Raw genomic sequence first — 71435 nt, 5'->3', positions numbered from 1 at the left:
AAAGCAAGCGATGGCAAGTTTAGTTAGAAAATTGCAATCCCAGACTATGGGTGCATCAGACTAACACACATGCCTGCTAGTTAGTTACTGTATCCAGTAATAAAATACTTAATTTTGACAACTTTCAATACTTAAATTGTACAGCTACACAGAAAAACATATTATTAGTTAGATATGTGTAACTATAATTCCCCAACAGTGCAATCACTGTGGAAAGACCAAGGTCAGTTACTACAATTGGAATTTGTGCCGTGACAGCCCTTACACTAAACAAAGTTTAAAAGTGTGAGTTGCTAATTAGCTGCAGTCACCAAAATCGCTTTTGTATCAGGGTGTTAGCAAGTTTATTTTTGGATTAATGGTTGCATTTGAACATGTGGATTTATGGGAAGTGACTGTTTTTTAAAGCCGGCTTCAAAATCTAATATGCATCTGTGCCAAGATATTAATTAATCTCTTGCATGAAGCATAGCCTGAAATCTGTATTTTAAATCTTTATGCAGTACTTTCTAAATGTAGACAATACACACCACCCTTGTAAGAATCATAGTTTGTAAGTTACAGGGCTGATTGTCCATTTCAACCAAAAAAAAAAACACTAAACTGACCTTGAAAACCTTGTTGGACGTAAGACAAATTTTAACATATTGTTAACATGACCCCACTCTACACCCCTACCAACAAATTCATTCAAAACTTTTTGAGCTATCATGTTTACAGATGCATGGAATGAGATATGGAATCAAACTGAATTAAACCTCTAGCTCTGGGTGTTCCTAGTGTTTTAACTAGGAATGCAAAACCAAGGCAAACAGAGAATGTATATCTCGAGTGAGGCAGGAGTAATGTTTTGTGCACAAAAAGTGTACCTCCAGTAACACTGACACTCTACCATTACACCGATAAAGATTTTCTGAAATGCATTCCTTAACCACACCACTGACTGCACGATAATTCTTAAAGTCTTCTGGCAGCTCACATTTACATGATGAGCATGTGTACCTTTTCTTCTGCTCAGCTGGTGCCAGCCATAACAGGCTAAACAAAAGATCCCTCAGGAGAAGAAGTAAAGGAGTGAGCACCCCGTGGGAGCAGAAACTGCCCTGAGCAGCACTGAAAGGACATACAACAGAGAGCCACAAAGGACCCCTCGTGTAAAGAAGCATGGACACCAATGCAAATGCCTGACCAAAAAGATAACATGCCCTCCCCTACCATGGATATCCACCAACTGAAGCACATTTAGACTGATAGTGTAACTAACTGATGTTTTGGGTCTTTAACAGTCACTCGTCAACTTCTTAAGGCACTTTTCTTTGTATTTATAACATTTAATTTATAGCTATTATCCGGTATTTTAAAAAAAAATCTTAACGCAAAATATTTTCTGCAATGTGCTGCCAGCACTGCAGACAAGGTCAGTCAGATGAAACTGTCCGTCAGTCAAGAGAGGCTGAAGAGTAACATGTGAAGTCCAAAACAGCCCAGTACATGTGGTTGACTCTCTGAAGTCAGATTCATTGCTAGTATAGGGTAAGTGTTTTCCAAGATCTGTGTTTCTTTCCTTTTTCTTTCTTTTTTTGTCTTTGGATCTAAAGACCGAATCTGAGTGATTCTGAGAACTGAAACAAACCTTTTTTTTTCTTTCAATCTACATATACCAGCAGAGTGATGATTAAATCATCTGGTTGTGACAGCTGTTCAGAATGCAGTAAAGTCATTTCATCTGAATTGAGGAGGCTTTGAAAATTAGAATTTTTTTTTCTTAAATATAAGTAAAGTCTTGGCAACACATTGGTACAAAAGAACTCAATTCTTTAATCCTGTAGACCTGTGGTTCTCAAACTGGAAAACACCTTCTTTAGAAGCCAACAAAGGTTCCACCCCCCCCCCAAAAAAAAAGTCAGGATTATCACACCAGCTAACTCTTGTCTCATTTTTTCCACACTAATATTTTTTAAAAACATTTTAAAATCAAAACAAACAAACAAAAACAATAAACAATAAAAAAAACATTCTTTCATTTTAGTTTAAATTCAGTTTGACTATAGTTTGTCATCCATCCAGTGCTGCCATAATTTGAAATCATCTTTCAAGCCTTAAATGATTTTGTCACAACCTCCTCAGTGCTAACACATCACCACAGCTTCAGATATACTGAAATGAATGTGCTGTTGTATTTGGTAACGAGAAAGTTCATGATTGAAGTGCAACAATCCTGGACTGAAACAGCAGGCACTCATGCACTTTGGAAGTTTTTGCTCATTTCTTTGCTTATCATTTGAATCCAGTGCGTCTTAAATTTAAAAAAAAAAGGAAAAAAAAGTCACCTCAACAACAGTGTGACCTGCCATCTGCTGGTGGAAAAGATGCTCTCATTGTCTTTAAAGTTGGGTAGATTTCTTAAAGGCAGTCCTTAACTTCTGTTGTTTTTTTAAAAAATATATTTCTTACTGTAAATATTCTCAGCAGAATTCTCTGAACAGCAGGATCTGTCATAACTTACAACGCGCACGCAGTTTAATTGTTTTGATTTATTCATCATCTACTTTTTTGTCAGGTTGTTAGTTAGTTAACTGGAAAGTTACACATATGCATCACCAAACACATGGGCGTTTGACAGCCACCAGTACAGAGGAAGAAACAGGCTGGGTTTTTTTTCTTTGGTTTGTTTATTTTGTGGAGGTTTCTGGCTGTGTGTCAAGTAACAGGGTATTATCGACAGACATTCTTAAAAAGAATAAATTAGAAGCAGCAGAAATTAGGAAAAATAATGACATGTAGGGTTCGTTTTGGGGTGGATGAAACGATTCTGAAATGTTGACCATGACCTGTGAAGGTCAAGATTTGCTTCACCTCTGAGACATTGCAGTTATTTTAGTGCATATGTGACCTTTTACAGACCAGCTCACAAACACTGAAACCTCTTAGTCGCTCATGGACAGGCATACAAAAGTAGATCATGGAACTCACAAAGCAAACGCTTACACATTTTTAGGTTTTTTTTAATAACATTCAATTATATGAATGAAATCCATTGATGCTCCCTCTGTACTGCAGTACTGTACATAATATGTGCAAAGCTCAACCTGAAGAGTGAGTCTGTTTCAGTGTTTGTGAACTACTGGTTCTTCCAACAACTAAAATATCTTAAGAAATAAAGCAAAATGATCACATAGATGTAAATTCTGCTGTAACTGTTCAGATCCCAACTTCTGATGTGAACATACAGTATACCGTAATGTGCTGTACTGAATAAAACTTGGAATCATCTGTCTCCTGGAATTTTTGTCCTATTCTTAACGATTCAAGAGTCATCAACATTTTCTGTTTGAAAAATTTTTTTTTTCTTTTGGTCGTTTTTATGGAAGCATCTTTCCCTTAAGCGGTCGAATTTGAGGTAAAGTCTCTGGAGCCAGAGGCACAACCTGGCATACAGTTTGTTTTTACCTTCCTGTGGAAATACACTGTGAAAAAAAGCACACGATAAATAGCTCCTTCATCGGCCACTACAGCAGCTACCTTCATCACTGTAGTCACAGCAAACAGATCTGCTCTGTGTATTTCTACCAGGCAGTGTAGCTGTGTGTATATTTCAGGCATGTATACACATCCGTGTGGTGAGTCTGCCTTCGTGGTTACACGACACATATGTGTGCAGTGATCTGAGGTGTATGTTCCAACCTGTGCAGGCATGAAATCTGTATGTGTCCACTCAGGTAAATAGGATGTGTTTCTAAAATCCAGTGGCAGCATAGTCACTAGAACGTCTGTTCCCACCCACATGCAGGAGGGCGTAGCGACATGTTTGACTCCACTCATCTAAAAGCACATAGTGCCCAGACAGAGTGGCGCATGTTAGCTTTACATAAGGTGCCTGTTTTGTACGGCTCAGGAACCTATTTCAACTCTCCCGTTTGAAGAGTAAAGTGAAACTGAATCAGTACCTAGTGAGCAGACTTCTTAGTGGTTGTTTGCAATCTACAACAAACAGGAAATTCAATGAACAAATCATAGAAGGTGTTTCAGAGTTGCAAATCACACAATATTAAAGGATATCCAAAATATTGAAACAACTAAGAACCACTCATTGCCTTTCACACTTTCCGTATTTTTTGATAGATAGACATATATATATATATATATATACAGCAGCTGGATAGCGTAGTGGTTAGACTACACGCCTTTGGAACAGAGGATCACAAGTTCGATTCCTGCCTATCGAAGCAAGCCTACCGCAGACATGAGCGACACAGATAAATATGAAGGCATGCCGGCTCGGATGTCGCCCGGATCAACAAGGTCCGCATCAGGTGTTGAGGAACCAGGACACCCTGACGAAAAGTGGGCTACTGGAACAAGAAGGCATCGATGGGCGTTGTTGGAATGCTACTACGCAAGTAACCCCGCCGGAAGGGGCTACATGAATAGGATGAGGGACCTATGGATTCTTCGATACCCAACATTCACAATGACGGCAAAAAAGGGCTCAGAGAAGAGCTCGAGAGGATGTGGAGGGTGAAGGTAACGGTGGTCCCCGTGGTAATCGGGGACCACCCCCGATATATATATATATACACATATATATGAAATGGGGGAAATGATTACTTGGTCCCCCCTGCTGAATTTGTAAGATTGCGTCATTGATTTGCTCAATTACAATGAAAAAAATTTAATCAGATTTTTATGGTAGTTACAATTTAATAAAGAAAGATAAAATACTTACTCAAAAATCCAGAAAAAAAATGTGTTACATAAAAGTTAATACATTTATTCACATGTCACTGAGTGAAATAAGTATTTGAACCTTACAATCCAGACAGAGTTCAGTCTCCCACCTATTGGCTGTGTCTCACATCACAATAAATAAATCATCAAGTATAGATAAAGCACAACTGTCCACAGAAAAATGCTGAGTATGATCCAAAGAACACCATCCCCTCAGTCAAGCACAGAGGTGGAAACATTATCCTTTGTGGCTGTTTTTCTGCTAATAGTACAGGACGACTTCATCACATTCAGGAGCCAAAGTTGGGACCACATACTGTAAAATCTTGGCCGAGAACCTCCTTCCTTCAGAGGTCTAAAGATGGATGCGTCTTCCAGCATGAAAATGAACCAAAACATACTGCCAAGAAAGAAGTGGTTAAAGAAGGACAAGTTAAGGTCATGGAGTGGCATAGTCACCAGACACTCGGCCTCAATCTTACAGAAAATCTATGATACGTATGCAAACCTGGTGAACACCTATAAAAAACGTCTTCCTACTTCCAGCAGTTGCCATCAAGGGTTTCTGCACCAAGTACTAAGTCGAGTTTTCCGTTGGGGATCAAATACCTTTTTCTCTTAATGACATGCAAATAAATTTATAACTTTTATATATTTTGTGTTTTTTCTTGATTGTCTATCTCTCTCTCTTAAAATGAAACTACCATAAAAATGAGAGAATGTTCATTTCTTTAGAAGTGAGCAAACTTATTTCCCCTTCTGTATATTCCTTTACAGCACTAGATGCTCATAATAAATAAAGCCAAAGTTTCAAATGATGATATGAGTATGTGTAAAGGTAATCTGTGAGTCAAAGACCTATGAGCTGCTTCACACTATCCTAAATGTTCAGCTTCTGACACTCTTTTTCTATTTTGTATACCCCTGCGTGAATCAACACCGCATCACGGTGGAGGGTTTTGTGCAAGATTTCATGAGCTATGGCCAACTTGCCCCTGATACGGTCTCCCATGTCTCCCTGGCGGTGGGGCCAAACAAAGAGTGGTTCAGCAAATCCGGGTGAGTGGAACAAATCAAGGGTCCAGTGTACCCTGCCTGAGCATGGTTACTGAGGTCCTACCATCAGGGGAAGTGGTATTCTACATACACCGTTGACAGTGGAGATGGGACACTCCTGACTTCGACCGAGAATATAGTTAGGAAGAACACCTTTAGGAGATCCTCAGTACCATGCCTTCTTTACTGTAAGCATAGTCTGGGGAGGAAGTGGAAAAATCACCCATCACTGGTGTTGAAGTCGCTGATGTAGTTAAACAATTGAAAATGTTAACGTAGCTTTGAGCTCTTTAGAGGAACTAGGCAAGGTTGCTGCTTGAGTCCAGCTCTTTTTGCTTTGTATATTGAGCCTTTGGCTCAGTATATACGGCAAAGTACAGACTTAAAAGGGGTTTTTGTTTCCAAACTTGAACAACGAATAGGTCTTTTTGCAGATGATATAATTTAACAGCAGGATTTAAAGGAATTTGTTTAAGTAACACCACCCACATAAAAAAAAATGTTACTCAAATGAAAGTGTATTCACAGCAGTATTTTTATTAGTTTGTAGAAAGTAGTACAAATGCACAGACATAATGAAAACAAAAAAGGTATGTTTGTATGTAAATATTCTTTGACAATGAACATAAATAGGGTAGTGTAATACCGAGAACCAGAACTTCCTCCTCCAACAGAGAACACAATTCTTAATCAGCCTTTAAAAATAAAAAGAAACACATTATATTTGTATAAAATGTTCAAATGTAAGACAGAAAACTGCGGACCAGCTGGAAAGATCTTAGAGGGAAATAAAATCTACTCCCTTAACCATTAAGATGCTCCACAAAAGCCTGTGGTTGTGGTATAAAGCTATTACAACTGATTATTTTTTTAATCTTTGTATTGTTTTGGTTAAAGGGTCAGTGCAAACTTCTGAATTATATGGTTGAGAAATATAAACGAAAGCTATGATTGGACACCAGTGAAATACTTTGGATGGGAAGAGGACTTTTCTGAGTCTGTACACCTTCCCTGAGCTTGAAATGAGTCATCAAATGAATCAGTATTAGTGGTGGATCAATGTCAAAAACCTTCAACCAAATTTCAAAATAGCTGCAGAAAGTTTAAAGTTAAATTAGCAGAGATGGAAACTGACAGCACAAATCATTTAATTGCAGGAATAAACAATGGCCTTGTGCATTTTACTGCAAGATTTTGCTGTGATTGAGACATGTTGCACTTAGCGGCAAACAGTATATGAACATTTGCTTGTCTGGGTACTTTCATGTTGTTTGGTGTCAGGCTGAGTTTATGGTCAAACTTACTCTCTGCAGGTCAAATAAATGGTGCCTCCAACTCTAATGATATATGTACACATCTACTTTTTTGTGCTAGGTATTGCCAAAGTCCCAGTGCTGGGACTTTGGCAATACCTAGCACAATGGGTGAGCCTTGAGACAGTGATGATAACCCCAACTAACACCTCTGAGATAAACTGGAAACCCAGCTGTGACCACAGACATATCAGCATCTGTTGTGTACCAAACAGGAACAACTGTCAAATGGATAGTGACAGGTGTGAAGGAAAAAGAGTGATGGAACAAAGAGTGAATGCTCTTGCAGCAACATAATAACACCCATGATTTTGGATTTACATGTTTAACAATGACATGTCGGCAAGACTGATGTCCACAGTTAGTTTAACAGTTGCTTCATAGTCAATTGTGTCATTGGTCTATTTGAGATGGAGAGAGATAAACCAAATTCCATTACTTTAAAATAGCTCAGAGAGGAATAAACTGGCTAACTGCTAATTTGCATCCAGGCTATATCTAATGTTAACCTCTCAAGCAGAGCTTTAACCTGCTTCACTATTAGTATGGTTTAATTTGTCCCGCGTTAAAACAGAGCATCGACCGATAACAGTAGACACCGAATTTCAGGTACTGAGGGGGGAACCCAAAACTACGCACACCTGGTTGTGATGGACCACAGTTAGCCCGGGCCTTTGTGATAGGATAACGGACACTTCCATCAGCCAACCAGCCTGCATCACAGTGGTCCAATCCCATCAGTTTCCATGCAGCATACAGCTGGCCCACTTTGGCAATCTGACTTCCATCACTGGAACAAGCCTGGATTGCTTCAGTGAAGTTGAGCTTGGTTGTGTTCTCTAAGAAGTAAACTGTCCCTATCCAGAAGAGAATAATCATTGAAGAAACTGTAATGACCTGGAATTTTTAGATGTAAAAAAATGAACTCAAACATGCTCATACTCACCCTTAACAGACGCAGCGAAGCAGAAAGCGTCATATCGGTGAAGGACACGGTCTCGTTGTCCATAGCTCCGTAGACCAGGAGCCAAGTTCTTGCCCCCACAACCATCACGTGGGATTGTGATTGGATACTGCACTGTGCCATCAGCCAACCAGCCAGCATTACACCAGTCTAGCCCCTCCTCCCATGCTGTAAAGAGCTGCTCAAATGTAGCCAAAGTAGCATCCTGATCCTGGCACTCTTTTTGGGCCCTGAAGAAGTTATAATGGTAGCGTCCTTTCTGAGAGTAGTAAGGAAACACCACACCTGTATGTGAAGGAACAATGTATTACAACAGTTTCTCAATGAGTACATTTCTTTTTTAATTTAACATGATCAGAAAACCCCAAAATACAACTCAAATAATGCTCATGTCAAATCTTAAGTATATTCTGAAATGTAGAGTTCAGAAAATCCTCTTTTTTTTCATTTATGACTGGTAAAAAAATAAAGTCAGCATTTTTCATTTTTGTTTTGCAAATTTAAAAAAAAGAAGATTGTTGGATGGAAATAGGTTACATTTTACTCCCATTTATAAAGTGCCATTTCACATGAAAACACCTCCAAGTAGGGTACTTGGACAACACAGAGTGGGCATATTTCACCCTGGCCTCAGATGTGGAAGTGCTATTTCTCCCCCACACACAGCTCAAGCTGGAGCCTATCATTTGATTATGCTAAAAAAAAAAAATCATATCATCTATAAAAAGTAGAACTAAGATCCTGAGACAAGACACCCTCCGCAGCATGACTGTGCTTTGACAATGTGACAAAGGACAGGTCTTGTGGAGTCCAACATGCACACAGCTATACCACAAGTTTCACGGGAAATGTAGGGTCACCAAAATACATTATTATATTCTTAAAATACATCTACAAACAAGAGCACCTTATAGCCTATAAAGCTGCTATGAAAAATAAATCCACTTATTCATTGTCCTTTTACAGTGAATCCTCTCTTAAGCTTTCACTTTGTTTAACAAGTTAACGTTTATCACAAACTTTGTCTGCATAAAAATAACAAAACTGCAAGTCCAATCTGATACTAGATACTAGATGAAACTAGATACTGTTATTGTTAATCTATTTGATGATTTCAAATACTATGATGTCTCTGGTACTCAGGGCTGTTGAAGGCCCTAAAATAATATGCATAATCTGCTATTCTATGGTAATGTGATTAATTAAATATTTGTTTTGCAATATGTACTGTTGGAGATCAAACAGAACTTGATACTGGGCTCAGATTTTAAACCCATTTATTGAAAATTGCTCATTCAGCATATAAGACTTGGGCTTCATTTCACTTATTTTGTACATTTTATATGGTCCTATGGAAATGTTTTCAAATATAAAATCAATTCATAATTTAGGAAACAAATAATAATTTACTTTTTTGCTATTAGAAGTACCATTATTATTTGGAAGCGTAGAGCCTAATCCAGCTATACGGTAGGGTGAAACCATAGAGAGGTCTCCATTCTAACACAGATGATTGATTTGATTGATTTATGATTTTATTGAGTTCAGCTCCCTCTTGCTCTTGGAACCAAAAGTCCACAGCATTTTTTGTGGCCCCCACAAGAATTAATCCAACCTGACTCACGTTGAGGCCCAAACTCAAAAACAAAAATCTTACCCCGTAGCTCCAGATCCACCGTCACACTGTCATCCTCCAGGCCATCAATCACTTCACAGCGATATCTTCCTGTGTCGTTGACCTGTAGCTCATTGATTACTAGAGACATGTCCCCTGGCGCTGAGCGTCGCAGGCGCACGCGGCCACGGAAGCTGCCGTAGCTGCGGTGGCGGCTTCCCATGGCAACCATAACCTCAGTCTCCTTGAAGAAGGCATCAGCAGAAACTTGTGGAGTCATGGTGTTGGCAGGCAACCAGGACCATTTGACACGGGTCTTGCGTGGTATAGTCAGTTCAGGCTCATAGTGGTAGTGACACGGAAGGGTGACAGTGCTCCCCCTAGTGGCTGACACTGAAGACTGAGGGGATTCCACGTGGAGACGAATCCCATTAAAATAAACTAGAAAAGTCAGAAGAAAGACAACATGTTAAAAGGCCGAATTAAAGCAAACAGAGCCAGTCTAAATGGAAGGTTTTTATCGAAATTTACCACCATCACAGCAAAATAAACTTGTACCTTCCCCCGTTGTCCTCCTGTATGAAGTCTATGAAGGTCAATTGTGCCTTCACCCAAATGGTTTATATTATTAGCCTGTATTTTACAGATAAAAACTATGATAATCAGTGCACAGTCGGCATGCATGTTTACCATTTGCCAAATTATTTTGAGTTTCATAGTAACAATGCAAATCTGATTAGACGATACTCAAGTCTGTAAAGTCTGTTTAGAGTTACAGAAACATGGATGTGTTTACCGAAATGTGGAGAAAAGAAGATAAAAGAATATCCCAAAAACACATGTTACATGTAACACAAACACACATCGCTCACTACTAACAGTATTTGTTTTGTTAGCCCTGGATGACTGCCTGTAAATTCATAAATTACAGCTGCTTTCCCACATCCTAATTAGTTCCGACCAGCTGTGTGTTGATGCATGTACCACAGAATGTGTTAATCATGTCCACACAAACACACGGACAACCTACTCTCTCCGTGTCCATTCCCGTTGCTGATGTCCTGGTAGTGAAAACCATTGGTGTAGCCGAGGATCCTGCCCTGACAGCCCGGCAGCAGCAGGAGATACACGCAGGTGACCAGAAGGGGGCGCGGTAGACTGAGCATGGCTGCAGCAAAGCTCATTCAGCTCCTTCAGCTTAAAAGCTGTCGAAAATACCCAACAGGACTATCACAATTAAGCTGAGCGCCACAGATTAAACGCTCTCGAACGATCTATATGTGTCTGTGCTTGAGAAAGTTACACACTATCGGTTAAAACGCAAGTCAGAATAAATAAATAAGATTTATTAGGAAAAAAAAACTGTCTGCGAAACACTTTCAATGAATTTGTGTAAAAGTACTCTCATTGATCCTTTCACATTTCTTGGCGTCAAATAAAGCAAATGCACAGACTGAAGAGACGGAAGAAACTTTCCCTAACAGCTCGGTCGTTAGACAAATGCCGACAAATCTCTCATCGTATTAGCTTAAACTTTCCTGAGTAACAGAAAACTATAAGCCTTCTTTTATCTTCACGAAAACATTAAAAGGTTTCAGCTCTGAAACCGGCTATGTCACCTTTATAAGTAAAGCCTTCTGTTTTACCACCTGAATAAAAGATAATGTTCATGGGACCAGTTATAAAATACAAAAATAATCCAAATCTCACTCACAGAAAAGCAGTTGTCCGCTGAACGTGTCTTCGCTTCACTTACTCCTCATCCTCTGTCTCTGCTCACCGGACCGTCCTACCAGCCAACCAGTCAGGGGGAGCGCGCGCCAACGTCACGAGCTGAGGCATCTCGAGCAAAGACCTCATCACCGATGAACCAATGAGATCGTCCTGCAATGGAGACACCGCCGCCGCAGCACGTCATAACTTTTTCTACCGACTCTGATGCGTCAACACAAGAGTGCCAAACTAATGCTAGTGCATGCAGCCTAGTTTGCCTTTGCAAGTGAGCCAAACTGCTAAATCCAATGCTCAAAAGCCTTTATTATAAAAGAGAATATCTCCGTGTGTAAGTATAGAGAAACTGTTTTCATATTAAATGGAAAATACATTTGGAAAGTTGGGTCAACTCAAGTGAAGTCATCGATTTTAAAATAAAACACGAATAAACATGTAAAAGCAATCAGAAGACTTCCTGGTTTAAAGCACAGAGAACAAAAACGGGTTTTAAAAAGGTTGGGATGTGATCGTGATTTACTACTGCAAAGGCCTGATCTTCACCATGTTTTAACTTGGACACCGTGAAAACTATGAGCATCTGTTTTGCAGACTTCAGTGATCTAATGGGAGTGTCCAGAGTTAAAAGACCAGGGCGTTGACGGGGTATCAGCCTCGCATGTTGTAATAAATGTGATAATATCCAACATTTTTTGATTGTAATCCCTTCATTGCACCTCTTAACTGCCCAGATTTCCTTCGGGGGTTTCAGTTTAGCTTCCACATAACTCCTTTCCTCCACTTTAAGTTTAATTTCGCCTATTTTATGTCCTAAAAGTAACAACTAGGCCACATTAATATTGTTAAAAAGAAATTTTAAAAAACAACCTTAGCTTTCTAAACTGCCTTGGATTAGGAGCAATATTGTAGCCTACTATTATAATATTTCTTTTTCAACTTAATTACTTTTAAATCAAGCTTCTTGCTTTATTTTTATTTTATTTTGTAGCATTTTATCTGTCTAACCTTAAGTAAACCTGAGTAGTGAAGCAGTTTTGCTTGAGAAAAGTTATCCAGTGAGCAGTTCAAACATTTTGACCATCTCACACAATTTCAATAGTAAAAGGTTGCATTAAACATTCTTATGTTTATGATGCCACGTGGAATAAGATCCTAAACAGTAAATATGACTGCAGCACACACGTAGTGTACTATATCTTGCATACAGATGGAGCCTGCTATTTGACAAAAAATTTATAGGGGTCAGTTCAGTCCAGTCAACCTCTTTAAGACCTCACAAAAATGTGCTCAAATCCAACCAGACAAACCCAAAATTTAAAATAAAACCAAAACCTGATCTGTTATTACACAAATGTAGCTGTGTAATAACAGATAACAACTATGTTATCTGTTATTTCGCAGAGTTTAAGTATAGCTTGAAGACATTGTAGCTTCATGTAAGCATTCATTCACATAATCACAGCTAAAGTTTAGAGCAAATTCAAAACAGAGAAAAATCCTCAAAGCCTAATTAAAATTTAACAGTGCAGGTAGATTATATTTGTAGTAGTCAGTGCAAGCTCTAAAGAAAAAAATCCTCAAAATCTGGTGCCTTTAAAGAAGAGCAAAACAAATAAGTTATTTATATCTTATTAACACCTACAGACATGTAAAAGCTGCCTAGTCTCTGCAGTATTGTAAAATTAGTCATTGCCAGCTTGTGGATTCGTGTATAATGAGGCTGACAGAAAATATTCCATGCCATGTTTGGCCCTGACCTCAAGTAAGATGGAAAAAATATTGCCATATGAACTCATATTTCAGTCACTAGCTGAAACAAAAGGAGACATTGTGGGAAACAAGAGCAATTCCAGTTCTCCACTGAGGCCTGTAAAATGTGCCGCCGCCTGAATATCTGAGTGAGGGCTGAAGGTGCATATGGAAGCTGCCCTCTTGACACTGCTACACGGTGAACCTTAAAACTGCCCTGGCACGACAGCACCATCCTCCAAATGATCATCCTCCAACAGAGTCCCTTCAAAAAAATAATCTTCTGCACGCAATGCTTTCCTCTGTGGGCAGCCCTCTGCAGCCACTGATGTTTTTCTAGTGACTTCACTAACACCCAGCCAGCATAACAGAAACCCAAGCCCGCCACTATTCCTGCAGATGGTGGGGGGGTGTGGTAGTGGACTTGGGGATGTTGAGGAAAAAGTTGACCCAAATCCCTGGAAAACATTAAAAGAATGGATTTTAATGAGTAAACAATGTACATGCTAGTCATACAATTTGTTTGTTTTTCCACAGTCGCCACACTGAGAATGACACCGAGGGCCAGACATATGTAGTTTAAACACACGCTTTCATTTTAGTCAAAAATGTATGTCTCAAAACTTTTTCACATGTAATTTGGTTCACATGAAATGCCCAGTACAAAAAAGTTTATCAGCTTTTGTGAAATACGGTTACTGTATGGAGAATGTAACCAAACCATATCCATTCAGATTTAAAAGCAATATAATTCAATTCAGTTTTTTTATACAGCTCTAAATTACAACAACAGTTACCTCAAGCTGCTTTATATTGTAAGTTAAAGACCTGACAATAATACAGAGAAACCTCAAAACAATCAATCAGATGACCCTGTGTGAGCAAGCAAATGGCGATTGTGGGAAGGAAAAAAGCCCTTTTAACAGGAAGAAACCTCTGGCAGAACCAGCTCAGGGAGGGGCGGCCATCTGCATTAATGTTTTTTATGTTCTTGTACGTGTATTTATTTCTAAAGTTTACATAGTTTAACTGTTATTGTACATACCAGCCACATAAGTTGTGACTTCATCAGTCTGAGATTGATTGTTGATGGCTTTCTGAAGCCTCTACACACCAATATCATTACAAAGTGTCAGAGATTTACAGTTAACAAACAGTCAGGTGAGTAAACAACACTGAGACACTTAAGATTGACAACGTGCGGCACGGGTGAAAAGCTCAGAGCAAATCACACCGAACTGCAGTATTCGTTTATTTTTATAGGTTACATCGTCAATATGCAAATATAATCACATTTCCTGTTACGCAGGTCCTGATGTCTGTCTGCATGCAAGCTGTGTGTGTGTGTGTGTGTGTCACAGAGTATGTGTGTTGCAGGTCAATTTCTAAGAATAATATAATGCAAGTCAACTTCTGCGGATATGTATTTCTGTGCTGGTCTCTTGTCAGTGTCACAGGGTCAGCTTCCTGTTTCTACAGAAAACTGTCTGGTGAAATATGTATAACATAACTTTTGAAGCATAAGCAAATAAAACAATAAAAACTCCCTAACACAAAGGTTCCCAGCTCTCTCAAAAATGCCTCCAGAATCAACCCCTTTTTTGCATTACTGCTTAAAGCTAACTAGTATACAAGTAACTGGTATACTTAACTGGTAAGATAAGAAAGTTACCATTAAGAAAGTGCACTTTTGTAAGTGGAGGAACATTAACTGGACAAATCAGAGTTTTGACTTGATAATGGACCCCCCAGGTCCGTTTGATGGCCATATTAGGCCCATATATACACTAAAAGCAGATAATATACTTTTGGAGTCCAAATGTTGTATATGAATTATCAGTTCATTCCCGCAATAAATTTTTTGTAATTAAGGTAATACGCACACACACACACAAATCGGTGTTATGGTCTCAGTGATGGAGAAAACAGAAGAAAGGAGGAGGTATTCTTTATTACCTCTAAATGGTACCATTTGTGTGTGTGCATGTAATCATTCTGTCTGTAAACATGATAGCTCGAAAAGTTTTGAATAAATTCTGATAAAACTTTATAGAGGTGTAGGGCAGAGTCATGTAGACAATCCATTAAAATTTGTTTTACATCCATCAATGTTTTTAAGGTCAAGCTAACGATTTATTGGTTGAAAATCGACATTGTCAACAAATAGAAAGTACAGTGTAGGCATTTAAAATATCATCACATTTGACCCTTGACCTTTAGTTCAGGATCAATAAATTGATCTGAAGGTCAACCTGATAATAATGATATATGGAGCTATTTAAGACTCTGCTTTTTACTACCATTGTTTGCATTGACAGCTTAAAATTATTTAGTACATGATAAATGACGATTCTATGCATCATGTTATTTTACAATGACATTATAGTTGATGTATGACATCAAATTACGGTAAGAAGTTATAACTGTTTCAGTAAATAATAATTTGACAATGTTAAAAACAGAATAAACTTGTGATGAAAAGCTTTTTTGACTTGATATTTATTACTGGACATTTAAACAAATTAACTTAACAATGAAATAAGTGTTACACATTCACTACATCCACATAAATAACAAATAATTGTAATCAAAATTATGTGAAGTATATTAAAATGGGTTAGAACAGGCAAAATAACAAAAGCCTGCATTTTGTGCTTGTTTTAACTGGACTACAAACTTTTTTAAAAGTATATTTGATTACAACGCTCCTCCCTTAAAAGGAAATTCTTCCCAGAGAGCGAGCTAGCTTGGCAGATGTTTGTGCTCTCCAGGTGCTGGATGTTTTCTCAAGTCTTCAGAGTCTGACATTGATGTAACTGCTAATTTCTAAATTTTGAGATAATGTTGCGTCTTCTTCTCTTTTTCATGTAGCAACATAACTGAGATCAACGAGATTAATAATGGATTGCATTTATATAGCGCTTTTCTAGGCACCTAAAGCGCTTTACAATTCCACTATTCATTCACTCACTGGTGCAGGCAAACCACAGCTGCAGCCACAGCTGCCCTGGGGCAGACTGACAGAAGCGAGGGTGCCATATCATGCCATCAGCCCCTCTGACCAACACCAGTAGGCGGTAGGGTAAAGCGTCTTGCCCAAGGACACAACTACCAGGACAAAGAGAGCTGGGGGATCGAACCGGCAACGTTCCGGTTACAGATGAACTTCCCAATCCCCTGAACCACGGTCGCCCATAGACAAGACTTCTAAAAATCATGCAAAACCACAGATCTGTGTGACAGGGAAGTTTGACAAAAATGTTTTGTCACAAGTAACAGTCAGGAATTATGAAATATATTTTACATACTTTTACAAAACCCTCTTTAACTGCCCTTTTAGAACTTTCAGAATGTCTACTGTACATAAAAGAAATGGTTTAGGTGCACAAAATACAAATGGAGGCATTAAAAGGTATTCCTGTATAAAACATAATGGCAACATTAATGACCTTAACCTTCAAGCTCAGTTGCTTTAGTGTTATTGATCCATTCTGTGAGAATCCCAGCATGTTAGCAAACCACTTAATTGCTTTGAGACATTTGCATCGAGATATTTCATTTCAAACCACAAAGGGCAGAGAATAACCAGAGTCACACTTATTGTCTGGGAAAAGAAAAGTGAAAGGTTTGCCACCAGTATTAGGATATATGGAGAACTGTGCCGGAGAACAACACACAGCAATCCATGAAGTTTTCAAGAAGCATACATTTTCACTTTGCGACTTTCTAAGAACTCACAGACATTTCAATGTCAGTAGTGAATTTATGTATCTTTGCTAGCTATTCAACTGCAATAATATCACAGTCATGGCTGATAATCATCTAATGGCAGAAATCCCAGATCCGGATCACCAGGAACATTTCATCAGTTGTGGTTTGCCCACATGCCAGTAAACCCTCATCCTGTTCCTCCTCCTCCTCCCTTCTTTCCAGCCACAAACCAAACTACTGCTTGTTGTATTTGAGACAGTTATGTTATTACTCACGTTACATTCACATTATTGCCCAATGTCATGAAATACTTTTTTTTTCTAAATTTTCACAGGTTTTTCATATTTGTATGTTCCCCCCTATAATAGGGCTTTTTTGTACTTATTTCAAGCTCGCACCCTCCTGATTTTTCTACCATTGCCTTCACTATGTTCATTACCATCAGAAATATACTCTGGTTTCAACGTAAATATTTATCTTGGGCTCAAAAGCGGGGATCGGTTTCTTTATTGGGACTGCCGTTTTATAGTGTGCAATAACAAAAAGTGAATTTCTACCTCATCTGTGAGGCTCCACAGTGGGCTGCTTCAAGGAACAGCACACAAACATGAACTGAATGACAGCAAGCAAGCAGATGTTAATAAGCCTCAGGTAGAGGGCACAAGCTTGAAGGACAAAGACCACCCACAAATATATGACATTAAATAAGGTGACCTTAAAGGGATTGTGAAAGCTACTACAAAATGTGCAAACAATGCCACGGTATACTCTGTCAACGATGTTACAACATCTCACACAACAACTCATGTTGAGCAAGAGTCATTCATCTTTTATAGAGCGTGAACATACATACTTGCAATTGTTGGGATTCTTTCAGTCTGGACCAAAAAACACAGAATGAAACTGACTAACACTGGCACCCAAAAGCAGCTCCAGTGGTGTTTCCAGATAAGTGTTTTGAGATCCAGGCTCAGTATTTTCTCAGAATGACATTTCTGGATTCGTGTTAAGCAATAAACTTACTTAGCTCCCAAATTAAATCGAAGCTCCTTCAGTTTTTAGCAGCAGTCCAAACAGTCATCAATAAGCTCCTACAATCCAGCAAACCTCTCCTCAGTGTTATGCTAGCTCATGCAGCCCCCACTCTCAGCCAGTGTGACAGACGTTTCCCCTCGTTCTATGTGTCTCTAAGTCATTATCTCAGTGTGTTTGAAGAAACCAAAACAGTGCTCTTCCTTAAAAAAAAAAAGATGAAAGGTTTTAGCCTGGGGCCCCAAATGCCATCAGCCCCTGTGAAATGCTGGGAGACTGAGGCTTTTTCTGGGGTATAATTTCAGCAAGGCATCAACATTCAGGCCCAGAGGTGAGCAAAGCTTGGACCCAGAGCTCCGGGAAACAACATGAAAGAGAAAAGGACGGCTGTGTGGGTTTAAGTTTGTGGTGTTCGATGGAAGAGCCAAGGAGATGATGGTGTCAGTATGAGCAGTCACGCACTGTCATTAACAGTGACTGCTCACAGAAAGGGACCGTTAGTCACAAGAGACGTGTGTGAGAGACGGTTTCAGTGTGACTGTAGTGATTAGAGACGAAGGCTTCAGTAAAAGGTCTGACAGGAGACTGAAGCGCAGGGCTTAAAGTGAGTTTCCAACTTAATTAATAGATAGAGGATAAAATGAACGGCAATAACAAATAAACACTACAATTTCTTATGTTTTTATACACACAAATGCAAAATCAGCGCCAATTAAACATAAAATGCCAAAATAAGGGGAACATCCCTGTATAAAAGCCCTTCATCACATGCCAAATAAATACCTTCTAAGATTTATTTTAGAAGAAACAACAAAGCTTTCCCACTCTTTATAGATAACACTCCCAGAGAAGTTGTCTGTGTTGTTACAGACCTGATTTAAAATAGCTGTTGTTTTCCAGGAGTGGATCCTTCCTCTTCAAACCAAATGCGGTGCCTCCAGTTTCCTACCAGCTTTGGCCCGATGCCATACTCAGCTTTTCATACCAGGAAACCAAACAGAGGGAAGTGGCAGCACAGATGCTGATGGGGAAGCTGCTAAGTGCTTGTATTTTCCAAGACAACTCAGGAAGATATAATTTACTTTCATTCCTAAAAAGTTGATTCTGTTCATCTGGACGTAGCGTTTCCTGATGAACAGAATCGACTTTTTGGGATTTCTTTATCTCCGTGATTGACCATGCATCAGGACAATGGACTTTCAGGTGTAGAGGATCTTGTGTTTTATGACCATGATAATGAGGATGTATGATGTTTTCTAATACTAAGGGGATAATCAAGACAACAACAAGAAATGCAGGTGATTTTAGAAAAGACCATCTTAAAAAAAATAGGATGACATTAATAAAGGATATCGTCACACATGGAATTATCGCTTCACTGTCACTTCAGCAATTAAGATGTTTTGTTCAATGATGGTTCAAATATATAAATGCACCTTCAGGAATATTTGGTTAAAGGCCCGTTACCAAGTTTCACATTGACCAGCTGATTTGGTACCCATCAACAACCATCTGCCATAATACTGTCTGGATATTTGACCACTTCTCTTGACTTTTCTTGACCTTGAACTGTCATGGACCTGGTTTTCAAGCAAAACCAAGAGTTTTCAGTAGGGTTGAGGTCTGGGCTTATTCCACTTAGGGCCATTCCAGAATTTTATCATTAGCCTGCATTCCAAAACTAGATTTGATATGTGTTTGGGACCATTGAGTTGGAACACCCAACTGTGTGCAAATTTCAACTGTCTAGCTGTTGTTGAGGAATTTGGAGACAGTCCGTCTACACTATTCCATCCACTTTGTCCAGTGATGACCATCATGCTACCACCACCATGCTGGTACAGCTGATGCAGTCTTCTTAAATTTGAAAGTTTCACCGTTTTACTCCTCCAAAGATACCTCTTGTCATTGTGGCCAATTACCTAGATATTTGTTCTTCTCCTGAAGGCATTTGGCTTGTTCATGTGGGGAGCTGAAAAGCAAAAAGGTGTTGATTTTGGAGGAGTCTTGGTCAGCACCGACTCAGTCAGTAGTGATGTAAAAGTCACTTTAGTCTGGACAATGACAATGGCATTCGAGATGTTTTCTGTTCATGGCAAGCTCGAGCCTTGGTGGCTCCTGGGTTTTTCCTAACTAATTTTCTTAACTAATTTCAGCTTTCTCCTAAGTACCATAAGTTATATCATTAGTTCTGCCATTTTTCTCAGTATCAATTTTCGTTGTTAAAAATTAAATGTACATCGGGCACAAGCAATCAAAATAACTTATTCATTAAAAATTGTCAGTATTACTGAAATCTCTGTAGACTGTGCTGTTCTTGCATGATGAAGATCCACACTGCCACACAGGAGAAAATCACAAACCTAAAGTGGTTTTGGAGTGTATCGGGTGGATTGAAAACAGAGGGGAGATTAGCACTTTTTTCACAATTTTAAAATACTTTTAAATACAATTAGCACTCCTTTATCCCAGACTAGAAAAGATCAAGCACATGGAATTTTCCACCTCTGCCACAAATTCTGAGCATCCTACAATTAAATGTTGTTACTCTTGCTGAGTCATACAAATACCCAGGCATTTTTGTTCACAGTAGACTTTGATTCAGAGTTCATAAGGTTCATGAAAAGGTTTGATACACGTTGGAAAAACCTGCTATTCATTCCTTCTCTCAGGATTCTCTTTGTTTGTTTGTTTTTGAATTACTCATAAAATTATGAAACAGTTCCAGAAAGATTAAAGAGGTGGGGATGGCCCTACTTTTAACTGATAAACCTTTGAAACTGAGCCCATCTTGGGAGAAAACAAAAAAAGCATGACACAGCTCTCCTATTAATAATCAACTTGAAATATAATATTTAATGTTCTCAAGAAAATAACAGAAAGCCTATTGGCATCCAGTTAAATGCAATTTATTTATAGTGTGGTTTTCAGCGGTGGTGGAAATATGCTGTGTCAAGAAAGCCCCTGTGATAATGTCTTCAAACCACATTAAGTTCTTCTTTCATTTAAGTTTAAACTCATTAAAACTGGTTTCATATACCACGCACCTTTAAATGTCAACAACTTCAAACTGCCCTTGAATTGGAGATTTAGCCCCCACGTATAGGCTTAATCATCTCATGTTTTTATCATTCTTTCAACTGCATTTATTAACACATTGTTTACTCTGTTCCGCATTTCTTTGTCTGTTGTTTGTGTTTTTGTGACTCATTTTTGTTCTCAGGCCTTTCCTGACAAAGACATTAATCTCACTGATTAAAAAAAACATAGGATCAACGTAGGGATTTTGAAAGTACTCTAAAGGTTAATAAGTAAGAAATAACTTGTAAAAGCAAAGTATTCCCTCCGATAAAAATGTTTGTGTATAACAAAGTATATATATGTGGCAAAAAACAACAACAAAGAGACAGGTTCTCAACTCACACCATAGCTGCCAGCAAGACCAGAGGGAAAACAGCTGGTTTACTTGGGAGGGCTGGTCGTAACTGGATTTACTGCTTTTTTTACACAATTAGCCAGAATTTACTGGTTAAGCACAAAAAACATAGTATTCAGCTAAATTTTATTATATAGGAGCAGTTCACAACAACAATCATCTGAAGGTTTTGCTGGAGTAATTTTCCACAACATTTACCTTTTGTTTGTTCAGTTCTAGCAAAAAAAAAGCCCAAACCGACAAGAATTTAACCGCCACCGTGTCACCATGTGAATGTATTTTCATATGATTGCAATTATGTGGGTCAAACCTTAGAGGGATTTCCCTACTTGGGAGTGACCTTCACAGGCTGTAATGAGAAAAGAAGACATGCCCTCTTTGGGTGACGATACATTTAAACAGGCAGAGTGGTAAAAAGAAAGACCCTTGGGGTGTTTAAATGCTAAACAGGCAAAAACAACCCTCCACGCTCCTCATCTTTTGATCTGCCACCTTTTTAAATGGAAAACAGGTCCAATTAATTCAGCATAATATAACCTAAGTCTGCCACCCAAAGACAGATTTAAAGGTTGCTGCTGTAACAGTCAAGTAGCCCCCAGTCAATTCACCATGACAGTTTTTCAGTTTTCTTTATTTATTCGTTCATTTTAAAAGATACAAAGGCCAAACACAAGGTCCTCTTAGAAACACAAGACTGGAATAATAATTTTTTTTTTTTTAAAAGCTTCAAAACCAGCCAAAATTCAGAGGTCAACAGTCAGTAACTCATAATACATAAAACACATCAATATCATCAGTTTCTTTTTGATCAATCAGAAAAAAAAGCCAGAACAGGGGAACAAGATATCTATAACTTCAATGCTGATGACTATCTAGAAAAAATGTCACCAGTAAAGTGGAAACTTAAACTGAGCAACTATTAACCAATAAAACGCATGCAGACGTGGATAAGAGGGCTGCCTGCTGCCTGGAATCATCTGCGCCGATAATAAATACTGTACAGTGTTTGACACCGACATCTATCCGCGACCTCTCAGTGGCACTGCTGTCCCCTCATGCATTTTTTAGGGATCCTGAATTAATATTTATTGTCATCAAAACTAACACAGTATAATATTGCACAAGCCCATAATTCATAATTCATGGGGTGGAAAGGTTTAGAATACTGTGACAGGGTGGCAGAAAGCTGATGATATGGAGGCTTGTGTCATGTCCAGTGGAAGCGTTAAAATCAGCTTTAATTTGGTATCTTATCAGCAGGGCTGCAGCTTTGAACTGGAGGCATAATGCTGGACCCAAAGTAAATGATCTGCTGCAAACATTAGCGTCTACCAATCCAGGCAGATCCCAGTACAAACGTACTGCGTATATGAATGTTAAACCCAAACCCCTTCCCCCCTACACACGCACACACACCACTTTCAAAACTCAGTTTAATCCAACAGACACTGAACTGCAAACTTGATTTCTCTGCTGCTTACCTATACACATAACAGCAAAATCTATGTTTGTTCTTCAATGCACAGCACAGTTTTTTTTTTGGTTTTTAATACTTTCAAAACACGAACATAAAAGTGCCATAAAAAAGTGAAACTGTGTGAATATTTGGAGCAGATCTACCTTGACCTGAGACAACATCCGTTTAGTTTTAGGCTTGCATCTGGTAATACATATATTTACAGATTTAATACTGTTATTTCAGTAAAACATAAGTTGAGTAGGGGGTCCAGATCTGAGACTTTTATAACCAGAACACAAATGTGACTTTATAAAAGTAAAATATATCTGCTATAGCTAATAACACATGAAAGACTGCAATAACTGTAAAAAAACAAAAAACATTTTCTGAGTGATCTTAAATGTTTTGAAAAATTTTATCCCCTCTAATGACTGCAGCATGTGTTTGAATGATTTGCAAATAAAGAAAAAAGTGTTGTTTTTGTCTTTCATATATTAATTACCTCTTAATTATCTTAAACCTGCTGTCTTTTGTTTAAAATATCTGATCCCGGGTGTCTCCTCAGGTATTTTAGATCACAAGCGAAGTGACTCTATAGGTTTGTAATGATGGAGACTTAAACACATTTGATTCCTCTTTCTGTTCTGTGTGTCAGCACCAGTGCACCATATACTAGATTTTTATAAATACAACAACAACCTGAGGATGTGCTGGCAAAAAAATATGTGTGGATTGCATCTTTATTTGAAGCATCCAGGTCAAGAATTTACTGTTGTACAAAAAAGGAACACTATTCTGTTAGTGGCTGCTATACTAAAGCTTGGAACTAGATATTAAATAGATATTAAACATCTTAAAGCAGCCCTGAAAAGGAACAAAAGGTAACAAACCAAGAATTTAACTCTTTAAACCACTGGTGAGAAAGACTAGTACTACTCTAAGACTGACCTTGAGATTTCCAGTCTCACATATTTTTTTTTTTGCCAAGCAAAATAAAATATTACAAGCTTTTAGTTTGTTGTGAGTAAATTTGGTCGTTTTTTCAAATAAAAATACATTAAAAAAAATCTGGTTATTTGCCAATATGTTAATCATATATTAATTATTAGATATTATGTTCAGATTAAGTTTTGTCCATAACCCTCAGTGTAACTTCAAAAGATAATATATATTCTGTGTTTCTTCAGGGGAGCTCAAGGGTTCATTTAAAGGATATGTGCAAGCTGTTTTAATGGAGCGTATATACATCACCAGCTGTGGGTCTCGGAGGTTCCATGTTCCACAAAGAACAGATTTAAGATCAGAGTCCAGGTAGCACCAACTGGTACAGCAGCAGTCGTGTTACCCCTGACCTCAAACACGGGGATTAGGGACACAATAATTTTATTTATATTTTGCCAATAGATTGGATCATATCTGTCCATAGATCTGCTTCCTGAAAAGATCCCAGATTTGGTTCAGGTGGAAAAGATGAATGATCAGTTCAGGAAACAAAAACAGAGGGCACACGTGGACTTCTGGTAACACTGGTTAGGGGCAACAACTCCCACCTCCGGCCAGCCAGGGTTTAGGTCATGGTGTGCTACTCTGGTGTTTGCTGCCCTCTAGGGCTGAGAGCAAGGCAGTGCAGGTGTGGCTCAACAGGGAGAAAGAAAGGAGGGAATTAAGAGGGAAGGGAGGAAAGCAAAGAGAGGGGAAGGAGGTAGAGAAAAGGAGGTAGGGGGGGGGCAACGCTACTCGTCACAGCCCAGAAGCTCCATTCGCAGGGTGATGTGGTCATGCCACTCCCACGGCAGGATGCGGACATATCGGGCGTAGAACGGCGGCTCAAAGATGTTCTTTTTGTGAACGTTGTTGTCGCTGTTGCCTGGGAAAATCTGAAGAGAAGAAAGTGATTAATTAACACAACAGTTTCACATGTTGTTGCAACAGTAAAACCGCCTTAATTTACTGTGTAAAGTTATTAAGATCCATTAAGATATTTTAGTTGCAAAAGTAAAAAGGAACATGGGATCTAAAACCATTGTCAACATAAAACACAAAATTCAAAATGAGATCATAAAGTCATAAATGTTTTATTGATTAAATCAGAGCCACGCCTCAGTGTGACCTAATCTGGCCGTATACTGCCTGCATCTGCAGATCAATTGATTTTTTGGATGTAATGGAAATGAATACACACAGAAGACTAATCAGTCCCAGTGACAGCATAACTGGCTCCAGATGCAGACAAGTACATCAAATACAGATTTCGTTGTTATTCAGTTTTTTGCTTTATTTAATTATTTACCGATTACAAAAAACACACGGTTAAAGTAAGAGCTGTTTGGGTACCATGACTGGAAGGTACACAAGATTGGGCAGATGGTTTTAATGTTGTGGCCAGTCTAGGTGTGTTAAGTTTTACTCAGTAATTAGAAGAACATTTAAATTCATTTTGTTCCCCTGTGCTGTTGGACCGACCTTGTCTGTCTTTGTGGTCTCGTCCTTAACTATGGTCCACAACTGTCCATCATCACTGTGGGCGACTTTGAAGGCTGTGACAAACTGGACAGAGCCAAAGTCTTTGGCTCCCTGTGTGATGATTCCTGTGATCCTCTTGGTAGACTGAAGGTCAACCTGAGGTCATAGACAAAAGAAAAGAACCTTTACATGAGTAGAATGCATTAAATAAAAACCAGTGTGCAACTCTGGCCAGTCTTCTCCCACCTGTATCCACTCAGATCGGTTGTTGGTAGCAGCAGTCCAGGCGTTGGTCTTGCCCTGTTTGTCCAGCCGGGCGTAGTGAGGGTGCCAGGTGAAGGCCTCAATGCCCCAGGTGCGGAAGGTGCTGGAGGCTGTAATCTGGCGATCAGACACCAATCTGGACTTCATGCCCATTGGCTCTGAACAACCTGAAGCGTTTGAATACACTGTGGAGGTGAGACCAGGCAGAGAAGAAGAGACAAAGGAAAGAGAGAAAAGAGGAATGGAAAGAAAGAGAAAGAAAGAAAGAAAGAAAGCATGATAGACAGAGGACGGAGAGGAAGCAGCCCAAGGCCAGCCAGTGATGCAAAGCGACAGACAAATGAGCAAGGACAAAATGTGGGTGTTTCTCAACTCTTTGTTGCGGCTGGCTGGAATCATTTATATTTCATAATGTATTGACCTAACCCTTAGACCAACTACATTTCTTCTACAAGACAGTCTTGCTATTTAGCTGCCATTTTAGGCTAACAACATTGGGCTTTTGTCTAAATGAATGTTTTAATTTCATGGGGACATAAAATCATATACTTGGAGTGCCTGGCTCAGCTCACCAGAGCACTGCCATGTTTGTTCACACCAAGGATAAAGCAAGCTAAAAAACCCCACTACATACACTTGCCTTCATCTTCATTATGAATACTATTAGTTATGCCCACCAACCCGCAGTTTAAAATTACATGAGCTTCAACTCTGAGCATGCAACAAGATGAATGGCTTATTAGTTTTTTGGTTTTGCTGGGCCCAAAGATTTCTACTTTTCTTTGTTCTATAACGTCTCTGCTCTTACCCAATCACACCTGAGGCTGACAAACACCCACTGGATGAGGAGAACATTAGGTTTTACAGTGACTGGAGGTCCACAGTATTCTTACTTTATGTAATTTTACATGTGCAGAATAAAGACCTTAAAAAAAAAGAAAAATGCGTGGAGCTCAGTGTAATATTTAAAAGCTGTAACAGACTTTTAATGAGTGATGGGTTAGTGGAACAGCTGAGCATGCATGTTAAATGAACAGGGGTCAAAGCTGCATGAAAAATATTTAGCACAAGCACCTGAATATTAAAACAGCATCTTTACAGTTGAGCTGATTCACTCAACAGCGTTGAAGCAAGTCAGTGAATGTAAAACAAACAGTGCTAGATTAGGTAATGAGCATTTTGCATTAAAGTGAATGTGAAAGTATTAGTATGTTGTAAAGTGATTAAACCAAAAACACATGCTGGTCGGGATCTCGTGTTACACAACTGTGGAATCATGCAGAAACTGAAGTTCAGTGGAAGAAGAACACACACTGATAAGAGACAACAAAGAGAAACAGATGTCTGACAGTGCAACGAGGCCAGCAAGACTGAAGGAACTACATGATAATGATAAAAGGAAAAGAAAGATGAATATGCTTCTACTGAAATACAGAAGACTTCAAAGAACCACATGTTACATCAGCCTCCTGGGGTGACAACATTGGGACGATGAATATGATGAGTCTTTTACCAATTAGCATCCAATATGTTGCGGTATATATAATCATATGGTTTTAATAAATTCTTTAGGGAACATCTTAGACTCAGACAGCACACAGCTGCGTTCAGAGCTGGCAAAGAGTATTACCCTGCGCATGACATCGTTTGATCATAATTAACCGCTCAATGCAAAACTGAAATAATTAGTGACAAAACATAGGAGATAAATGCCAGCAGAAAAAAGGCTGTTGGATTTCCCTTCCTGAAAACTTCCTCCCACATTAAGCCTGCATGTTAAAAAGCTTCTTTCAGTCACTAACAAACCTCAATAAACTGAGAACTTAACATGTGTGCGCGGCATGTGTACAGCGGATGTTTTCTTTGTGAATTTACCGTTGAGTTCACAGCCCACCAGCTCCATGCGCAGAGTGCAAGCCTTACGACACACAACGGGAATGATGCGGATGTACTGGGCAATGATCGGGGGGTCAAAAATGTTAGTCTTGGTGCCGTCATTGTCCATGTTCCCCACAAAAATCTAGGAGAGAGGTGGGAGCAAGCAAACTGTGTCAACTGCACCATCAGGTGAGTGTTAGCAACCATTGTTAGTAGCTTTGTGACCTATCTTGAATAAACTTCTGCTTTCAAGCTGATGCAGTCAAAAGTGTGGCATTATAGTAACCGTAGAGTATTACCAGATTTATCTGTGTGATGTGTGATATATTATTTATTTGTAAAGGAAAGTCTTTTATCACTGTGGAATCTGTCTTGTTTGGAACAGTTACTGCAATTCTAACATAAAGCAATGGAAACCAGACTTTTCAACTAGAATACTGTGTGCTTTATTCTTCTGTTGCCTTACATAGTCTTTTCTCTGTCCATCTGTTCTGTACATGGTGTATGTCCTGCCGTCCAGGCTGGAGGCCACCTTGAAGGCCTTGATAAACTCAGCTGTGCCCATGCGACTGGCGCCCTGTGTCACAATTCCTGTGAAGCGCATCTTTCTTTGCATGTTGATCTGGAAATGTAGAAATGGATGATGGTAAGATGAGTCTCCCTTCCCTTTAAATCAAATAGTTTTCAAAATCTCAAAAACATAAGAGGTAAAATGAAGCAGTCCAAACAAAAAGCTCTGCATACTGTGAGAATATGTTAAAAGTTTATGACTGAAATGCATTTGTTCTAAATCTCGATGATTCCAGACCCTAATTTCTCACCAGCCTTTATTTATTATTGTCAGTCTACATGGTCAGTTTTCTAACTGCCTGCGTTACACTCATAATCTACTGTATAACTATTCTCACTTGTATCCATGGGTTCTTGTCATGTGCAGCAGCACTCCAGGCATTAACCAGTCCCTTGTTGTGGAGGCGGGCAAGCTCAGAGCCCCAGCGCTGCAGGCCCAGTAGGCTGTAGCGGACTGATGAGGCTGAGATCTGTGACTCGGCAATGCCCCCTCCCTCCATGCCGAGAAGAGAAATACAGCCTGAAGAAAGAGCCTGGAGTTAGGTTAAAGTTTATTTCCATTTCATTTCTGTTTCTGAGATATGGAGCTGAATAAACATTATGTCACAATGCAGTCTTCACGTTCTTCACGTGGTGCGAAGCCTATGAGATAGTTTTACTTTTACTACGCCTCACTCCCCAGTATCATACCAGTCTTGGGGTCTGATATGTCAGCAGTGCTGCTGCCCTGCGTGGCTACCTGCTGATTCAACTCCTTCACAACCCCAGCATCCACCTGTACTAGTAATCAACCTAATTTATATAGGTGACATGTCTGTGTTGGTAATGTAATTGGCAGCTAGAGGCTCTATAGAAGATTTTCTGCTGTTGCTTTTTAATTCTTCACTTATAACCAAAATTGTGTTTTCTTTGACAACAAAACTGAAATTAGTTTATTATTTATTTATTAAGTCCAAGTGAATGTCTGTATCAAATCAGTACCAACAACACATTTCTCAAGTATCATATTCAGAAGAATTGGCTCAAGGGATGAAGAACTCCCCCCAAAATTCTGCATCTGACGGTCACCAATGGAGAGGCATGTAAAAAGTCAGTATCTGGTCTCACACACGTGATGTGTATGCATAACTTTTACTAGCCTGAACCATAAAATCATTAGGGATGCAGAGCACTGAATCAGCCTAATTGAACAAAGCATTGATTTCGCATTTTGAACAGACCATCTTTATGTTGAGCATTGATCATCATAAAACCCCAGCAGCTTGGCCACCATCCCCTATCCTCTTTAGTGTCGTGCACTTCCTTTAATCACAGTGCTTCTGTTACATTAGCAATATTAAAGCTAAGAAGATATGGAGTTTTTTTATTGCCATCTAAAAAATGTCTTTGTTTTTTAGCTATTTATCCCTCAAAGCATTTTGTCATACCAAGTGCTTGTCTGACACTTACGAAGTTGGCAGTGTTTTCCTACATAAGGGGAAGGGCAGTGGCATTTGAAATCTCCATCCAGGTCTCTGCAGGTACCGCCATTCTCACATGGCTGTCCAGCGCAGTCATTTACATCTACAGGGAGATAAATCACAGTCAGTGTTGTTACAGGACAGGTCAACTATAGGTAAGTTTAAAAGCAGATTATGGTTAGAAGTGTGAGTGAGCTGCATATCATGCTTGAGAAACAGAGTTCAATATTCAATCATCTGATTTACAGTAAGGTCACCTCATGCTGTGCCAGCAGAACTGGAGCTGTAGAGAGGTTAGTGAGACGAGCTTAGTCCTAGGTCAGAAAATGCAAACTTGACAGATATATTTGACATCAAAGAGACTACTGCACATGAGATCGTGTGTTTTAGGTGTAGATTATAAAACAAATCTCCCAGAAGTAAATGTGTCATTATAGGAAATCTCTGACTCCATTTCTGGATGCTCAAAGTAGAATAGATGATCTTCTGGAGAATCATTTCAGTGCCTTGAATGTGTTCATTTTGCTGTAATTCTTTGCATCACCTCTTGATGGTACCCTTACAAACATTATGTGTCCCATTTAAAAACTGTAACACGGAGAGGGGGACAAATCAGCAGAATGAAAATGGGACTAAACTCCTTTTCATCTCACCCACCACAACTGTCAGTGTGACTAAACCGGCACTGAAGGCACTCTATATTGACCACATTCAGGACCAAGGCACAAATGATGCTGGTTGTACAGATGACTGCACACAAAAAGCAGAATTTCAGACCAAATCTCTAAAGCTTTAATCCTGAGTGCTTGTTATTACGCAGGAAAATGCACGCAAACAACTCAGCACATTGATGTAATGTTTCTAACCAACAAACACGCACACACAGCAGCATCTTCCTGCCCACATGCTCTCTCTATAAATAGCTCTGTGTCCAAACATTCATTTTCAAACGTCACAGGAGGAATATATAGTCATTTTGAAATGTGCATCCGCAAACTCTGGATAATGAGGTCCACAGCTGTGACACTTCTAGCTCGGGGAGCTCATCACATAAAACTGACTATTTTAGCAGCTGAATATTTTAAACGCATGTTGCAAATAGCCTCTTAGATCACTTTGTTGTTGTGAAAAAAAAATGTTAGCAGCTACCTCTGTCTATATCCAGGCATGCTGGTATTTCCTGTATCAGAGCACTTTTACATTTTACTATAACAATTTATTACAGCATAATTGTTTTTATTATTATTATTGTTTTATTTTTTTTACATGCACTGGATCGTTACAACATTCGAAACTACAGAAACAGAAAAAAGGAAAATAAAATAAAATGTGTAGGATGAATGTAGCACATGGTGTATGAATACTTGCACTTTGCTAATTCATGGGTAGAAACAGTCAAAAGTTAAAGGTCAATCTTCCATTTTTATTTACTTTAAAACTTATTTAAAATCAGACAGCTGTTTTCTGGGGCGAGAGGATTTGTGGGGACAAACTGAGTTCTTGTCACAAATAAGTGAGATGATCTGTGAGGTTTCAAAGAAAACAAACCAGACAACATTAGTAAGACAAACTCTTGTCAAGTTCTGAGGAGCGTCAGCTGGTGGCCCTCCTCCTGTAAGAGGATTGAGGACCAGGAGGACCACACAGCCTTGTCAGATCCAGGCGCTAATCCATTTATCCATCTATCTGATAAAAGGGGGAGGAAAGAAGAGAGGGAGAAAACAGGCAAGGGAAATGTTGCAAAATGTATGACCTGCACGACTAAAAGAAAAACAATACTGACTGTTCTGTGTGTAGTAGCATCCCAGTATCAGCTAACTGTTTGTACATATAGATTTTAGTGGGACGAGTGCGTGGTAGCTAAACAGGCCAGCTCTCTATGGCTGGGATCCAACAAACCCTATCACGTTTAAGGGAAACGGCACACTAGCACAATATTTAGAGTGTCAATATCTGTCTCAGCAGGAAGCGAAAACCAATAGAGATCTCACGTGGCTTGTTTGAAATCTGACCCTGATCGAAGCACAGCCAAGGTCCGCTGGCAGCGCTTTGTGGTGATCACCAAAGCTGCCTGCATCCTGGATCTGTGCTGCAGCAGAGTGGGATGAGGTGCCAGCTTGCATCTGACAGTCCAAACCTGCTTTGGAGTTACTCTTTTAAAAGTGTCGTGTTCTCCATACCTCACAGTGTGAGACTAGACCTTACAAGGTTCTCAAAGTGAGCTCTGAAACTAAACGATTGATGTGATTTTACAACAAAACAGAAACCCTTCTCCACAAAGACAAAGAGTAGCAACACACCAAGGACGTTACTTAAGAACCTTCTGAAACTTATTTATATGAAACTGCTAAACTCAGTATAAATGCTAGCAACGTTCGACCTTATGATTTTTATGAAATTTAGCACAACTATTAAACAGGAACAAAGTCATTTATTCAAACTAAAGCCAACATGAAGTGACAAGATTACATATTTTAATCACTTCTCATACTGTTGCCATGGTACAGTAACCAAGAGCTGCTCTTAACCCCAGTGGCATTATTAAATTTTAAAAAAAGGCTGAAATGTGTTATTTTCTGTGTGCTGTGAACTGAACAGACTGTTATAGCACAGCCTATAACAGTCTGTCCCACCATAACACCAAAGCTTCTATAGTGAAACATTTTACTATCTATATTACTGCATCTCCACACTCTTGTATGATGTATTCATTATTCATGACTTCATGTCCTTGTGGCTTAAAAGAAAAAAGAAAAGAGAAGGGGAAGTTTGACGGATTTCAAGGTTCCCTGCAAAACCCTTCTAAAGTTAGAAGTAATCTAAAGTTAAACACCACATTATATTTACATATTTACACAAATGTGGTTGGTGTACTTTCTTGAGGATCTTGGGCAAAGCCACTCGACTCACTACAATTTCAAATAAAAACACAGCAGGCTCCTCTAATCTATCATAACTTCATGGGTGAATGCCATAAGTCTAGTTTTTTTTAAAGCCAACTCGCTTAATAAAATTTTAAGTATTACTCAAATATGTATACTTATTTAGTGGACGGAGAATGTTTTACTTTTGACAAATTCCTTTTACTTTAAAAATAACTTAATGTCAAGAACTAATATAAAAAAAATACATAATTTTACTTCACTTCATCCATCCAAGCTGTAATGTCTTTATTTTCATGGAAGCAACCTCTATGGTTAATTGTGACTACCCACCTTTACTAGTCTGTTTGTTTTTTACCTGTGAGGCTTCAGCCTCTTATCAAAACACCTGACAGCTGTGTCGTGATTCTTAAGAGCATGTAGTGATTCCACATAAGCTGCTTTGAGTTCCTATTAGGTCAACAGGGTTTCTTAAATGCAGACTGTAAAGAACCAAAAAATATATGCCAGGCACAACAGAGTTCACGACGGCACAAACACACATGAAACACACACCCTGTATTCCACAGGGGGCATGTGTCCCAGACTGTCCGCACCACCACATCCTGGGAGGAGTTGAAAACTCTCCCAAAACAAATGAGAGATCAGAACACTCATAGACACACCCTTTTCTGGCCTCCGCACTGATTTCCAAGAAGTCGGAATAACTGTTCGGAAATGTGGGATTTAAAGACTGTAAGAAGAAAAAGACTCTTTCCCGTACTGTTTGCATTAATCTGCTTCGGTCTGAAGTGAAAAGCATTCAACATCCTTCTCTCTCTCTCTCTCTGCATCTCTATAACCCCCCACCCCCTCCCCGCCACCACACACACACACACACACAAATTCTGTACAACCCATAAAGGCTTTTAGGCCAATTTGATAGGACAATCAGAACTGCTGCAGTCAGACCTGAGTAGTGAGTGTGACATTGTAAGGAGGGCAGACTTAATTCACTGTTCCGCCTCCATGTTCGCTTTTTCACCCGGCAACAGAAGCAGCGCTGACGTTGCTAGCACTCAGCATGGACCGCCACTTTCTGTTGGCTAGACTGGCACGAGGGATAAACCATGTGTGTGTGTGTGTGTGTAAGTGTATGCTAAACAGTCTGTACATGAGATCATGAGCTGCGTGCGGCTGTTCATGTGGGATGTGCAGCCCACACGTGATTAAGCTGTTTTCCAGTAGATTTCTTGTTCCTTTGATGTGTTTCTCAAAATAATTTTAGGCTGCGAATCTTGAAGTGGAGTTGAATGGTGCCATTTTGTACCCCCCATTCCCCGATCAGCCAATCTTCCACTTCTTTTCTGTTTCTATTTATAGTATTTTTTTTCCATGCAGTAGTTTGTGTGCGAACATCATCTCCTACATCTGGCTTCCAGTTTGCTGACACCTGCTTGTCAGGCTTTGAGCTTGACTGCTTTCTGATTAGCACCATCGCTCCAATCACAGACTCCCATGCATTACCAATCCTATACAGCCTCACATTTCTGAATATTTTATTTTTCTGAAGTTCTGGCCTCATATTTCTGTCTGAATGTGCAAGTGTGAAGTGAATGTGAGAATGTTGGCTAAATGTTTAACTACACTACATCCCTGGGTTCACCACAGTCACCGGTTTTCTTCTTCCAGACTCCTTTTGCTTCACACAAACCATAGGAGCTGGCTGCCATGGTAGTTACTCCTTGCCCACACACACAGACATATTTTAGAGCACTTAAACTGTCAAACAAGTCATCAGAAGCTGTAAAATGAGGGGGACCTTTATGACCCAGCAGTCCTCAGGGGGGCTCTCAAACAGACATGGTCAAATAAATTCCACTCCTCATTATCCCTGAGGCATCATCTAATTAGTGTAAATGCCTGCCCCATGGAGGGCTCATACTCTGGCAGCTTAGCTAACATTAACTGCCAAATGACTTGTGAATGTATAGATTTTGATGAGCTGTGATTTGTGGTTTTTGAGGGGAAAAGAAAACAGAAACAGATTCCTTGGCTATGGTTTCTTAAATGAAAAAAAGAATGTCTTGAACTTAAATACACTCTGGGGACTGTAAATTAAAATAGATGAGAACTTGGAAGCAACCTAATTGACTCAGCGGGAATGATGCACAGCTTCACTGATATCTGAGCAAATGTTTTAGTATAACAAGACCCATCCCATCAGGGTGGCTGAACTGATTAAAAGTTGGTGGATCTAATGCTAAAATGATATCACTGCTGTTTTTGTGGTTGGCCTTGATTCATAAAGGACTATTTGTGCTGAGTTAGAGATAATGCTGAACTCAGCGGTTCCTTGTCTATAAGTGTATCTGTGAATGTAGCCAAATTCCTCAGCCTCCACATGCAGCCAGAGCGAACAGAGAGAAGTTGGATCCAAGAAGGAAAAGAGATAAAAGTGCAGCAAACACTCCTGTTTTCACTGTTACCTTTCTTTGAATTTAAATCTGCACCTTGGACACCTAGGACAGAAAAGCACACAGGTTCACACAAAAATACACTTTGAAGGTCTGACTTGCAAATGAGCTCTTTGAGCACGTGTGGTAACTGTCACTCTGCTGCCTTCTCCTGCAAACAGTAACCATCTGTCTGTGTGTGCAGGGGTGGAGGCAGCTGCAGGAGCGCAGCACGTTCCCATCCTTGTTTCGACTCTTTCAGGCTGACCCTGTTTAAAGCAACCTGGTCTGAGTGACGTCTGAAAAAGGATGACAACTGTCGGTCTGGTGGCCAGTACTCACAGCAGCTGTCTCCATGTTAGCGTATCACATTACACTGATCAATGTGGACGTCATTACACGTGCCAGTTAATGGCATGGCAAAGTATGTACTGCTGGTAAAAAACAAACAAACACACACACACACAATAGTAGCACAGTGGCAACACTGAGACTTAGGTCTGCTTATTACAATTTTCTCCACAAGTAAGCATCAGTAGAAGTCAAAAAAACTCTTCCAACATCCATTTTTTTTCAATTTTCATTCATAGTTGGCCTTCATTAAGTAGAGTTATTACACTACAGCAGCTCTACAAGGCCCACAAAAAGCCTGCCAGTATTTTATATTTGCAACCTACAACAGTCAAGAGGGAGCACAAACTTACTGTTCTGGCAGTGAACTCCATCAAAGCCTGGCTGGCATTTGCAGACATACTCGCTGAAGACATCACCTCGGCGGGAGTGGCCCGTCACCTCACAGATGGCATCATTCTTACATGGATTGGGGTTGCAAGGTCCTTTGGGTATTGAAAAAAGAGCCAAGTTTAACAGAGTTTAAGCAGTGTTCTATGTAATTTTTTAATGAAAGGGGTTTAACCTTGATTTAACAAAATTAAACTTGGGCTTCTGAAGTGGGGTATGCCAGAAAATGTTTAAGGAAAAACTAAGCAGTAAACTGTGAATCAGTCATCCTGCAGAGGCATAACATACCAGACTCAGTCTCATTGCAGGTTTCTCCAGAGAAGCCATCAGGACAGATGCAGATGAATGGAGACCCTGCCCCGGTCACACAGGTCCCACCATTAGTGCACACGTTCACCTCACAGAAATCACCTGCATATAGAGTGGAACGGTGGCAAGTTGAGTACTACATTTAAAATAAACTACTCTGCACAAGAACTGATAAAAAAGTACGTTCTTCTAGTGGGGAAATTGAATTTGATTTTTTTTAATGAAGCCAGCGGTGGTTTATTTGCTTCATTTCACATTTATAAATGCTTGACAGTTTACTTTTTCCCCTCAGCAAACATCTGATATCTCCAGGAGAATATTTCAGGACAGAAAATATGCTCACATACAGTAGGCAGGTTTAGCATTGGCTTTATGCGTCTTTACAATGAAGAAGCTATCCCCTTTTCACAAAGGAGTAGCTCCATATGTTAACATATTTTTAATAACAGATGCCTTCCTGACACAACCCCAATTGGATTTTTTGGTCTCGTCTTCCTTACAACAGGGATCCTTCACTGTTAGGTGTATGTGCAAACCACCACACTATGGAGCCACTATACATGTTTTTACTAATATTAAATTTTTGCTCATTTTTTAGCATTACAACTATAGTCTGAAGCCATTCAGTAAGAGTGTAACAACAATTAAACAACTAAAATGATGTTGTTCTGTTATCATATTTCCATTCTATTCCCATATTGTGTTTCTGAAGAGTAAACACCATGCTGCAGGCTGGAAGTGAGGGTTTTAAAAAGCTGAGTAAGCCATCACTACACTGTAAACACCACACAAACACTGGATGCTTCTACCAGAGTGTAACTGCTGCCAAGCCTGGACCTGACAATCTGGCTGCTCTCTGGGCATGAGGGAAATCATGTCAGTTAGTGTTCGGCGGAGGGGGAAAAAAGAAACAGAGGGTTTGTTGTGGTGTTTTAAGAGCATCATGACTGAATCAGGTCTGATTTACTCGCAGAGTTTTAGTCCAACAAAAAAGGGACGCCTCTAATTCAAACTATATGTTACGTCTATTTGAGAATTACACCAGTGAAAAAAGTACAGTGAATTAACAATGAGCAAATGGGTATTTTACTTCCTGCATGCTCTATCAAAGCGCTTTTTCCTCCTCCTAAAGCAAACTTAGCGAGAAAGCATCTTACACAGCCATCAGCCCTTTATAGGGTTTAAATAACAAACCACATGTAATGACAATTTTCTGCAAATTGATACATAGTATTTTGGAAATCAACTTTAAAAATGACAACTCTATATAGCTATTTTGACACTTCGAATAATACAGAGGAAGTCAATGATTTAGCGTCTTATAACACCCAAGAAGACAGAGATGCCTTTTTAGCAAACACTTTATCATCATTTAGATAATTGTTAAGGAAACTGAGGTTGGACCCCTTGAGACAAACTAGTGGTTTAATCACCACAGAGTCTGCCATACAGGCTAAGAAAGGAGTTCTGACCCTGTGTTTTGGTGGAGGGAATAAATATTTTTCCCCGCCTTCTAATATAAAGTTAAAGAACTGCATTTTAGCTATGCTGAGGGTATAATTATCATAGGCCACAGGGCCATAGCTAAAAATGGTATTTTGGAGAGACTAAATTTAATGCGCAAGGCCGCATGCTTCTAATGTGATCACACACATCCTTAGTTGTTCTTAAAAACAAAAACAAAACACAGAGTAACTTATTCAGTGCAAACTCTAGCCAACGTCGGAAGCACTACTCTTCAACGTGCACAAATGAATATTGTGTAGTCTGAGTATTGCGTAGTCACTTATGACAATATGGACCTCATTTGTTATTACCAGCAAACAGCACTGAGGGAATTGCAAGAATCAGATCCATTTTACAAACATCCTGTTTGACTGTTTATCCATGAAGTGCCCAGTCCACGAATATCCCGGGTTATCTGTGCTGCATCCAGTGTCACGGCCCTTGAGTGCTTTCACATCTCGTGGGATTCTTAGGAAACAGGCCTGCCTGGCAGCACTAACAAATCCTTATCAAACAAAGTTGCTGCCTGTTTATCTTTGGGAAGGAACACATCCTCCCTTCCTCTGGAAACCCAACAGATAAAAATGAATAACAAAATATGTTTACAAAAAATCAAATAAAGTTTGCAACCATCGGCATTTTATCTGTCTGTTTGTGGTATGATTTGACTTATTCAGCTGAAAATCTGCCTGGGTGTATTGAGGAAATGAAATTAATGACGCATCAAGTTAATGTGGTCCGCAAAGAGGCAGTGACCCAACCTGAAAAAAATCCCTACAATGACACCGTTGTCAGTAAAAGTCACTTTACTGATGAGTGAAATGAGTGAAACTTTTGTTGTTCACACCTATTCATTTTAAGTATAATGAAATTGAAGAGTCACAAAGCAAACAAGTCATGGCTCTGAACTTAACCAGTTATATAACATATTGTTATATGCTGTGCAAATGCAACCACATGAACCCCAAGCTCTGTTATACTCTTCCAAGATACTTAAATCTTAAAAATATGTTTAAGTAAATGTTTTCTGTACTACAAGAGTACAGATATAGATGCATAATATTTGCTACAGTTATTAATGCAGTGAAAAAACAAAAAAGTACACCACTTCTACAAGTACCCAACATGGTGCCCCACTAAATCTAAACCACAGTGACAGATCAGGAAGGTATGTGGAGTGATGTTTGGCTGGAAAACCCAATTCCACAGGGCATTGTTTCTCTCACTTTTTATGAGTCACTGTCTGTGCCTTTCCCATGATGCCCCAGCCCTAGATTGAGGTCCAAACAGGGAGTTGGCTTTGGTATGAGCGTCTGTGATAAGTGTTGTGTTTACTTGGGGGGGGGGGGGGGGGGGGACCAACAGATATTTCCCACATCACAGAAGGAGGAACCTTTACAGTTAACCAGCAATCTCAGTCAATCCTCTGTACCCTCTGATCACTATACAATTCAGATGGATAGACTGGAAAGAAGATGAGCACTTAACAAGGATGAGTAGGCTCCACAACAAGGGACTTTTTGGACTTACTGCATTTAATGTGCACCTTGAATGAGGAAGAAGACAGAGGAGTCATTTGAGGACATTAGGAATGTGGTGGACAAACTGAGGACACTTAATGAGTCCTCAGTTTGTCCACCACATTCCTAATGTCCTCAAATGACTCCTCTGTCTTCTTGAGGTAACATAAAACTCTGGCCTCCGCACTGATGTCCGATCCATTTGTATTCCAAACTTAATCATTTGTGGGGACTGCACAGAGCATGCCATTTGCTGTGCACAAAATACACATAGCCAAGGGCAAAAAGTTTCTTTCATCCAAATTACCCCTGAGTTATCAAAGGAGACTTGGAGAAAAAAAAAAACAGTGGTGCACAAAACATAATACACTTAGACAGGTTAAAAAGACATTAAGGAATTACCTTATTAAATGTATTCAAAACAGGAGCTATCTGCAGCCATATGGAAGTAACTTGACTGTGGTCTGAGGGGTGATTAGTCTCATAAGCTGTATGTTAAGTGCAAAGAATGAGCGAGACCTGTCAGAGGTCAGGGGTTTGGAAGTCAATAATCTCAAAGGTAATGTCTCCATACTGTTGATATGCATGGTGAGAACAGAAAAACAGAACAGAAAAAAGAAGCGGACATGAGAAGTTGTTTTAGTGCAGGACAGAATGCAGCAAGGCACTGATACCAGTGTGTTACTGACGATATAACAACCTCATTTCTGGACCCAGGCATCTCCTCGACTGTGTGAGGCTCACAGCATTTCAACATGATGCTGTCAATGTTTCACTGTGGATATCATGCTAATACCAAACCATGCAGCAACATATTAACATGAGATCATGTCATGGATCTCAGGCGTTCTCTGTGGGGTTTTTTGTTTTGTTTTTTGTGTTCTTGCCATATGCCATAAGCACTCGTCCACTGTGGACCCTCAACATGTAGTTCTATTGAGAACCCTCCAAATGTTACTAGTATTTCGTTTTCTGGCTTTGTTTACATGCAAAGTTATATAAGTGCTGTACTTTCAAAAAACAAAAACAAAAAAAAAACTTAACCTTTACATCAAAAACAGGCTCACCTTCAAATATCATACAAATCTACAAAAAACAGATTTAAATACAATCATCTTTACACGTTAACTAACTGGTTCATTTACCGTTAACGTCTCATGCCACTAAACCTAGCAAGCCTTGGTTTAGTTTACTATAACACCTAGGAGAACAGCTACGCTGATTGTTCTAATGGAGCTAAAAGAATTCAGACCATTTTTTAAACTTTCAATGGCGTCTCAGTGCTCATTTTCTATTGGGAATTGGAGGACCATTTGGACTCAGAAATGGCTAATGGTGTTGGTCTTAACAACTGGACTGAAAAGGTCCTGGGGTTTGAAAACAGCAAACATGCTGTACGCTGCTCTGACGTCCACACACTGGCATGCCAGGTCATACAGGCTGGCAGGCGAGTGTGGGAACTCAGTGTACCAGAAGGAGAAAAGCTTACATCATGTCCAAACACACACACACACACACACACACACACACACACACACACACACACACACACACACACACACGTCCAACCCTTGTTAAAACAGTTAAGGATGTGCTGAACTATAATAAAAATTCCTGTAGTACTGAGTGCTCAAGGAGCAAGCAGGGGAAACCTAAACACACAGGAAGTGGATGTGTTATGGCTGCCCAAAGAAGGTCCTGTGATAACCCAAGCCTTTTCAATATTAAGAATCAGCGGGACTCCAGCTGCAGGTGAGGTTTCTGTAATCTGCATTTGCTATTCTAGAGCACAGCCATCTGCTACTGCTCCCAAGAAAACAACAACGAAGGCCAGCCGCTAAAAATACACACTCAAACACACAGGCACACACGAGTCATGCACCATCAACAAAACAACACGCTCGTCTGTAGCTGACTACAGCTGAAATAGAGATAATAACTCCATAGTAACAACAGTCTTAACTGGATTACTCATTGGAGATGTAACCTTTGTGGCAATACCGTCAATAATTTGGCGTTCTTTTCTCCGACCATATGAATACAAAAAGTTTGTATAAACAACTCCTGATCTTGGATGCAAATCCCATCAATTTTCTACTTGGCTCCAGTGCTGAATGCACAAAAGACAGCGTGTAAAATATTCAGCATGGCAGATTGGAAAGTGGGGCGACAGACACTAATAACGTGTCCCGAATTAGATGATATTCCATATTGTTATGAAACATTGATTAAGGAAGCTATTCAAAATTCATATGGAATTTAAAAAAAAAAAAGAAAGAAAGAAAGAAAGAAAGAAAGAAAGAAAGAAAGAAAGAAAGAAAGAAAGAAAGAGCCTGTCCTGTCCCCAAGGGAGATGAATAAACTCCAAAAGCAAAAAAAAAAAAAAAAAAAAGGACATAGAATATATAAAATCTGACAGATGTTGTCCTCCAAAGCTCTGTGTTGGACCAATGCACAGCCATGCCAGTCCCCCAAGACAAAGGATGTGTATAAAACACGGATGTAGATTGTGAAAAGTGAACCAAACTGAACTGTCTTAAATCTGTACTTTTTCATGGCCATCAAGGGAGAAACTGATGAGTTTTCATAAATATTCCCAGTCCTATAGAAGTCTATGGGAAACACTTTCCTGGTGAGTTTATATTAAAAAGCAAAAAAAAAAGAAAAAAGAAAATAGTCCATCTATCCATCCAGTAAATTTAGTTATGCTCATTCTAAAAGCCAAAAAGTTTATCCAGGGTATGCTCACTGGGTAGCAACTTTTCAATCACAAGTTGTTAGCCAATAACAACAACAACAACTAACTACTAAGTAAGTAGAACCTTTTTAGCAGAGTCAGACCAAAATATATGAAAAGGTAATAAATCCAATGTGCACTGTTATGAAAAGCTGTTTCTTTTATATTACTATTATTATTTCAACACAACCATGCAGAAAAAGTGAGAATGGGCTGGAAAAAGATACTTGGGTAAAAGTAGTAATGATGCAATCAGAAAGTGTGTAAAGAAGTCCAGAAGGTCAATATACAATAAAAGATATTCCATGGGTTATATGTTCTTTAATACAAAATAAGATGTTAATTAATATTAATAGCAGAAAAATATTGAAAAATTAAAAAAAAAAATATATATATATATATATATATACATAAATAAAAACAATCCTAACTAAATTATTCCGGAAAATCTCTTCGTGATTTTTTTTCTGCAACTTCGAAGAAGGAACATCATCACTTTAACAGGAAATTAAACTCCTTGTTGAGATCAGATATCTCACATTTAGTAAGACCAATATCTACCTGATCTATTAGCAATTATCTCAGACTCACAAGAAAATTTGTAAAAGGAAATTATTCATACACACCTGCCAACATGCACAAGTTATACACATACACACACAGTGTCCTGACTATATTTAGCCCTGGTTCCGTCAGCTATCCTAAGTGGTCTTGTCATGAGAAAAAGATTGCCTCAGCTCTGACAGAACTCAATTTACCACTTGTCTTCCATCAGCAGCTAATGAAGAAGACAACCAAAGCACAACCTGCTGAAATGAACCTAATCAGGTCAAACGCAGAGTGGGAAAAATCCACTCAGCTCTTATTATGGCCTCTAAACATTTTGCATGACACAGCAGCAACAAGTTCCCCCCCTTCATTGCTGTCTGTAGCAGAGATTTGAGCAAGCGCTGGTGTGGGTGGAAGTTCGCTGGCACGCTAGGATCTGGAAAATTGACTTCACATTGTGGTTGGGTTAACTACACCTTTTCTCTGCAGCTGTCCTGTCTGTCAGTCTTGAGGACTAAGAGAACACGGAGATGTGCACTTCACTTCATTCATTTCGGTTTTAGCAACAGACGTAGAAATGTTCATGAAACATTTGTGCAATACTGCACCTGGGATAAGTAAGAGGAGTTGCTTATTATCCATTAATTTCACTATCCTTCAAGTCAGAAAAAATATGGTTCTCTTAACTACCAAACAGAACATATCTTCAATTATGTCTTGCTTTTTCCACAGCATGTGTTTCCACACAATTGATGAGCGAAAGCACTAAATCTACAAAACAATACAATAAAACTCACTAAGAAGCACTTAAGCACAATGTGTAGTTCGGATGTTATATTATAAGCAAAGCATAATGCATAAAGTATCTATTATAGGATTCATGTTGGCTCGTCACCAAACACAAGCACCATAGACACAGCCAAGGCACACTCTGTTTCTTCTGGCTCAAAACAGCTATTTGAGGGGAGACTTACACATAACAGCTAGTTCAGTCCACCTTCAGTAAAGCGAATGAGTCTTTGCTACTTTGACAGGAAACAAAAGTGTAATTTCCTGATATTTCTAACTATCTTACAAAGAAAAGCATGGTTTATGCATTAGTAAACTGCAATTTAAAAAGTACAATGCTGGTGATTTACCTCTGGCTCTGAACAAAATCTCTGGTGGGTGTCAAAAGGCAGGAAAAACTCTTGACACAGAAGCATTAGGCAGATAGTGAAACCATGACAAGTACAACAGTCATGCTATACTGTGAAAAAAGTAGCCACTTCTACGCTTCTATTTTCAAATCAATCTAACTCTGTTCTTTATTAGTTTATTTTTATGCTTTCCAACATATTTTCAAATACATCTGTAAAGAAGAAGAAACTGCTTTGACCTGCTCTGATACTGAGTTTCAATCCCTCAGGAGGACTAAGCCAGTGGCTCACTGACAGCTGAATAGACTATAAATCAAAATGTTTAATCTGGAAAGCAATGTACTATTACACAACAGTAATCCAAGTTATGAATTTCCCTTTTTTTTCAATATGCAAATGGTGGAAAATGATCCTTTTTTTTTCTTCCTTTTTTCACATTTGGAAAATACACCATCATACCAAGGAAAACACATGTGACTCCTTTTCCATTTGTGTGTGAGCAGAAATGGAGGCAGTGGAAGTCAGGCCATTTCAGCTTTTGTCCATCGGCCTAAATGTATTTGATGCGTGGAAAAGCAAACAAAGACAAGCGCCAATGGCATAAGGTTAACACTGGATAAGTATAATAGCCACCGTAAGTGTGTGATGCTTCTCTTTTTAATAAAAATAAAAAAAAAAGGGGGGGGGGGGGGGGGTTGTCAATGCGCACATGAATGCCTCCAAGCGTTGACTCTGTAAACCATACAAAACCTGGAACACATTTAGATCTCATCAGCTACAGACGCTTAGTTGTTTTTATGTGATTATCCTTACAACTGCAATCCTCCCGTTTCACAACCAGCCAGTGTCCCACTCACCACATTCCCACACGTCCTGTCCACTTATTCAAGGATTGCTTGAACTTGCACCTACAAATGCCCACAGCTCCATTATTCTGGCGATGAAGTGAAGGCACCACTTGTGCCGGGGTGTGATTAGCGCGCGCACACACGCACAAAAAGGGGGGAGATAGGGGAAAAAAACTGAGGTGTCAACAACTAATTTATACTGTGTAAAATCAGAAGTGACGAGAGGGGAAGCAAGCAACCAACTCAACTGAAACAGTCACGGTACTGGACACTGTGGGCTGCGGTCTGAGCAGTAAGGACTGTTGACAGTAAAGACTGGTAGTAATAGAACAAATGTTAAAACAGAGAGAGGTAACTTACCGTTTACCCCAAACACCAGACAAGCTGTAAAAAGTTGCAGCCAAAGGAAAAACCGCGTCTGTTCCTTCATACTTCTTGTTTTTGTCAGCCGTTAAATAGCTGTAGTTTGTTAGTTTGATGGACAACTGTACGGTTAGAGTGCAACGACAGTCTGGACGTTGTTGCTACGGCGGCTCGAGCTTGTTGTTCGGCTCTTACTCCCAGAGAGCAGGCGTGGAGAAGGAGCACGTGTACCTTGGCTCTCGGCCAATCGCAGCCTGGCATTTAATTGTGACCCCGCCCCCCGTTTAAAAAAAGTCACTAAGAAAAGTAAATTGATCTGCTATGGAAACAAAAGAAGCTATTATAGCTAATGGGCTGCACTATATCTAAATTTGATTTCATTCAATTTTTCAATACCCAAACCTTGAAGAGAAAATCATTGTTTACATTTTAGTAACATTTATGTATTACGAAGGTGAATAGGTCTGCCAGCCCTTGTAGTAAAATGCTTTTCTCTGAGTTTGAGGGACATCACAGCACCAAGAACCACGCATCTTTATTTTGACTTCAGATACCAAGCCAACAGCAGTAGTGAACTTCAAGAACCAACTTCTGATAGCATCACCTTTGGCCACCAAAAGGACGTCCTTAAACTCACACTCTTTCCTTGACAAACAGTTTGATTACATTTTCACATTGTATGAGAGTTACAGCTAACAGGGACAAAAACAGCAACGCGTGCTGACAGAAAAGTTCAGGATATACTCAAGAACAGAAGTAAGCTCACTGACCCTTTGACCCAAATTAGACTTCATCAAAACGTTTTACAGCCTCCTCCAGAGTAAATAAACATGCACACATATTGACCGCTAAGCTAAACTGTAGCTACGATGATCCAATTCAATTCAATTCAATTTATACAGTGCCAAAAAGTCACACAAAGGTGCTGTGTATTTTAAGATAAAGACCCTACAAAAATACAGAGAAAACGAGGTGACTTCCTATGATTAAGCACTTGGTGACACTGGGAAGGAAAACCTTCCATTTAACAGGAAAAAAAACCTCTGCCAGAAACCAGTTTGAGGGAGGAGCAACCATGGGTTGGGGGTGAGTGAGGTGAACTGGGAGGTGTAAGAAAACAGAATGTATTTTACTGTAATCTACAATCTGATGAACTCTAGTGGTAAGATTTTACTAACTTTAACAGTTCAATCAGCATGCATTAGCATCATTTGGTTGTTTTATGGCTAAAGTCAGATTTGCTGTATGTGAATTCATTATACATACATAACAGCTTTATATGATTACAACAGGATGGATAACAGATGGGAAAAGGAGCTATAATCATGTAAGGCCTAGACCACAGCATTCAAAAAAATCCATATGAGTTTTTGCTTTAATTGTAATGTATATATCATCTATATATGATATATGATATATGGTCTAAAATGTCAGATTTACTATAGCATGTGAGAGAGTTCATTGATTCTTAATGTTCTGAATAATGTTTCTTGTATCCAAAAATGTTTGAAACACACTGAAATATTTTATAAATATTTGTAATATTTAAATGAGTCCCATTTTTCTTCTAAAACAGAATTTACATGCATTTAATTTGCGTCATCATCGTCACCATCAGTACAGCTTTAGTCCGTAATGTCACTCTTTGATGGAGCCCTGTTGATGAATTGCAAGTCTATTCACAAAAAGTTCTGGGAAAATTTCCATGATGTGCCATGCATGAAATTCTCTTCTGACATGCAGATTAAGGCCAGAGATTTATTGTATCAAGCCATCTGTGGGTGTTTCTGGAACTGGGATCCAGCAGTGGGTCAGAGTTGATTTTTGAGCTGTCAGAGGGAGTGGTCGTGAGACAAATAATTGGTTTTAATAGGTGTGAGACTAAGAGTGATGTCTAGGAGTGGTGATTCTATCAAGCTCCCAATCTTTCACATTTATCTTGTGTGGATAAATGTAACTTATTTGTGGCTCTTTGGGCGACTAATGCAACTACATTTGTTTATGCAACACTCCATCTATTTTAGAACTCCAGTGCCTGTAATTGATTTTTCGAGGGTGAACTGAGAGAAAAAATAATAATGAAGGAGATTACATTTCTCTTTAAGAGGTAAGTAAATGGGTGGGTGGGGGGGGGGGGGGGGGGGGGGGTTAATAATCTTTCCCCTTTTCAAGTTTTAATATGAATTGCAAAAAATTACCACTTTTCTCTGAAAACACAGATGCCACTGTATCATGTACACATCAGGCTGACTGACATTCATCAGTGGTCACTGTGGTGTGTGTCTCAGCAATGACAGATTTCTCAGATGTTCCTCTTCCATGCGACAAAGCTTCTTCACATGACTGACCTTCAGTTAGTATGAGCTGGGTTAATCGTCACAAGATGACAGTTAAATGAAAATTTAATGTGACAGGACCCTGTTTGATCTTAATCCGCATTGCAGAGAGTAGCATAATCCTGTAAACTCAAATCTTGAGAACATGTGATACCCTTAAAGGGAAATGCTACTTGGCGAATTTGGCACAGGATTCATGAATGTATAGCTGGTATGTATCAGTGATGTTTCACTTCTGTCTCCCACACAGAAACAAGAAAAATTGGCCAAGATGTCTTTCACTTCTGTCTCCCATTTGGAAATGAGACTGAGGATTCATCATAAACAGCACCAGATATAAAGAAATGAAAATAATTGATAGGAGTGGAGATGAGCAGAGTTTCATTTTGACATTCTTAGTTTGTACAGCTGTGTATGCTCACAAGGCTCAATGATTTTTTTGCCAAATGGGGCTTTCTGGTGTATGTTGGACTGTGGAAGATATACACATGACAATAATTGATGAATGTATATATTGCCAAAAGAATTCTATTAATTTTAGTTGTTTAAGTTTACATCGTTGCATCATTGTCGCATAAAGTATGCTGAAAATCCCATTTCTTAGAATTTATTTGAAAGAGTTAAAGATTTGGGAGATGTGATGAAATGTATGCATAAAGTATTGAGAGTGTGTATGTTACCAATCTGTAAAACTATACTTTTTGATGTCAAAGTTAAAGCCATGTCATCAACACATTAAAATAAACAAATATTCACTTATTATACATGGATATATTATATATTAGTAGAAACAACATTTAAAGCATGGTTAAGCCGCTATGAGTATACAGTCATTGATTTTGACCCAGTGTTTCCAGTTAATCAATGGCGCCCTCTTGTGGCTAACACACTCAGTGCAAAGTTTAGACAAATCGCTTGAAAATGAATGACATTTAAACTAGAGGAATAACGTTTGTTGGATTTCGTTTTTCTGTTTGTATTATTATTATTTTTTATTATTTGTCAACGTAAGCTAGGGTTTCAGTTAAGTAGGAAGTAAGTGGCTATGTTTGCTGTACTGACTGCTGATATAATCGGAAATTTCAGTTTCACAAAGCGAAGGAGGAGACTGTGACACCGAAATGGAGAGTTTCATGTATTATATTATGACTATACATGACAGGTCTAACAAGTAGAACGTAAAATAAGATGGACAAAAACGTGAAAATAAAACGTTAAAAAATTTGAATATACATATTTTCATTCGCAATTGTAAATTTATCATTTGGTTGCATTTGGGATTGCAAAAATTCGGAGCTTTTTCAGGTGGCATGAAGGCATCCTGAGCGAGCCGCTGGTCAGTCAGTTTCTCCGCTGTAAACAGGCGGTGTTAGAGCGTCAAACTTCGGGTGGGTCCGGGAAAAACCTAGTGAAACTTCAGAAAGTGTAATGGTAAGACCATACATTTTAATTTTATGCTCAACGCGTATTGCGTTCTTTACGTAAAGTGCCTGTTGTGTTTGGTCGACATCTGACAGAAAAAGTTTTACCTGAGTGACGTGACAAAGGCAACAAACTGAGGCACTTTTAAGCTAGCAGGCAGTTTCTTCTAACCTCCCTATTTCTCATTTTGTGTAATCCATATGCGTCACGTAACCGCACCGCAAACCACATATTGCAAATTACTCGTGTTTGTGTACTCTTTTGTTGGTTTGCCTTGGCCATTTAATTCAATGAGATGTTACTTGCGTGTTTTCCCAGCTCTGAATGAAATACTTTCTTCTGGCAGCAAGGTGAGTAAAAACCGTCAACATTAATAGATGGTGTCACTCCTGGATAACTCTATCATGTCTTCAGTGGATTTTTAGTTATTTATTTAATTATTTTGAGATTTCATACTAGACTCTACTGAAAGATCAGATCCCAAATGTCGCACAGCTGCCTATAAGTTAGAGCACCATGTAATTTTATGCTGTTGTATGTGAGAAGCTGCCGTTTTAGCAGAAATTTACAAACATATTTTATGTTTTCAATATTTCAGTTTCATTTATGAAATTTGACTTTTGTAAATGTACTGTGTAAAAATAATCCATTTGCTGTTGGCTTTTTGCTTGTGTAAATTATATGTTTATGCACACACAGCGGATCAACTCACACATATAAAATGACCACCACGGAGGGCGGTTACGTACACACCTTTGGCCCAGAGCTGCCTGCCATGTTTGATGGTGTGAAGCTGGCGGCGGTGGCTACCATCCTCTATATCATTGTCCGCTGTCTGAACCTCAAGAGTCCCACTGCACCACCAGAGATCATTTACCAGGACACCCTGCTCAGTCGCTACCTGCTCAAGACCTGCCCAATGCTGACCAAAGAGTGAGAGATTTTAATATTATATTAAAAGATCTGTGATGGCACTGAGATGACTGGAATGTGGACTTAATCATGAACTCCCGATTCTTACCTTAGATACAGGTGCACCATAGACTCATCAGGCATAACATTATGACCACCTGCTTAATTTTGTGTTGGTCCCCCTTTTGCTGCCAAAATAGCCCTGACCCATTGAGGCATGGAGTCCACCAGAACTCTGAAAGTGTGCTGTGGTATCTGCACCAGCAACAGATCCTTTCAGTCCCGTAAGTTTTGAGGTGGGGCCCCCATGGATCCGATTTGTTTGCTTTGTGGCGTTATCCTGCTGAAAGAGGCCACAGCTGCCAGGGAATACTGTTTCCACGAAAGGGTGTACAGGTAAGCAACTCACGCACAGCTGGCCATCCACGTGATGTGAAAGAAAATGGGATTCATCAGACCAGACCACCTTCTTCCATTGCTCCACGGTCCAGTTCTGCTGCTCACGTGCCCATAGTTGGTGCTTTTGGCAGTGGACAGGGGTCTGACCACACGGGCCAGCCTTCACTCCCCACCTGCATCACTCTGTCGCTTATTCACCACCGTTACTTTCTTGGAACACTTTTGATAGATACTGACCACTGCATTCCAGGAAAACCCCATAAGAGCTGCGGTTTTGGAGAAGCTCTTACCCAGTCGTCTAGCCATCACAATAATCAAACTCGCCCAAATCCTTACCTTGGCACATTTTTCCTGCTTCTAGCGCATCAACTTTGAGGACAAAATGTTCTCTTACTCCCGAAAATATCCTGCTCACTAACCGGTGCCATGATAATCAGTGTTATTCACTTCACCTGTCAGTGGTCATAATGTTATGCCTGATCAGTGTATTTATAGTGTGAGCACAGTGTATGATATACACAACATACAAAAATCTAGAAAATTTAACAACAAAAGCAAAAGAATCAGAAAACAGTCATCCTGAAACTGTTCCAACTCTGTTCTAAGACGTGGTTTGCATTAAAGTTGGTCAGTTACAGATTTTGGCTTACGTAGATGTGAATCCCACTCTCACAGGTCCTCGAGTCCTATGTTGAACTGACTGAACCACTACTTGTGTGGACTTCTGAGGTCTTTATTCGCCTTTATGTGACTCATTGTAGGGGGGGTTGGAAAAAAGCTGTTATTGGCCAGAGTCTCCCAAGAAGGACTAGATTTCCTAAACACTGTAAACAGAGCCTAGAGGAGCAGCAGTCTTTTCAGATACGTTGTAAGGGAGAGATCCATTCTCTCAGCCCAGCACCCACAGAGGCAGGCAGTGGCTGAACTAGGAAACATAAGAAAACCATGCAGTGTTGTTGCATTATAGAAGTTTAGGGGGATTTCAGCTGTTTGGAGACATAACATCCATTCACGAATGTACTTTCATTTCTCTTACTCTGACCATAATGTGAATAAACATGCCATTTGTTCTCTGGTGGAATGAGCCAGGAATTACAATTTAGGCTGAGCTGATCCATTAGTGAAACTGTAATTTTCCACATACATGGTAGGAAAAAAGCTTCCCGGGGAGAAAGAAAACTTTAGAAAAATTTTTTTGGAGGAAATTTACCAACCTTTCTAAGCATTTTCAATACATTTGAGTCAATATCTATCTATTGATAGAGAGACAGGCAACAGTGGATGGATGGATGGATATCCTCATTTATTTAGATATTGGCCTTAAAATAAATGCCCCACTAGCAGCCATCAAGTGCTGCTAAGTGGTTGATCCATAGTATCCAGATTATATCAGATTATATCAGAGATAGTCCACAGCTTCTTCTGCGTTGTAAAAACCTGGGCTCTACATTACTTTCAGGGCTGCCTTCAACCCTGAAAGAACCCTGAAAGAACTTACAAAACATCCTGTCCTGTTATGTAAGTGTTTCACCTAGAGCAGGGGTGTCAAACTCAAATACACAGTGGGCCAAAATTCAAAACTGGAACAAAGTCGCGGGCTAACATTAATATTTATTGAAAAAAAAATCTTCCTCCAGATATAAGAATGAATCTTTTCTTATGGTCTCAAATACGTTTTGCTGGAAAACTGAGTATGGAACAAGCAAAGCTTAATACTAAACAATATATATATTAGCTGTATAATACCAGTAGGCCAGCTCTAATAGTAATTTGGTATGGCTTCGCGGGCCAAATGTAATTAGGCTGGGCCAGAGTTTGACACCTATGACCTAGAGTGTGCACTGGCCATGATAAAAATCTAGCTAGTGGTTGGGTAACAGTTCTGACTCACTCACCAAAGATGACAAAACATACCTCACACCCCTTCCAATAATGTTGCACAACTATTCAAAGAAACATGTCATTCATTAGAAGGAGTGTCCGTGGATGGGCTAAGCTAATGTAGCCCTGATCCACAATCCATCCTAGTGAGGTTTGGCGATTTTCTCCAAACCTCCAAGTTTACTTTCAGTTTTTTTAGGTTGTTTTTGTTTTTCTGTAAAGATTCTGTTTGCACAGTGGGTGTGCTGTTTTTTAGTACACACTATGAAGTAGATAAAGATAAGGAAAATTCTCAGCTGTTTGTTTTTGGACAGGAAGGAGCGGTATGTTGGCCAACCGCATACCTGATGTGAACTTAATTTCTGCTAAATGTTATTTGGCTTCATATTTTTGGCACTCTTCATATTTAAGCACGCTGGAGTCATGTAATTTGAACACCTAAAAAAAAAAAAGCACTCTCAGAGTGTGCCTGGCTTGTCAGACTGATGATCTTCTGAAGCATCTTCCAGTTACATAATATGGGCCTTGTCCTTCTTTTCAGATACATTCCTCCCTTGCTGTGGGGGAAGAGCGGTCACATCCAGACGGTGCTCTACGGGAAGATGGGACGTGTCAAAACTCCAACGCCCTGTGGGGTTCGCATGTTCCTCCCAATGCAGGATGGTGCTACGGCTACCTTTGACCTCTTTGAAGCTATTGGAGCCCACACCACTGGAGGTCAGAGGCAAAAACTACTTTGTTCCTGTTAAACCACCAAATCAGCTGGTTTTCGGGGTATTTAATTACACAACGGCTGATGTGTTGGTACTTAAAGAGCTTCCTGATTGTTGTTTAGTTGAGGTGCTTTTCTTTTCATTTCATTCCTCCTGAGTTTTATGTGCTTGTTTGGACCGAGAGAACATCAGTCTCATGTAACAAGCAGCTCCTGCTACACTTTGAGCGACTTTAATGAACTCCCTCGAGGAACGATGCCAGCAATGTAGTTCAGTGGGGTTAAATCCGCACACACACTACAGTGCACATGACATCGACTTTTACACAAGCTCATGACTCCAATTTAAATGTAGTTGCACATCCAGACTCTTTTGTGTCTTTGTGTGGGTGCCAGATGACATTACCATGGTAATCTGTCCTGGGATTGGTAACCACAGTGAGAAGAACTACATCCGGACCTTTGTGGATTATTCCCAGCGGCAGGGTTACCGCTGTGCTGTCCTCAACCACCTGGGAGCCCTGCCTAATGTTGAGCTCACCTCGCCACGCATGTTTACATACGGTAAAAAGTTATTGCCACATTGTCTGTTTTTATGATATTTTTTAACATTACTTGGATAAAAAAAAGAACCTTATAATGTGCAATCCTGCCAAAATCAATCTTTTGACAAATAAAACCAGATTCCCAAGAAGCATAATGTTATAAATATATATTAATCTGTCATATCGAGTATATATTACTGCTATACATTTGTAAAAGCAACTCTTTTACTTTCAGGTTGTACCTGGGAGTTTGGAGCTATGGTGGACTACATAAAACGCACTTTTCCCCAGACTCTGCTGGTGGTCGTGGGGTTCAGTCTGGGAGGAAACATCGTCTGTAAGTTCCTGGGGGAAAACCAGTCAAACCAGGACAGAGTGCTATGCTGTGTCAGCGTCTGCCAGGGTTACAGTGCCCTCAGGTTGGTAAACTGACTGAAGGATTAACACAATTAAGACTAATGGGTCATGTTGTTGTCGCCGTTGCTCTGCCATCACGAGTGAAACTGAGGTGATCATGTTGAACTCTGATAAATACTGAAACGGGGTTTATTTACTCTGAAACACAGGAAAGAAAGGAGACTGAGAAGACTCTGTTATATCAGGACTATCAGAGCTTTGAAAAGAAAAAGAAAAAAGCTTGTGAAAAAAGCATCCTAGGTACGGTTCCAGTCAGAGACTTTGTTAGAGAAGAAGACAGCGCTCAGTGAAACCTAAATTGAATCTTAGGGAATTCTGCAGCGGCAAAGATGGTGATAGAGTTAATTTCCAAGGGGGTAAAAATGTTAATAATGCCTCTTTAAGGGGAATGTCAGTAAATTTCTTAAGCAGTTTTTATCAGCTTTGACTAGTGATCTTCTACATGCAGGGACCAAAGAAATGACAGTTAATTTAGCTGTTCTTTAAATCAAGTTCCCAAATAAGTTCCTAAAGTTGTTTCCTAATGGTTCTTGTGAGATTTGCTTCAAGAAAGTATTACACGTTGTCATGTTGCCATTCACCCTGCTTCACTGAGTGAATGGGTTAAATGCAGAGAGGAATTTCCCCACGGGGATGAATAAAGTAATAAAGTATACATTATTCAGAGGGATTATTTCTGTGGTAAACAACATTCAGTGAGTGGTGATCATTTGGCAGCATTGAATTCACTTAAGCTTTTTTGGCGATTAGACCAATGAGCTGTCATAGCAGGCTGTCAGCGCTGATAGGCATTACGAGTCTAGGCCCTGATGGGATTGAAGATGGAGGATTGGATGGAGGTCTGAGTGACCAGGGGGAGGTGGGTTCCACCAATCAGAGTCAAGAGGCATCAGAGGAAAGAAGATGATTGGATTAGAGTAATGGTGTCAGCAGTGGATTTGAAAGCGTGGAAGTGATGAAAGAAATAGACTAACAGCCAAACATCCATGAAAGCAGGCAGATGAGTGATTACAGATCTTTCTTATTGAACTGAGGCATAAGCGTCATTACTGCGCTTGTATATGATCGTATTAAGCGGACCCATTACATTTGTTTTGGATTGCTTGGAGGTAGTGAGTGCAATATTAGGTTGTATAACTTAACTTAAAGTTTTGTGTTAAGCAGCACCATAATAGTGTTGGGGTTAAATAATTTGCAGTGTTGATTTTTACAATAGTTAAAATATAATAGTGATATGATGGATCAGACTACTGCTGTAGTGACTTTAGTTTGTAATGTGGTTCCACAGTATGTTTGTATTCATGTGCATTTGCTTGTGTGTGTTTAGGGCTCAGGAAACTTTCCTTCAGTGGGACCAGTGCCGGAGGCTCTACAACTTTATGTTGGCGGAGAATATGAAGAAGATCATTCTGTCGCACAGGTGGAGCAACACAACAGTTATTGATTAATGGTTACAGATACGTAACACTCTTAAATTTGATCAGAATGTCATTTAGTCATAAAGTACTGCAGCTTTTTGCTTTTCTGTAGCTCAGACACAAGCATGAATCTTTTCTCTGCTAATTGTTGGAGTGGCTTTCTGCAGACACAAAATTTTCTCGATTATCTCTGTCTGATAGAGTAGAAATTCTTAAATGTTAGCGTAATTCTGAAAAATTTGCCAGAAATTCCTAAATCTGTTATCTAAAATGTAGATCTGTGAGTCATTTGTGGAGAATCAGATGAAAAGCACTTCTCAGCCAAACAAAGACACAGTCTCCCGCGTTGGTTGTGTCTAAATGTCATATTATTAAACAGGGACAGTTTGCTGGCCATGCAGTGCAGCAACATTGGCGATGGAGAGCTGAACAGACTGTATGCAGCCACATCTTTGATGCAGATTGATGACAGCATTATGAGGTGAAATATTCTGGGCTTTGAATATGATGGGTTGCTCTAAATTCTGTGGGCCATCTCTTTAACTATGTTATCGCATCATTTTTCACTTCAGAAAATTCCACGGTTATGACTCACTGAGAGAGTACTATGAGAAGGAGAGCTGTGTGCACTACATCCACAAAGTGAGTAACAAGTACCTATCCGTGTATGTAACAGAGCTCAACACATCTATCCCTCTATTACTACTTCTGCAATGACTTCATGTTTGGACTACTGTTAAATACTGTTGCTGCTATATTTATTGTTCACCTGATCTAGCATACTTGGATAGCAATCATACATAATTAAGTCCAGGTGTGGTTGAATACTACTTCTCTTATCACTGTTATATTATTCTGTTATAAAAGTGTAATGGTAGACAATATAAAATGTGGGCGTAGCTTGTGTGACATTAGCACAGAAGTGCCAGTGATGGTTACTTCTATCTTTTGTACTGTCTGCACTAATAATGTGTAAGTAGGTATTCTAAAAAATTAATAAATAAACTGGACTACTCTTTTTTTACAGATCACTGTCCCACTCCTCCTGCTAAACTCCTTGGATGACCCACTGGTTCATCCATCACTACTGGCTGTTGCACGCACTCTTGCAGGTTTGTGGTTTTTGTCTAAACTCCTTCTGCAGTGTGAGTCAGTGGTAGTTAAAGGTTGTCTTTGTAACAGGCTAGCTTAAAGCTGGCTGCCATGATAAGTAGCTACCAATTTGCCCACGTTAGCAGGCAAACAAGAAAGATAGCTCGTGGTATGTTTTAATTATAGATAGCTAGCAGTTTATTAGAATAGAAGAATTGAATAGTCACTTGATTCTATTCTATTCTGACAAGCTAACAAGGATTCCTCCTAATAACACCTGTAACTGTGTCTATGTTTGATATTTGGCATGTATGGTTTAATTAGTGAACGTGGTGAAGTCTTGGCCAGTGGGCATGTTGAAGTAAAACTGGATAGGGCATTCACAGAGCAACCTTTGTTTTAATTTTGTGGAGTTCCTCAAGCTAATTTTTTATCACTGTTGTTAACTATGTAATGTTTTCTTAGCTACCTAGCATATGTGGCTAGCTGGCTATTCAGATTTCTTCCTGCACAATGCTTGAAGAAGCCAGGTTTGTTTGTTTTTTGGGAGGGGAGTTGTGATTGTGTTGTGTTGTACTGGAGGCAGGCTGTTGGCGTGTCTAACTTGATGTTAGCTAGTTATCAGTCAGTAGTTAAATTGTAACAGAGAAGAGGAAATATGCACTGTAGTGAATATGAACATTACAACCTGTGGATTTACATGGAACATTTGAGTCTTCAACATAGAAAACATGTTGTTGAAAGGAACTGAGAAAGTCAAGGAAAGTATTTTTTTTAAGTTGTTTTACACCAAGTTTAAAATATGCTTCCATACAAACCTTTAATAACAAATATTAAAGATATTATTTCATGGCATGCAACACAGAGGTGATGTAGAGTCTGGTGAAAATGCTGTCCTCACAGTGGTGCTAACTCAGAGCAGCATGAAGCGAGTTAACAGGACACTCGCAACACAGTCTTAAGTGTTGATAAAGTCTTGATGCAGCTATCTGCTCAACACACCCTCCCCAGACAGTCTTGTTGAATTTTTCAGGGCCATGTGATCCACCTGAGCTGTTGGGTTATATACAGGGACCTGTGTGTGTGTCTGGCCTCAACCTGCTGCCTTGTCTTGCCTCACATGGGAGATTCTTGTTTTGTAAAAGTCTTCGTATTCATGTAAAGTTTTTACGCTTCAAGTAGTCATGAATTCTATTTCTTTAAATTTTTGTCTACTTTTCTACTGGTTCTGTATCAAGATTCAAGTTATAATCTGTGCAGTCAGTTTCTTTTGAAAAACATGATCATCTTCGTGGTTGGATATTTGGACTCGTCACAGCTTTGGCGTCATTTAGCTTCTTAAAAATTGGTCTTTGACGGGAACAGATTTTTGGTGAACTGAAACTTTATACTTCTCTCTTCCTAACTGTCTTCCCCTTTTAGAGAAAATGCCCAATGTGGTATTTGCCCTGACTCAACATGGGGGCCACATGGGCTTTTTCGAGGGAGCTGTTCTGTTCCCTCAGCCCCTCACCTGGATGGACAAGGTCATAGTGGAGTACACCAACGCCGTCTGCCGCTGGAAGAAGAAGCAGTCGGTCTGTCAGAGTAGCAGCGAGTAGGACATGAACTTTTTGTATGGAAGCACGCAATACCACTCTGCGAGTTGCACTTACATACAAGTCCAGAGACAAACGCACAAAGACAGCTTGCTGTACCTGCTCAGCTTCAGCACTTTTGGCCTTACAGCTACATGATTCTGGAACTTGTAGATGATTAGACAAGGCAGCCTGAGTGGAAGTGGTTAAACCAGATTAGAAATAAAAACCTACAGAGGTGATCGCACAGGTGAGTGTAATATGATCCCAAGCAGAAGTGTTCTTTCTGCTTTTGTTCTTTTTATCTCTCAGGTTAACAATAGTTTGCCCTCTGCTGGTTTTTGGCAGGTACTTCTTTCTTTATTCTCTAAAGCAGGGTGCGTAATTTGAATTCTGCCATAAGAAAGAAAAAAAGGTGGACTTTTTTTTTCAAGTTTTCAAATAATATTTTAATGATGTTTTGGTTCTGTCCTGTTCTGAAGTCCTTTAATTATAATAGTGCATTTTCACTAAGAGGATGTTGCTGTTTATTAAAGAAAAACATCTGATAAGAATGTGATTTAATCTCTCAAATCAGGTAATGTTTTACAGATATTTTTTGGTAGGTTTTCATGCTCAATTTTCTCCAGTGGACTCTGTCTGCATTTAGGGTAGACAAAAACAGACCCAACTGAACATTTCTGGTTTGTTGAAACATGTACTTGTAGATCCAACCATTCCATGAATCAATCAATTTACTGTAAAGCCTCCTGGTGTAGAACTCTGGTTACCCAAAACTTATAAATAACTAATAACTCCCAGCGTAGAAATAATTTAACTAGAAGTGGCAGGTGTGGTGGTATAAACGGCTGTTTACGGTATGTTTCGAAGGTGATAACATTTTGAATGTGTCTCTTCTTGGTCACGATTATGTTCCATATACCAGGCGTGGCTTCACTTTAAACACTGTAGTGACTTAATATTAAACTTTAGCATCGATTACCTTTTGGGGGAGGATGTTGTTGTTGTTCATAGCTGTTCATTGCTGCCTACTGGATGGTGGTGTTTGCAATATAAAAGGTAAAGACAGCTAAGAGTATCGCTCTATTGAAGATGATTAGTGTCACTGACAAAAAAGGACAGGGGGGTGGATTTTTATATTTTTTATTTTCTGAATTGTGAGAAAGAAAGAAAAAACACTCCTGTACTGTCATGGTACTGTAAATTTCCACCAGAATTATGTGATTTCAAAGGTTTCAAACACCAGCTAAGCTGGTGAGGGCACAAATGCAATGTTTTTGCTGTTTTGGTTTGCTTGTTTTTAATATTCTGAGCTCTTATTATCATGTTAAGGACTTTTGAGGTTGGTCAGTTTCCTGTGAGTTACATTCTCAGTGGACTCCACCCAGTCTATGTAGCCTCCAAATTATGCAACTTATATCTGCTCTGCAGAAGTCAAATGTCATGCAACAGCACCACAAACATGTCCTGACTTTTTCACTGTTTGCTCGCACTTTATTGTCTTCAATGCACTATGTAGAGTCATTGACAATTAAAAGTAAATGAACACATTTTTATTGGTGTGATATTATAAATTAAGACGTTTCAATTGTCTTTTCTCACAATCATTTTCTGATGGGGTATTGTGCATAGTGTAAAAAATTACTCTTCATTAACTTGTTCCTGGATGAATGAGTTTTTTCAAGTTACTTGACAAGATTTTTCTTTTTAGTCTCATTTCACATAACAGGGGCTTGTCTGCATTGTTGAATATATGATTATGATGTAGAAAATGAAGGAAAATGTGGGTGTTTTCATGGTGCGCAGCCTGTTTACAAGTGATTTTCACATATTGTTTCCTTTTGTGTATTTCTACATCAACAAAGTCACAACACTTTGCATTTATTAACAGTTTATTGTACATGTATTGACATTGTTATTGGTGCACTGGGTAGCACAATGGGTCAAACTTTATTATACCTTACTGAAGAAGTCTTAAAAAAAGAAAGAAAGAAAGAAAGAAAGAAAGAAAGAAAGAAAGAAAGAAAGAAAGAAAAGCAGGAAAGAGAGGCACTTGTTGGAATACCAGCCTTGTGCAAGAAGATGATCAGGGATAAGAGGTTGGGTCCTGAGAAAGCTGGGGCCTGCCAGTAATAAACCATCTGTGTGGTGGGTGAATTTAAGTCCAGAGAAAGCACAGTTTGACAAAACGGAGACATAACATGTGGTGTTCAGAGCCGGTCAGGATTGGCAGTGTTTTTGCGTAATGGAAAAACACTGTATGTGATAAGATAATCACATATATGACTTTTATTTTATTTTATTTTATTTTATTGGTCCATAATCATAAGCTTCTGTACACTTCACACCAGTACCAAACCATGCTGCTTCTTCTGCTTCTTCTTCTTCTTCTTTTTCTTTTAAGATTGACAACTGCCTCCAAGGCAGCCAGTCATTCAGTCCATGTACTTGGGTTTGGAATGAACTAAAAGTGATTGTCACAGCTAATCCACCACTGTGTACATTTACTTATCTGCATTTATTTATTTATTTATTTATTTATTTATTTATTGGTTATGGTTCTAGTGATAAAAAGGGGAACCCTGTGACAAGATTGATGCTAATTGGACTAAAATTTATCTTAATTGCACCAACGAAAAAAAGTCCTGGCCTGAGCGAGATAATTTGGACTGGACTGCTTATTCTGCTAAAAAAAAAATACAGAATTGGCAAAAAGTAAATAAATACAAACACTAAAATGTTCACTGTAATGAGTTAGAAGTAAGTTTTACTTATCATAGGACTGACTTTCAAAGAAAGACAAGCAAATACATGAAGTGTATGCACTCTGTAGTTATTTGGAGCATGTATGGCACTTTTGATGGTCATCAACTAGAAAATTCAAACTATACGGTGTCACTGGGATGGCTTGTCTAGTTTTTGTCTTGAATGTGCTTTACCAGGACCTGTGCAGTACAATATCATTTTACCTTCTAACACAGTCACGACTTTCATTCATAACTTTAGTTCCTACAACCACACAGCTAGATTGGGCGTTGATTCTTCACAGTCTATAGGGTTTATAATACGTAAAGGCTCTCGACCTCATTGGCAAAAGGACTGAGGATGTCTAGTCAAACAGCTTGGCTGCTGTGGCCTTGCCGTCGTACTTGGGACCTTTTCCGTCAAACTCGGCAGGGAGAATTTCGGCATCAAACTCCTTGTAGTAATTTTCCAACTCGTCTCCGTGCACGAACACCTAAAACGAACATCCGCAGCTGTTAGAGATGCTTAAAAGTGTGTGCTATCCTTCAGCAGCCAAATGTCAAAGTCATAAATTAATTTAATATCCTTGTATCGAATATCCTGACAGACTCAAACGTATTGCTTAAGCGCACCATAAAACCAATTTTTAGAGTGGCATTATGGTTATTAGATTCAGCTCTGTTAATCAGAGTGAAACACACATCAAAATCCTTTCAGAAGCAAACTGAAGGATCCAGACCAACACATTATTGAATTAATACAGTGGTACTTGACTGTCGAGTATGTATGAAAGTCTTGTTTTATTAGAAAAAATGCAAAACTGTTTTTGCTACTTTTTGCCAAGCAGGTTCATGTCAAGTCAGATGCTGTCACGTTGCATATTACAGCTCTCCTGCACTCAAACCAAAATATAAAGGATATCTTGAGCTTGGCTGATGATAGGTTTATATATCAGAGACTTAAGGGGCAACAGTGGTCACAGTTTGAATTGCAAACCCCCTTAATGTCTGCCATTAATGCTCTCTACAAGGACTAAAACCAATCTATGTTGTCATTGAATATGATTCATTTGACTCACTCTCTCCAGCAGCTTGCTCTTCATGAGAGGTTTGACCACATTATAGGTGGTAGTGAAGTACCAGGGCTGGTGGATGAAGTGCACAGCTTTGAAACGGGCAGGGAATGAGTCCTGGTGGAACACAAAGAGCAAGATGAAGGGCAAGGAATCTAAAAATCCCATCATAAATGAATGCCAAGTCAAAGTGTTGAAACTTTGTTTGACTACTCTATTATACAATGGTTTTTGAGCTGTGGACGCTCTGCTTCCACAGACGAAAAGCAGAGCGTCTGTGGAAGTCCACCGGTCTGACTGTCCATCGTGAGCACTTTAAAGACCTACTTTACCTATATAATGAATCAGTCAAAGAGGCCAGATCCTCTTACTTCAATAATCTTATAAATCGTCATAAAAATAATTCAAGAATTCTATTTGATACCATCAACAGTATTGTTTCTCCTCCAACCCAGCATGCTCTGTTGCTTTCTGATGAAGATTGTAATACTTTCCTTAATTACTTTGTAAATAAGGTGATGGACTTGAAATCCAAAATTTCCTAAAGTGCCTCCCCTTATGAAGATACCCCTTGCTGTCTTGGATCATTTACCACCTCTTCTCCAATCACACTAAATGACTTAATTATAGTTTTAGGTAAAATGAAATCCTCATCATGCTCTGTAGATATATTACCTCACTCTGTCCTGTCTGGGTCTATCACCAGCATTGGTCCCACATTACTATCCATCATCAACAGTTCACTGAGGCAAGGCTGTGTTCCATCTTATTTTAAACACGCTGAGGTAACTCCTCTGTTAAAAAAACAGAATCTTGATCCTAGCTCTGCTAGTAATTACCGACCTATTTCAAAATTGCCATTTGTAAGTAAATTACTTGAAAAAATTGTTGAAAATCAGTTCAGGTCTCTATTATGTAAATTACACATTCTTGACCCTTTTTCAGTCTGGCTTTCAAAAGCAGCACTCTACAGAGACCGCTCTCTTAAGAGTCTATAATGATCTATTAATGGCATCTGACGCAGGGAACTGTTCTGTGATCATTTTGCTTGATCTTAGTGCAGCCTTTGACACTATCGACCACAAAATCCTACTTAACAGGCTCAAGGTTTTGGCTGCTATATCTGGCTCTGCCCTAGACTGGTTTTCTTCCTACTTATCAGATAGGACCTTTTCTGTTAGGACTGACAGGTTCACCTCTGACATTGCTGCCCTGACCTGTGGGGTCCCACAGGGCTCAGTTTTAGGTCCATTACTATTTTCTTTTTATATGCTTCCTTTAGCTGGTATCATTCAATCTTTTAGCGACCTGTCTTATCATTTTTATGCTGATGACATTCAGCTCCATATGTCCTTTAAGCCTCATCAGCTGGATAGGCTGTCCACCCTAGTCCAGTGCTTAACCCAGGTTTCTGATTGTCTTTCAAGCAACTACCTTGTTCTAAATACTAACAAGACCGAGACCATGATCATAGCTCCTCCTGAGCTACATTCTAAAATCAGTCAGGTTCTTGCCTCTTTCTGTCCATCTGTCAAGTCAAATATTCGAAATCTTGGAGTAATATTTGACTCTTCTCTGGGCCTCGACTCTCATGTAAAATCCTTGTCTCGTTCCTGTTTCTATCATTTAAGAAACATATCTAAACTGCGACATATGGTTTCCTCAGCTGAACTGGAAAAACTCATTCATGCATTTGTGTCATCACACTTAGATTACTGTAATTCCCTTTTTACTAGCTTGGATAAATCATCTCTCTCTCGCCTCCAGACAATACAAAACGCAGCAGCCAGATTACTAACTCGCTCTACCAAGCGTGTTCACATCACTCCCATCTTATATTCTTTACATTGGCTCCCAATAGAGTTTAGAATTCGCTTTAAAATTCTTGTTTTAACATACAGAGCACTAAATGGCCAGGCTCCAGATTACTTATCCAAGCTTCTTATAAAATACACTGCTGCTCGTCATCTCTGCCCACAGACTCAGAGTCTCTTAGTTGTTCCCCGTACACGACTGAAGACAAAAGGGGACAGAGCCTTTCAGTCTGTTGCACCAAGGCTGTGGAACAGTTTACCACTACATTTATGTTTGCTTGACTCTGTGGATTCTTTTAAAAAACTGTTAAAAACTCTTCTGTTCAAACAAGCCTTTTGTTGATCTACATATTTTATATTTTTTACATTATTTACATTTGATCTTTTACATTGTATATAATGTCTATTGATTTTATTGTTTATTTTAATATTTGTGTACGGCGCTTTGTGATTGTCTGTCTGTGAAAAGCGCTTAATAAATAAAGTTTACTTACTTACTTCTCCTCTAAAGTAATTCAACCAAAATAATGGATTTTTTCCCCCCCACCTGTAACATGTCCACCATCTTTTTGAGCTCAGTGGGTTTGATTCCTGATGCCTGCTGCATGGTGAAGCCCTTGAAGTTTTCAATGATACATAATCCATTGATTTGAGTTTCCTCGTTCTCTAGAAGCTTCTCAAGTATCACACAGTAGGCGCGCAGGATCTGAATGCACACAGACAAACATGTTTTATATTTATAGTATCTTCTAGTAAGCTCCTGTCAGAGATGGGACAAAAATACATAAGCTTCCTGTGTAATAAAAGAAATGAGTCACCATACCTCGTCAAAGGTGATCTCCTCGTAGTCCCAGTTCTCGATGTTGAAAAGCAGGACCACACGGCCGTATTTGTCTCTGCTATGCAGGATGCCGGGGTAGCCGGCCTCGATGGTGCTGCGCACGGCCTCAGGGGTCAGGTTCTCGAACAGCTCGGGGTAATCCTTCCTAAAACGCACATAACCTGAGTAGAAGCACAGGAATCCTATTAGATTACATTTCATCTTTGAAAAATGCTTTTTTTTAACTACAGGTGGTAGATTTTTTATTTTTTTTATTTATTTTTTTAACCTGGATCCTTATGATAAAATCATATGTTTGTGAGGCTACATGACTTTTCAGAATTGATACCATAATGACGCTTAGATGCACAGAGGAAGAAATGATGTGCATGTATTTAGATCTGCCACTTTCAGCCGCTCATTTTGAACATTTTACCCTTCATAAGGTCGAAAGCCCTGGGCACGTCGTACTTCCTGGCACGAATGAAGCGGGTCAGCATGTTGTCTGGTTTCTCCCCGAAGGTGTCCTGCACCCCCTTGGCCAGATCATCACCACCTTCTGCCTTCTCCTTAATAATTGCTCGCAACTCCTTCACTGCTGACACCCGCTTCTCATCGGTCTCATTCAGCTCATCCTTGGCCTGCAGAGAGGAGCCAGTCCAGGCAGTTAGTTCACAGATTATATTTGAGTGGTCCTGGTTGTATAAGGGTTTATTTTCATAAATATGGTCCATGTTTCATTTCACTTATGCCCTTAAAGTTGGTCGTACTGATCAAACCATTGTGTTCTACCAGATACAGGGTGATAATTTAGATAGGATAGGGTAGTGGTCTAACCACAATTAAGAATGACAAGCCAGCTTTAAGACCCGAACTCTTCCATGGCATGCATTTTTAATCTTTGATATTTGGGCTGATTGGAACCCGATGAACGTAAAAACAAAGAATCACCAGATTTTTTTTTTTTTTTTACTTGATTTCTTTTCCAAGAAAGATGAGAGCCACATATGAGGATATTCGTTTTCAATTTTGATAAGACAGAGGCAGTATAATGTCCTTGTAAGTGGATATCAGGCCCTTGTAGAGCAAAATTTAGTATTTTGGTCTAAATAACCCAAAATGTGATGTCCACATATGTGGATGCCAGGTCCTAGGAGGTTAAAGTCACTGCTTCCAATTTGTAACTTAAGACAAACAATTGGAGGGCTACTATCCCAAGTTTTACATTTCTGGTGCCACCTATTGTTGTGAAAGGGTATTGCACATCCTAATGAAGCCTTAATGTTTTTTCCCAATTTGGAACACCAACACAAAGATGTACCTTCAAAAAACTGGACATTGTTAATAAGTAAACCATTGAAAGTTGTATATTCTCAAACTTTAATTTTATTTATGAAAACAAACTTCAATTTAGAGTTATTTATCTAGCGTAAAATGGGTTAAAGACGCTACAATAATAGAGGGATAATGCCAACAATCAGATGACTCCCTATGAGCTAGCATTAGGCAACAGTGGGAAGGAAAAACTCCCTTTTAACAAAAGGAAACCTGGAGGTTTTACTGGGGTTGTTCTGGCATTGCATTACAATTCCTTTGCTTGTTAAAGAGTTTTTTGTCCTGATGTGACTCTGATGAATCTTGATCTTATTCCAAAGATTTCTTTGATCACCTTCTGCATTGTGTGGTCTGGCACGTTGGTGCAGGGTCCAAAAACTGGTCCGTGGTCCTTGACGGTCAGACGCTCCAGCTTGGCCCTGAGCGCCTGCTCCTCCTCTGACACCATACGGTAAGTTCCACTCTGAGGACAGAAGATATTATTACAGCTTGTCATGGTTGCTTATAAATGTTTATTTATAGTGAGAAAATCTATTGGTCCTGTAATCTCAAATTCCTCAGAAACATTTAAAGACACTTAATCAGGGAAACAAATGGACTAGTAAATCATACGACCTCCCAAAGTCCAACTTCCAGTCTGGATTCGGGAGACAGACACGTTGTCTTCTTTTAAGATTAGGCTTAAAAATGTTCCTTTTTGATAAAGCATATAGTTGGGACTGGATCAAGTGACCCTGAATCCTCCCTTAGTTTCTTAGTTATGCAACAATAGGTGCACATGATGCACAAAGTGTTTCTTTTTTATTCACTTCTTTAAACTCACTATGTGTTCATGTTTATACACAACTTTGCATTTAATCTTACTTCTTAGCCTGCACCTATCCACTCGAACTCTGCGCTCCTCCAGTCAGATGCTTTTATTAGTTCCACACTCCCAGTTCAAATCTAAAGGTGACAGGGCTTTCTCCAGTGGCCTTGACTTGACTAATCTCTGTCTTTTGTCCTGTTTTCCTGCCCTCACCCACCACCCTCACTGAGCATGGTTCTGCTGGAGGTTTCTTCCTGTTAAAGGGAGTTTTTCCTTCACACTTTTGCCAAGTGCTTGCTCATAAGGGTGGCCTGGTTGTTTTCTCTGTATTATTGTAGGGTCCTTGCCTTACAATGTTGAGGTAAATGTTGTTGTGATTTGGAACTAATTGAACTGAACTGAAGGGCAGCGGGTGGCGCAGTGGTTAATGCTGTTGCCTCACAGCAGTAAGGTCCTGAGTTTGACTCCACCATCTTGCCGAAGTCTTTCTGTGTAGAGTTTGCATGCTCTCCCTGTGTTTGGGTGGGTTGTCTCAGGCCTCCTCCCACAGTCCAAAGACATATGGTGGGACTTTAGGGTAATTGATGATTCTAAATTGGCCATGGGTCTGAGTGTGAATGGGTGGCTGTTTCTCGGTGTTAGCCCTGTGACAGACTGGCGATGTGTCCAGGGTGTACCCTGCCTCTCACCCTATGATTGCTGCGATAGGCTCCACCACTCTACACCCCCAACACCACCACCCCACCCCACTGCAAAATAAGGATAAGTGGAACTGATCTCAATTCAAAGCTACTCTAGTTGTGGTCAAGAAATGAATATGAAACTGAGCATGCTATATCCACTTTAGTAAAGATTAAATGCTTTAAACCAACAGACAAAGTTGTGCTTTTGAACACAAACCCCAGTCGGCCCTGTTCAGAGCAAACATTTTATCATAGTAAGAAGGCACAGGTATGATTACCATCATTAAAAATGGATGCATTCCACTTAGGTGTGCCATTTCCAGGATCTTGACATTATGGATGTTCACTGGCTTAGTGGCACAGGTGAATGAAGCACATTCATTTTTAATGGCAGCAGTGTCACCTGTCAAAATTGCTGTAATGGGGGAGACTAACTAAAGATGTTGCAGTTTGTTATAATGGCTGATGGAAAACCGTTTCCCTGTGAGCACAAAGATGTTTATGTTTCACGTGTCTGCAGGAAAACTTTTAAGTTGCGCAGCACTTTGGATAAAAGCCGAGTACCTCGTCATGTCAATTTAACTCTCTCACAAGACTGGGTTTTGCTGTGTGAGCTTTAAAACACGTCTAATCCACGTGAGACAGGATGCCTGTCCACCAGTGTTGCAGGTCCGCAATCAATAGACTTCAGTGTTTTGGTTAATCTCCCTCACATGAGTCCTGCAAAGCTTGTAAATACATGGTGAGGACCACTATTCGACCTGAAGCAGGGATCAGAGATTAGCAGCTAAAGAAACTGTGGCTATCGCTGGTGTCTGCAACAATGGGCCTTTGGGAAGTTTTGAGCTGCAGCTGAATCCATCTGAGATGGAGAATAGATGTTTGTCCTTATGAATGCTGTCCTGTTTGTCTGTTTAAGAGTGTAAAAGTGGAGATACTCACGACTACAGCCATGTCTTCTCTTTAAAAATGTCCTTGTCCTGTCTGGAAGAAAAGAAGAGGTAACTTGTGATTCTTATCAATCCCACTTAAATCTTAAAAACTGACACACTGTAGTCCTTCTAAATCCCTTTTCAAAATCAAATCAAATCAAATCAAATCACTTTTTATTGTCACATCACATGTGCAGGCACACTGGCACAGCACATGCGAGTGAAATTCTTGTGTGCGAGCCCCACAAGCATCAGAGATGTGCAAACACAACAACACAAACGAGCAAAATACAAGAATGGCCAACCTGAAACTAATAAATATATGTACAATATATAATAGTGTATGCATTTCTGGATGTGTATACTAAATATTTTCCTACGTGTGTGTGTGTGTGTGTGTGTGTGTGTGTGTGTGTGTGTGTGTGTGTATACACATTTTTACAAATTAAATAGTAAAAAAATAAAATAAAATAATAATAATAATAATAAAATATATAAAATATACAGAGTTGAATATGTGCAAAACAAGTGGCATTTATATACAGTATGGAGTGCATAATGTTGAAGTTCCAGTAGTGAAGCTGAGGTGTCTATGACGTGTTCAGCAGTCTGATGGCCTGATGGAAGAAGCTGTCTCTCAGTCTGCTGGTACGGGACCGGATGCTGCAGAACCTCCTTCCTGATGGAAGCAGTCTGAACAGTTTATGGCTGGGGTGACTGGAGTCCTTGATGATCCTCCCCGCTTTCCTCAGGCACCGCTTCCTGTAGATGTCTTGGAGGGAGGGAAGCTCACCTCCAATTATCCCATCCTCTCTGCTCTCACATGGTACCTTTTTGGCTATATTTAGCTTTTGCCAATCCTGGGTGACTTATCAGGAGAGTTAAGCTTGACAGCCTTTTAGTTTCATAATCATCAGGCTCACAGTGGGTGTCGATGGGAAAAATGTTAGATATAGAGCAAGAAAATCTTTAATTGGTACAATGGTGCATACATATAGGCATACATACAGTATAATACAGCATGCAACCACTTGATGAAGGAGATTTGAACAAAAGTTGAATAGCTAACCTAGTTGCGGTCAGTTATTTACTTGAAAGAAAATGAAAGTGCAGTCTAATAGTCTATTAAGCACTTATAAAATATATTCATAAAGACCAGCAACATCCATATGTCTTTATAATACCATGCTACACAGCCCAAAGCTGTGGTATTACGAGTGCTTGCATTTTTATGACTCTCGGTCTCAGTGGAAACGCCTCAAACCTAACCACTGTCAGCCCCATGATGCACCCACTGCACAAGATTTGAGCTGGAATGATCTGCTTTTAGATACCTCGAGATAAAAGAGAAACAAGGCAGCAAAACATCCATAATTTCATCCTACTACATAAGATGAAGTCTGTAAAGCTGAGCCAAATCCACTGCCTGGTAACAACAGGAGTTAAGGAACTGAATACAACTGGAAGCATCATCTGAGCAAAGAAGGCCGATTCCTACCTGAGGCAGACGTGAAGTAGCTGGCGGGGAGTCACAGGGTCTGTGCTGAGAAGTGTCGATGGGAGCTATGATTTGTAGTGTTGGGATTAGTCGCGTCACAGCAGATTACACCCAACAGGCTCCTTTTTCTTTTCAATCAGTATAAAAGAGGCAGTGAGTGTGGAAAGGGGGGGGGGGGAAGTAGCTGTGATGGGGTTGCTTTTTTAACCAATGGTGGACGAGCTCCGGTGATGAAAGGCAGGGCCAGGATGATGTAAAGTTAAGTGTACCCTTCAGTTCAGAAGTGATTTAAGGAGAAGAGGGATTTGATTGCATTCCGAGGAGACTTGAACGGAGTGAACAGAGACCATTGTGAGTGCTGAGTCCCCAGGATGAACACACTGTGTTCAAATGCTCTGTTTCACATGTTTGGAGGTATAATTGAGAAGACGTGGTTAGTCTGGTTCTGCAAACTTAAATTGCATAATTTATCACATTTCATGCAAGTTGTTGGGGTCGAGCAGAAACCCAGAGAGCTGAAAAATTAAGCCACCGCAAAAGTGCAACTAAATTACAATTTCTCTGTTGGCCAGTCGCTGAACTGAACATCTCTGTGTTTGTGCTGTTGGTGGCTTCTTGAAGAAATGTTAAAATAAATTATCTGACAAATCACGAGACATGCCCCATAAACCTAATAACAGGTTGAGCCACTCTCAGCAAGCATTTGCAATAACTGGAAATGAATCTTTTACAGCGCTGTCGAGGAGTTTTGGCCCACTCATCTTGGGAGAATTGTTGTAATTCAGCTACACTGGTTTCTGAACCTGAGCTGCCTTTTTAAGGTCATGACACAGCATCTCAATCAGATTCTGGTCAGGACTTTGACTAGGCCACTCCAGAATTTTCATTTTGTTTTTCTGGATCAATGGTAATGAAAATATTAATGATCAAGAAACTGACCAGCCCGTTGTTTGCCAGGGAGCTAGTTTCAGTCGTTATGCAAATATTATGTTTATAAGGTTGGGGAAACCTGCAGTCAGCTGAGACTGAAGAAGTCACTTGGATGGGTGACGAAACATTTCTCCCACTGAAAACTCTACATCCAGATGAACAGAATGAACTTTATGGGAGTTCTTTGGAAATCCCAAAACCCCCCGTAAACCCATGACACCTTAGAATATGGGGTTCCATGGTGCTAATGACATTTAACTTTATTTAAAAATCAAGGGGTTGCTTTTAATTGAACTCTGTGCTATCATCATACCAAAACCTAAAGAACTCTTAAAGGCCTTCAGACAAAACATTTTAATGTCCATGAATTAGTAAAATGTTTTTTAACTACTATAAGAAAGATCATCTACAAGAGGTTTATCTTTCAAACTGCAGGCAGTTTGATTTCCCATCCCAGTAATTTTATCCCTAAGTGCAGATCGTCTGATGGAAAACAGTCTCCAAGAACCCCAAAATTATCTCGGGGTACCTGCAGGTAACTATTACAACTTTTGGTCTCAAAGTACATGTGTTCACGATCAGAGACTGCAAAGTTTGAGGTGCATTATAGGTGTGCCAAGAAAAAACAACAACCTTTCTTGTACCAAAACACACTTTTCCACTAAACATATAGTACGTGCAAAGAATACACATTTTGGAAAATAATGTGCTGTAAAAATAGTAATGCATGGGAGTGGAAATGTGTCTCTAGTTGTTTCAGTGGCTCAGCAACTCGAAATAGTGTTTAAAGGTCATGGGAGGCCATCTGTGCACGCTCTGAAGCCGTCTTGGAACAGGATAATAAACTCAAGTGCACTCGAAACATTATCCAAGGAAGTGAATTTTATATAGAAGAGTGGTTACTAATCTGAGGAAGTTGATGCAGAAATTGCTGGCCAATTTTGCATAACTCTGTGATTGTATTTTCTTGCGATGTTTAGTGTATCGCCTTCATCTGTAGGTAACATTTCAAAAAGGTTCATATGGTTGATCATTTTGCGAGACCAATGTCTAAAGTTATCTTTATGCAGCACAGTGAAGCATGATCAAAAAAAATTATTGGCGATTTCATTTCTCTGTTCAAACATGAATAATCTTGTGTTTTAGCTAAACAGAATGACCCCGACCGTGTTAACGTCACTGATGATGCTATGACGAAGGTGCAGGCAGCCAACCAACCAGTAATCTGCTAATTCAGGTCTGATCTGCTAAATAAAGCGATTTGTGGAGCAAAATTAGATGGATTGTGCAAACAATGCTATGCTCTGTTCTTCCCTTGTTGCCTGAGCTTTAGGGCCAAGTCCAGCCTTTAGGTGTGTGCATTTGTGTATGTGTGTGTATAAAGATGCTTGAGAATTAAAGCATGAGATGTAAAAACATATGTACAGCTCTACCTGCAGCTTAATGCACTCGCCTACATAAAGTAAATTGTGCACATTAGTTAAATCGCTGTCTGGAAACAAGTATGTTTCCTTTTGTTTGGCTTATCCTCTAAAAACAGCTTTTGCCAAGTTAAATGAGGATACTGGGCCAGGTTATGGAAGGGGTTTTGTAACCTATTTGGCCAGGGTGCCATCACATCGTTTCACA

General features: G+C 39.5%; 5 protein-coding genes across 12 annotated transcripts in view; 2 read left to right on the top strand and 3 right to left on the bottom strand.

The window, feature by feature from the left end:
• Positions 1-3243, top strand: part of acanb (aggrecan b) — a 37046-nt gene extending 33803 nt beyond the window's left edge. For all 5 annotated transcript variants that reach the window (XM_082538951.1, XM_082538952.1, XM_082538953.1 and 2 more), the window contains one exon: positions 1019-3243. In XM_082538951.1, coding sequence (XP_082395077.1) covers positions 1019-1107 — 89 coding nt within the window. In that variant the 3' untranslated portion in view covers positions 1108-3243. The remainder of the gene's footprint in view (positions 1-1018) is intronic.
• A 3058-nt stretch (positions 3244-6301) lies between these two features.
• hapln3 (hyaluronan and proteoglycan link protein 3) lies at positions 6302-11575 on the bottom strand. Its single transcript, XM_082540608.1, has 5 exons — positions 11391-11575; positions 10707-10881; positions 9719-10117; positions 8044-8346; positions 6302-7954 (listed from the first exon to the last, which is right to left on the bottom strand). Exons 2-5 carry the CDS (start codon positions 10858-10860, stop codon positions 7638-7640), a joined length of 1173 nt encoding a protein of 390 aa, XP_082396734.1. The 5' UTR covers positions 10861-10881; positions 11391-11575; the 3' UTR covers positions 6302-7637.
• A 10370-nt stretch (positions 11576-21945) lies between these two features.
• On the bottom strand, positions 21946-44671 carry mfge8b (milk fat globule EGF and factor V/VIII domain containing b). 4 transcript variants are annotated; one of them, XM_082538384.1, is made up of 11 exons: positions 44456-44670; positions 35776-35898; positions 35451-35582; positions 34780-34812; positions 29419-29532; positions 28308-28489; positions 27866-28021; positions 27397-27541; positions 25504-25706; positions 25258-25413; positions 21946-24671 (listed from the first exon to the last, which is right to left on the bottom strand). In XM_082538384.1, exons 1-11 carry the CDS (start codon positions 44523-44525, stop codon positions 24528-24530), a joined length of 1458 nt encoding a protein of 485 aa, XP_082394510.1. In that variant the 5' UTR covers positions 44526-44670; the 3' UTR covers positions 21946-24527. The 4 variants fall into 4 exon arrangements, with proteins under 4 accessions (XP_082394510.1, XP_082394511.1, XP_082394512.1 ...); XM_082538385.1 differs by having other exon boundaries at positions 25504-25688; positions 44456-44669; XM_082538386.1 differs by lacking the exon at positions 34780-34812 and having other exon boundaries at positions 44456-44671.
• Positions 44672-48120: 3449 nt separating this feature from the next.
• abhd2b (abhydrolase domain containing 2, acylglycerol lipase b) lies at positions 48121-59168 on the top strand. The gene is made up of 11 exons (XM_082538947.1): positions 48121-48225; positions 48535-48566; positions 48916-49149; positions 51950-52125; positions 52517-52684; positions 52901-53084; positions 54410-54502; positions 54880-54981; positions 55073-55142; positions 55528-55612; positions 57015-59168. Exons 2-11 carry the CDS (start codon positions 48541-48543, stop codon positions 57191-57193), a joined length of 1317 nt encoding a protein of 438 aa, XP_082395073.1. The 5' UTR covers positions 48121-48225; positions 48535-48540; the 3' UTR covers positions 57194-59168.
• A 288-nt stretch (positions 59169-59456) lies between these two features.
• rlbp1b (retinaldehyde binding protein 1b) lies at positions 59457-68989 on the bottom strand. Its single transcript, XM_082538948.1, has 8 exons — positions 68877-68989; positions 67389-67430; positions 65290-65418; positions 64057-64261; positions 63624-63802; positions 63348-63506; positions 60993-61103; positions 59457-60407 (listed from the first exon to the last, which is right to left on the bottom strand). Exons 2-8 carry the CDS (start codon positions 67398-67400, stop codon positions 60279-60281), a joined length of 924 nt encoding a protein of 307 aa, XP_082395074.1. The 5' UTR covers positions 67401-67430; positions 68877-68989; the 3' UTR covers positions 59457-60278.
• Positions 68990-71435: the final 2446 nt, after the last annotated feature.

The sequence above is a fragment of the Aulonocara stuartgranti genome, assembly GCF_965226115.1.
Source record: "Aulonocara stuartgranti genome assembly, chromosome: 7".
In the NCBI taxonomy this organism is placed as follows: Eukaryota; Metazoa; Chordata; class Actinopteri; order Cichliformes; family Cichlidae; genus Aulonocara; species Aulonocara stuartgranti.
The sequence above is the reverse complement of the archived record's forward strand: the minus strand, read 5'-3'. Positions and strand labels throughout refer to the sequence as shown.

Bases quoted from the DNA above. Each gene is read 5' to 3' on its own strand.
- hapln3 (XM_082540608.1), bottom strand. From the start codon at position 10,860: ATGAGCTTTGCTGCAGCCATGCTCAGTCTACCGCGCCCCCTTCTGGTC. The intron at 10,118-10,706 runs GTAGGTTGTCCG...TGACTTTTCTAG, and splicing joins CGGGAATGGACACGGAGAGA to TTTATTTTAATGGGATTCGT. The intron at 8,347-9,718 runs GTAAGATTTTTG...CTTCACATACAG, and splicing joins GGTGGATCTGGAGCTACGGG to GTGTGGTGTTTCCTTACTAC.
- mfge8b (XM_082538384.1), bottom strand. From the start codon at position 44,525: ATGAAGGAACAGACGCGGTTTTTCCTTTGGCTGCAACTTTTTACAGCT. The intron at 35,899-44,455 runs GTAAGTTACCTC...CTCTATATGCAG, and splicing joins TCTGGTGTTTGGGGTAAACG to GTGATTTCTGTGAGGTGAAC. The intron at 29,533-34,779 runs GTAACAGTGAAA...ATCTCCCTGTAG, and splicing joins AGATTTAAATTCAAAGAAAG to ATGTAAATGACTGCGCTGGA.
- abhd2b (XM_082538947.1), top strand. From the start codon at position 48,541: ATGAAATACTTTCTTCTGGCAGCAAG. The intron at 53,085-54,409 runs GTTGGTAAACTG...GTGTGTGTTTAG, and splicing joins CAGGGTTACAGTGCCCTCAG to GGCTCAGGAAACTTTCCTTC. The intron at 54,503-54,879 runs GTGGAGCAACAC...ATTATTAAACAG, and splicing joins AAGATCATTCTGTCGCACAG to GGACAGTTTGCTGGCCATGC.
- rlbp1b (XM_082538948.1), bottom strand. The intron at 63,803-64,056 runs GTAAAATGTTCA...GCTTCTACTCAG, and splicing joins GGCTTTCGACCTTATGAAGG to GTTATGTGCGTTTTAGGAAG. The intron at 61,104-63,347 runs GTGGGGGGGAAA...GTGTTCCACCAG, and splicing joins AGATGGTGGACATGTTACAG to GACTCATTCCCTGCCCGTTT.